General features: G+C 38.1%; 2 protein-coding genes across 2 annotated transcripts in view; both read left to right on the forward strand.

Moving 5' to 3' along the window:
* Positions 1-13,205, forward strand: part of LOC128636695 (olfactory receptor 2K2-like) — a 22,824-nt gene extending 9,619 nt beyond the window's left edge. The window contains exon 2 of the mRNA XM_053689681.1: positions 12,262-13,205. Coding sequence (XP_053545656.1) covers positions 12,262-13,205 — 944 coding nt within the window. The remainder of the gene's footprint in view (positions 1-12,261) is intronic.
* Positions 13,206-42,106: 28,901 nt separating this feature from the next.
* LOC128636696 (olfactory receptor 1496-like) lies at positions 42,107-47,692 on the forward strand. Its single transcript, XM_053689682.1, has 2 exons — positions 42,107-42,125; positions 46,707-47,692. Exons 1-2 carry the CDS (start codon positions 42,107-42,109, stop codon positions 47,690-47,692), a joined length of 1,005 nt encoding a protein of 334 aa, XP_053545657.1.
* The last annotated feature ends 24,397 nt before the right edge of the window (positions 47,693-72,089 follow it).

Below are 72,089 nucleotides of genomic sequence, written 5' to 3' on the forward strand. Positions count from 1 at the left end.
AAATATTTAAAGTACGAAAAAAAACTCACTAAATTACAGAAAATAATAAAATAATTACAAGTTTTTTTAAACTAATTACACCTAATCTAATCCCCCTAATAAAATAAAAAAGCCCCCCAAAATAATAAAAAGCTCTACCCTATACTAAATTAAATAGCCCTTAAAAGTGCCTTTTGCGGGGCATTGCCCCAAAGTAATCAGCTCTATTACCTGTAAAAAAAAGTATCATACCCCCCAACATTAAAACCCACCACCCACACACCCAACCCTACACTAAAACCCACCCAATACCCCCTTAATAAAACCTAACACTAACCCCTTGAAGATCACCCTACCTTGAGAAGTCTTCACCCAGCCGGGCCGAAGTCCTCAACGAAGCCGGGCGAAGTGGTCCTCCAGATGGGGAGAAGTCTTCATCCAAGCTGGCCAGAAGAGGTCCTACAGACGGCAGAAGTCTTCATCCATCCAGCGCGGAGCGGCTCCATCTTCAAGACATACGCTGCGGAGCATCCTCTTCAAACAAAGTCCAACTGAAGAATGAAGGTTCCTTTAAATGACGTCATCCAAGATGGCGTGCCTTGAATTCTGATTGGCTGATAGAATTCTATCAGCCAATCGGAGTTAAGGTAGAAAAAATCCTATTGGCTGATGCAAGGTTTTATTAAGGGTGTATTGGGTATGTTTTAGAGTAGGGTTGGGTGTGTGGGTGGTGGGTTTTAATGTTGGTGGGGGTATTGTACTTTTTTTTACAGGTAATAGAGCTGATTACTTTGGGGCAATGCCCCGCAAAAGGCCCTTTTAAGGGCTATTTGTAATTTAGTATAGGGTAGGGCTTTTTATTATTTTGGGGGGCTTTTTATTTTATTAGGGGGATTAGATTAGGTGTAATTAGTTTAAAACACTTGTAATTATTTTATTATTTTCTGTAATTTAGTGTTTTGGTTTTTTTCGTACTTTAGATAATTTTTTTAAATTGTATTTAATTGTATTTAGTTTAGATAATTAATTTAATTATAGTGTAGTGTTAGGTATAATTGTAACAGGTTAGGATTTATTTTACAGGTACATTTTTATTTATTTTAACTAGGTAGCTATTAAATAGTTAATAACTATTTAATAACTATTGTACCTAGTTAAAATAAATACAAAGTTGCCTGTAAAATAAAAATAAATCCTAAACTAGCTACAATGTTAACTATTAGTTATATTGTAGCTAGCTTAGGGTTTATTTTATAGGTACATATTTAGTTTTAAATAGGAGTAATTTAGTTAATGATAGTTATTTTATTTACATTTATTTAAATTATATTTAAGTTAGGGGGTGTTAGGGTTAGGGTTAGACTTAGATTTAGGGGTTAATACATTTAATATAGTTGCGGCGACATTGGGGGCGGCAGATTAGGGGTTAATAAATGTAGGTAGGTGTTGGCGATGTTAGGGACGGCAGATTAGGGGTTAATAAAATGTAACTAGTGTTTGCGATGCGGGAGTGCAGCGGTTTAGGGGTTAATATATTTTTTATAGTGGCGGCGATGTCCGGTTCGTCAGATTAGGGGTTAAAAATATTTTTTTAGTGTTTGCAATGTGGGGGGGGGGGGCTCGGTTTAGGGGTTAATAGGTAGTTTATGGGTATTAGGGAGAAAAAAATACCAAATGTAGAAAATGGTAATAGCGTGCGCCTGAGGATGGTGTGAATAAACGTAAAACACCAAAAAATGGCGTGAAGGTAAAAGGCAAACTAAAATTGCTAGCTCTTACTCAAATAAATTGATCTTCAAATAATGTAGTGCAGTGCTATTTCTAAAATGATTAAACAGTGTCACTCGGTGAAATAACTGAAATATAACAGTGTGGATTGTTTATATGTAAAACAACCCTGTTTCTATGACAATTTTGGGTTATGTATATACCTTAGTGCAAAGTGACCAAATAAAACAATTAAAAAACAACAATGGTGAATAACAATAGTGAATGAACAACTGTGAATAAAACCTAAAACATGTAGATAAAAAAAAAAAAAAAAGAAAAAGGCTTATCGTAAATTAGTCCCAGAAGTGATGATATAAGTTGTACACTGGAGACTGGAAACAAAGGTGTTCCTAAAGTCAAATGCTGAAGGTCTTTTTCGTCTCAGTAGAAATATTCAGAGGAAAGAAATCTTTGAGAAGCAAACGGCAGCTGGTCTTGGCGGTATCTGATCAGGACCCAAAATCTAGAAGTAGTAAGAAAGAAGACAGCGCCTCATTGTGCAAGTAGGTCTTGAATGTAAAATTCACAGTGGAAGTGGAGAGAAAAGAGGAAATATACTCACAAGAGTATTGGCACCCTTGTTGAAAGTGGTGCGAATAGGCGGGCTGACGTTTTTACAGCAGTCAGTACGCTGTGCCGAACGGCATCCGAGATCTTTAGTGGACGGCTGTGGGCTCTCCTCAGTAATTCGAATCCAAATCCTGTGTAGCTGTGCTGTCAGCAAAAGTCAGCGTGCAGCCGCTCTCTGCATACAATCAAAGCTGCAAACTGGAAATGAGCAGGTGATCCTAACAGAGCTGATTTCGGTAAAAAACTCTGCTAGTAATAAAAATTGGCTTGGCAGGCAACCATAAGAAAGCCACAGAATACAAGGCTTAATATAAAAGAATAAGAAACACTTTATTGTGATGAGCTTTTAACGCGTTTCTCGGCCACAAGCTCCTGGCCGTTTCATCAGAAAAGGTATATGGCACAATTAGTACAACACATTTAAAAAGCCAGCCAAGTACAATGATTGGTCGGCGTCAGACCAATAACAATCAGTGATCGAATGCACCAACTCAATTGTTAAACTATAATGATACAAGCAGTGTATAAAATGCAGTCTGTGTTTAAAAACTATATGATAGTTACAAATTGTATCCGGCCCTAGGTAATTGTTACAGTTGTATCCAGCACTAAATAACAAAATCTCGATCCTAGAAAGATTCCAAGAGCATGTACGGTATTTAATAAAAAATATAAAATATATCATATCTTTTTTTTAAAAAAAAGGGTCAGTAAAATCAGATTGAGCAAGTGTTTAATAAGCACCTGCAAGGTAGTTAAAAACCAAGCTAACAAATATTTTGGTCAAAGTGGCCCATAAAATATATCTAGTCTTCTCTTTGTACTAGTAGGATCCAGTTGTATCTTTATGTACTTTCTGTTACGTGTATATTGGAGGCAACTATATGAGCCTTCGAATAATTAACTATATGTGCGCATATGCGTTTCTAAAAAGTGTTGTTCTAATCTATCTTTCATAACATGAGTTAGTATGAGATGAAACTTTCTTTCTTTTCAAAGATATGGAAGGAGACATTTTTACTCTTTTCAAACTTTTCAAAGATGCATCAGGGGAACAGGTGGGCATTGATTCATAAGTACCGTGTTAGACATCCCAGGATATCAGGGATTGTATAGTGTGTTATAGATGCAATCTGTTCTAGCTCTATTGTTGTATGTATGTATGAGAAGGAAATTGTATATGTTAACTCTAGGTGAAAGTGATGAATTTAGATTTTATTAATGTAGATATTCCATGTTTCTAATATCACGTAATATTTATGTTTCATCCAACATACATTTCACCAAATCTGCTTGTTTTGCCAATGAAATATAAGTCATGTAAGCTAGAGATTAAAATAGCAAAAATAGGAGGTATGACTTGCAGTTGTGTTTGGACACTCATGCAGACTTATATTCGGCGAGATTAAGAGTTTTGCGGTAACAGGGGTGCGTTGCTAACGAGCATTTTTTTTAATGCTCCCTTAAGACAACGCTGGTATTACGTTTTTTTTTAAACCTGGTGTTAGCCGCAAAAAGGTGAGCGTAGAGCAAAATTTTGCTCCACATCACACCTCAATACCAGTGTTACTTACGGTAGTGGTAAGCTGGCTAAACGTGCTCGTGCACGATTTCCCCATAGGAATCAATGGGGCAGATTCAGCTGATAAAAAGCCTAACACCTGCAAATAAGCAGCGTTCAGCTCCTAACGCAGCCCCATTGATTCCTATGCGGAAAGGAATTTTATGTCTACATCTAACACCCTAACATGAACCCGAGTCTAAAAACCCCTAATCTTATACTTATTAACCCCTAATCTGCCGCCCCCGACATCGTCGCCACCTACATTAAAATTATTAACCCCTACTCTGCCGCTTCGGAAACCGCCGCCACCTACTTTATCCCTATGAACCCCTAATCTGCTGCCCCCAACATCACTGAACCCTACATTATATTTATTCAGGGCCAGTCCTAGCCATTGCGGGGCCCAAGGCAGGATGACAAAATGGGGCCCCCTTTCTCTCCGCCCCTAACCCCGCCCAGTCTCCACCCCCAATCCCACACAGTCTCCGTCCCCAACCCCCGCACAGTCTCCGCCCCCACAGCTTTTAAAATGAAAAAAATGGGAGAAAAATCATTTAAAGTAATGCACAACATGTTATATATATAAAAAACATATAAATCCACTAATGTGGAGCACTATAACATTGTATATATTGCAATATACCATTTGTACTATTGGAACAACTGTTTATGTATATAATGAAGAATTATGCTAACAATTAGGAACAGTTGCGTTGAACTGGGCCTTATTTGTATGTATTTTCTTATGATAACAAGAACATTACAGAGATGCCAGGGCCAGCCCTAGCAAGTACAGGTCCCTAGGCAGACAGACAGCCCAGAACAAAAAATACTTAAAATACTTCTGATGAAATGGGGCAATGCACTGTACCACACAAACACACAGATATAATACACACACACTGAGATACTTAAATACACATACATCCACACAATCAGAAGACACATACACAGGTGTACACACACAGCCAGCCCACACACACAGCCAGCCCACACACACACAGCCAGCCAGCCCACACACACACACACAGCCAGCCAGCCCACACCCACATCCCACACCCACACACACAGCCCACACCCACACAGCCAGCCCACACCCACACAGCCAGCCCACACCCACACAGCCAGCCCACACCCACACAGCCAGCCCATACCCACACAGCCAGCCCACACCCACACAGCCAGCCCACACCCACACACACACAGCCCACACACACACACAGCCAGCCCACACACACACACACACAAACAACCAGCCCCCACACACACACAGCCAGCCCCCACACACACACAGCCAGCCAACCCACACACACACACAGCCAGCCAGCCCACACACACACACACACACACACACACACAGCCATCCAGCCCACATACACACACACACAGCCAGCCAGCCCACACACACACACAGCCAGCCAGCCCACACACACACACACAGCCAGCCAGCCCACACACACACACACACACACACACACACAGCCATCCAGCCCACACACACACACACAGCCAGCCAGACCACACACACACACACAGCCATCCAGCCCACACACACACACAGCCAGCCAGCCCACACACACACACACAGCCAGCCAGCCCCCACACACACACACACAGCCAGCCAGCCCCCACACACACACAGCCAGCCAGCCCCCACACACACACAGCCCCCCCCACACACACACACACACACAGCCAGCCAGCCCACACACACACACAGCCAGCCAGCCCACACACACACACACAGCCAGCCAGCCCACACACACACACACACACACACACAGCCATCCAGCCCACACACACACACACAGCCAGCCAGACCACACACACACACACAGCCATCCAGCCCACACACACACACAGCCAGCCAGCCCACACACACACACACAGCCAGCCAGCCCACACACACACACACACAGCCAGCCAGCCCCCACACACACACAGCCAGCCAGCCCCCACACACACACAGCCCCCCCCCACACACACACACACACACAGCCAGCCCACACACACACAGCCAGCCAGCCCACACATACACACACAGCCAGCCAGCCCACACACACACACACACACACACACAGCCAGCCCACACACACACAGCCAGCCAGCCCCCACACACACACACAGCCAGCCAGCCCACACACACACACACACACACACAGCCAGCCAGCCCCCCCCACACACACACAGCCAGCCCACACACACAGCCAGCCCCCCCCCCCCCCCCCACACACACACAGCCAGCCCACACACACACAGCCAGCCCACACACACACAAACAAAGCCAGCCCACACACACACACACACACACACAGCCCACACAAACACAGTCAGCCCCCACACACACAGCCCACACACACACACAAAGCCTACACACACACAGCCCCCACACACACAGCCCCCACACACACACAGCCAGCCCACACACACACAGCCAGCCCACACACACAGCCAGCCCACACACACAGCTGCAAAGGCGCTGAGCTGTATGTTTAATTTATAACTTTATCAATTCAAACTGATTGATTTAGAATCTAGACATCATGTATATTGTGATTCTAATGGAGTCAAATAGTGGGCTTGGTAGTTTAGCAATTAACATAACTTAGAATGTAATTTATATTTGCAGGTTACTGACCATGTAAACTGAACGGCCTCCTTTAATTAGTCCAGATGCAATAAACAGTAATGACCCCCCCCAAAAAAAATAAAAACATAAAAAGCTTTAAAAAATGAGCACCGCTCCACATAAAGCATTTGGAAGTCAGATGAAAAGGAAAATGTGCGATTGATGACTTGTTAGGCTGCTGTTTGACAGTCATGGAACGATCACCGGTTCTTAGCTGTCAAACAGAAGCCAAACAGTAAGCAGCCCCAGTCCCCAGCATAATAACATCACTAACAAAACACAAAAGGGGTTACACACACTTACTGAATATCCAGAAACAAATTCACTAGCTGCCAAATATAGCGGTATGGGGGTATGTATGGCGGAGCTTCCCCATGATGGTGATCACAGAGTACCCCAGGATCTTATCCAATAAATAGCCCCAAATTGCCAGTGAGTGCCTGAGTGTAGTGTCACCTAACCTGTCTTCCGGACCGGCCTGTGTGCTGGGGGAGTCCTGGGATGGACCAAAAGCTCTCGTCTCTCCTCTGAGGCTCTGACAGTCTGAGTTGACAGTGACTTGACTCTGCAGCTCAGCTCAGCGTTACACGCCCTCACACACACTGACTGACTGAGAGCCCACCGAGTCACGTACAGGCGCGGGAAAAGGAAACGACTTCCTCCCGCGCTGTACTAACTGCCTCCTCCTCTTGTCAGCCGCCCATTGCCATGCCAAAACACGCGCAAAAAAAAACGCGCAAAAAAATTATTTTAAAAATAAATGTCAGTGCAACAAATATATATTTTTTTAAATTTCATTAAAAAAAAATGGTTTGCACCAGCGTTGCGGGGCTCCCCTAACTGCGGGACCTGAGGCGCTCGCCTACGCCGCCTTGCCCAAAGGCTGACCCTGTATTTATTAACCCCTAATCTGCCCCCCCAACGTCGCTGCAACCTTCCTATACTTATTAACCCCTAATCTGCCGCTGTCAATGTCGCCGCCACTATAATAAAGTTATTAACCCCTAAACCTAAGTCTAACCTTAACCCTAACACCCCCTAATTTAAATATAATTTAAATAAATCTAAATAAAATAACTACAATTAAATAAATTATTCCTATTTAAAACTAAATACTTAACTATGAAATAATCCCTAAATTAGCTACAACATAACTAATAGTTACATTGTAGCTAGCTTAGAATTTATTTTTATTTTACAGGCAACTTTGTATTTATTTTAAATAGGTACAATATTTATTAACTATTTAATAGCTACCTAGTTAAAATAAATACAAATTTACATATAAAATAAATCCTAACCTAAGTTACAATTACATCTAACACTACACTATAATTAAATTAATTACCTAAACTAAAATTAACTACAATTAAATTAAATAAACTAAAGTACGAAAAAAAAACCCCACTAAATTACAGAAAATAAAAAAAATAATTACAAGAATTTTAAACTAATAACACCTACTCTAATCCCCCTAATAGGGGGATTAGAGTAGGTGTAATTAGTTTAAAATTTTGTAATTATTTTTTTATTTTCAGTAATTTAGTGGGTTTTTTTTTCGTACTTTAGTTTATTTAATTTAATTGTAGTTAATTTTAGTTAGTTTAGGTAATTAATTTAATTATAGTGTAGTGTTAGATGTAATTGTAACTTAGGTTAGGATTTATTTTATAGGTAAATTTGTATTTATTTTAACTAGGTAGCTATTAAATAGTTAATAAATATTGTACCTATTTAAAATAAATACAAAGTTGCCTGTAAAATAAAAATAAATCCTAAACTAGCTACAATGTAACTATTAGTTATATTGTAGCTAGCTTAGGGTTTATTTTATAGGTAAGTATTTCGTTTTAAATAGGATTAATTTATTTAATTGTAGTAATTTTATTTCGTTTTATTTAAATTATATTTAAGTTAGGGGGCTTAGACTTAGGGTTAGACTTAGGGGTTAAGAAATTTAATATAGTAGCGGTGATGTTGGGGGCGGCAGATTAGGGGTTAATAAATGTAGATAGATGTCAGCGATAATAGGGACGGCAGATTAGGGGTTAATAAAATTTAACTAGTGTTTGCGAGGTGGGAGTGCGGCGGTTTAGGGGTTAATATATTTATTACAGTGGTGGCGATATCTGGTCGGCAGATTAGGGGTTAAACTTTTAATTTAAGTGTTTGCGATGTGGGGGGGGTCCTCGGTTTAGGGGTTAATAGGTAGTTTATGGGTGTTAGTGTACTTTGTAGCACTTTAGTTAAGAGTTTTATGTTACGACGTTAGCCCATAAAACTCTTAACTACTGACTTTTAAATGCGGTAGGAGTCTTGACAGGAGAGGGTCTACTGCTCACTTCTTCCAAGACTCGTAATACCGGCGTTAGGCAAGTCCCATTGAAAAGATAGGATACGCAATTGATGTAAGGGGATTTGCGGTAAGCTCGAGTCACGGAAGAAAAGTGAGCGCCAGACTCGTAATACCAGCGGGTGTTAAAAAGCAGCGTTGGGACATCTCAACGCTGCTTTTTAACGCTAACGCAAGACTCGTAATCTAGCCGTCTGTATCCCTAAGTAATCCCTAAAACGTTTGAGTGACCTTTAATATCCATTGGAACACTATCTTCTCTTTATGTGACTGAATATTTACCCAATTTTTTAATATTTTTATTTTGTAATTTAAGTAAATTGATATTTTATGTATCAGGAAGTCAAGCCTAAGGGCCATATTTATCAAGCTCCGTATGGAGCTTGATGCTCGTGTTTCCGGGGAGCCTTCAGGCTTGCTGGAAACAGAAGTTATGAAACAGTGGTCTGAAGACTGTTGCTCCATAACCTGTCTGCCTGCTCTGAGGCGGCGGACAGAAATCGACCCGATCGAATACGATCGGGTTGATTGACACCCACTGTGATTGGCCGCAAATCTGCAGGGGGCGGCATTCCACCAGCAGTTCACCAGAACTGCTGGTGCAATGATAAATGCAGACAGCATATGCTGTCGGCATTTATCGGTGTGCAGCAGACATGATCCCACAATATCGGATCATGTTCGCTCGCACATTAATAAATAAGCCCCTAATTGTTGATATGAGGTGAAACATTGGTAACACACGCTGTTATTACCAAGAGCTGGGTTATCAGTTCTAAGTTCTGAAGATAGTAATTACCATTATATATATATATATATATATATATATATATAAACACCTAAACTAATTAGTAAGTCCCCTGCTATTGAAAATGATGCTTTTCTTATCATGAATATTTAGGCTAAACTACTAGAATGATTACCGCAACTTCATTACAAAGTAAACTAACAGTTATAATAACACCATCTAATAAAAACTATTCAATAATAATATTGCACAAAAAATGTAATAAGGCTCAAAGATAGGAGGTCTCTTTTCTAAAGCTGAACATATATGTATTTATATATGTGTATATATGTGTGCACATGCGTATTTAAAAAAATATATGTGTATGTATGTATTTATATTTGTATCTATGTTTTTTACAGACATACAGTATATACACATATAAACACATTGAAACATATGGATACATTTAAATACATATATGTACTGTAAGTGTATTGGAGCCCTTTTCCGTTAATTAGATGATAACATATTAAAGCATATTTATGCTACATTTATATTTAATAAAAGTTTTAACTATGTATTTACTGTAAATATTTGACAATGTTATGCACGTAGCAGAGAAAGTTCTATTTATTTATAATAAGATATTTCTCTCTCTCTCTCTCTCTCTCTCTCTCTCTATATATATATATATATATATACATATATACATATATATAGATATATATGTAAATATATATACATGTATAAATATATATAACTATATATAATCATGTTTCTATACTGTATGTATGTATATATATATATATATATATATATATATATATATATATATATATATATATATATAGGTATAGATATACAGGGTATATACTACTGAAATAACATCGGATATATGTAGAAATATGCATTTAAGAATAAATAGAACATATTCTTCTATGCTCAGTACATTGGAATGTGAAATATTACTATTTTAATGTTGGGTTAGCGCCATTCAGAATATGTGATTGTGTTTGCGCAAGAGTGGGGTGTTAGGATTATTTTCCACTTTTTTTTTTCAATTGACAGAAATTCTATGTGGGAATGCAATATTCTAACTTTGGGTTTTTGCAGTAGTTGTGTTACCACGAAAGTAAAAAAAAAATATTTCAACTCATAATACCAGCACAACCAAATAAGCGTTAAAAATCTTACTTCTATCACAATTAACGCTCAAGTGGGAGCTTTAATTTGTGCTGTATTTACAATTTGTTTGGACACTTATGCAGACTCACTCTGTATCCCTAACTAATCCATAAACTTTTGAGTGTTCCTTTAATATCCATTGGAACACTGTCCTCTCTTTATGTGACAGAATATTTACCCTATTTTTAAATACTTTTATTTTGTAATTTAAGTAAATTGATATTTTATGTACCTAGGAAGTCAAGCCTAAGGGGCATATTTATAAAGCTCTGTATGGACCTTGATGCCTGTGTTTCTGGCGAGCCTTCAGGCTCACCAGAAACACAAGTTATGAAGCAGCGGTCTAAAGACTGCTGCTCCATAACCTGTCCCCCTGCTCTGAGGCCGCGTACAGAAATCATCCCGATCGAATATGATCGGGTTGATTGACACCCGCTGCTAGCGGCTGATTGGCCGCAAATCTACAGGGGGCGGCCTTCCACCAGCAGTTCACCAGAACTGCTGGTGCAATGATAAATGCAGACAGCGTATACTGTCGGCATTTATCAATGTGCAGCGGACATGATCCGCAATATCGGATCATGTCCTCTCGCACCATAATAAATAGGCCCCTAATTGTTGATATGAGGTGAAACATTGTTAACACTCACTGTTATTACCAGGAGCTTGGTTATCAGTTCTAAGTTCTGAAGATAGTAATTACCAATATATATATATATACACACACACCTAAGCTAATTAGTAAGTCCCCTGCTTTTGAAAATGATGCTTTTCCTATCATGAATGTTTAGGCTAAACTGAAAATCAATTTTAAAAGAGAAATATGCATTTAAGAATAAATTGAACATATTCTTCTATGCGCAGTACATTGGAATGTGAAATATTCATATTTTCATGTTGGGTTTAGTGCCAATTGTGATATATGTGATTGTGTTTGCGCAAGAGTGGGGTGTTAGGATTATTTTCCACTTTTTTTTTTTTCTATTGACTTCTATGGGGGAAAGCAAATGCAATATTCTAAATTTGGATTTTTCCACTAGTTGTGTTACAACGAAAGTGAAAACATGTTTTTTTTCAACTCATAATACCAGCACAACCAAACAAGTGCAAAAAATCTTACTTCTAGCGCAATTAACACTCAAATGGGAGCTTTAATTTGCGCTGTACTCACAATTTGGCCCTTATTTGTAAACAGTTGGAATACGTGAGGAATGTATTATGATATTGAGTTAATGTTCTTCTGTTCAAAGCTGTAGTCATAAAACCATAGGCTTCCTGTAGTCTATTCTACTTGCAACTAAAGCATTTAAGAGGGAAGAACTGTATTCAATCTACAGTAACCAATACAACATACATAGAACAATTGTATAAGCAGTTGTGTCTTCTTAATGTGCAACAAACATTACAAAAACTATATGAGACATCACCAGACAGCTCAAAGATTAACTATGATGTAAATATATTTTATTTTCTTCTCCTAGAAAACAACAAATTTGAGACTGTAAAAAACAGCACTTTATTGAAAGGATTCTATCTAAACACATTTAACATATCTAATAATGTAAAACTTGTGGTTGTCATTGGGGTTTTGCTTATATATTTACTGGCTGTACTTGGAAATGTCACTATTGTCACACTTGTATCTCTGGTTTCCCAGCTGCAAACACCTATGTATTTATTCCTGTGCAGTTTATCAGTGCAAGACATCATGTACGTATCTGCTACTTTGCCAAAGCTGTTGGCCATCACTATCACAGATGACACCAACATAACGTTCTCTGGCTGCATTACACAGATATTTCTATATGTATTCTGTGTTGATACAGAATTTTTCCTACTAACCTCCATGGCTTATGACCGCTATGTGGCCATCTGTACCCCACTGCATTATCCTTTAATCATGAGCAAAACGGTGTGTGCTCTGCTTATCACCGTATCTTGGTTTGGTGGTTTCCTGAATGCATATGCTTTATCTTTGATAGTGTCTCATTTAACCTTCTGTAATAAACAAGACATCAACAATTTCTTCTGTGATGTAATAATATTACTGAGGCTCTCTTGTAGTGACATCACATTTATTATTAATTTCTTTGTACTATTGGAAGGCACAGTATTGGGTTTGTTACCATTTACATTTATAATGGTTTCCTATATCTATATCATATCCACCATCGTAAAGATCCGATCATCATCTGGAAGACTGAAGACCTTCTCCAGCTGCTCCTCCCATCTCACAGTTGTTGTACTCTTTTACGGAACTTCTATTAGCTTGAATATGAAGCCTAAGTCAGAAAATTCTCTGGAAATAGATAAACTGCTCTCCATAATTTACATTGGTGTGGTTCCCATGGTAAATCCACTGGTTTATAGCCTGAGAAATAAAGAGGTTTTTAAGGCTGTGAAATATTTTTTTAACCAAAATTGAATAAATCTTAAACTTTATCATGTGTTATTATATGGGTAAGATCTCATTTATCTTTATGTTTAAATGTATTTGTTTGGTAAAACTTATAATGCACTTCATATTTATTATGAACTATACCATTAACTGTAATATCATCTCATATAACCAAAGTTTGTGGTTTGAAACAAAATATTTTAGCAGAAGAATATATATTAAACATAATAATAATAATAATAATAATAATAATAATAATAATACTAATCATCATACAGATAACGGCATAGTAACATAATTAATGAGGTTGAAAGGAGACTGAAAAATCCATTGAGTACAAAACTTACAGATACTCTTTAATCACTCTTGGGACTAGATTACAAGTGGCATGGAATTTTTTATTTTTGCGATCATGAAAACTCCATTAGAGTAAAGCTTTTATGTGCTATTTGGGTTGCGTTCGTATTATAAGTTAAAAAACAAAAGTATTTTGCACCAGCAGTAACCCAAAAAGCAAACAAATCTGAACTTACAATGTTGCGTGCATGTGCATGTATTCCCCCATAGAAATCAATGGAGGGAAAAATCGGAAAAAAAACTAACACTAACTATCGGGCAAACTCAATTGCATTTTTGCATTCCCAATAAAAGTCAATGGAGAAGCAAAAAAGTTGAAAAAAAAATAACACCAATCGCAAAACACGATCGCATATTCACATTTTTAAATGTAAAATATTTACAGTAAATACATATTTAAAAACATTATTAAACATGAATATTGCATAAATCATATTTTCATCTACTTAATGACAAAAGGCTCTAATGCACTTATATATAGGTACAGTATATATGTCTAAATATGTGTACATATATATTTATGTGTTTATATGTGAATATATGTATTAACAGACATTTATACTGTACACATGTCAGTATATGGCAGGGTTATAACACAATGTATTTAATAATTATCCTTTAAAATATACCCCCAATAAAATGCATATACTAAGACAATAAAATTTATATAAATTCCTGAATTCTTTTTATTAGTTGAAATTTATAGAGACACTGAAATATATTTGTAAGAACCAGAATATGAGTCAAATTATATAATGTTTAAACTGTTGCAATACTCTTTACAAGGCAAACCAAATTGTAACTTTTTAACTAGCCTTATTCACAATAGGATTTCATTCAATTAACACAATGAGATTCCAAGATATTTAGCTGCTAACATTCAAGCAATACAATTAGCTATTTAGCCACAATTTATCCTATATAATTTCAATTTAAAACATCAGAAATAGTATCTATTATCTATGCAAAAACCAATTGTCCTTTGCTAATTTATCTAAGTTGAAATACATTCTTAGTTACTTACAATTTAAACCAATTTTGAGTTATAAATCTATACTTGCAAAGATAAACCACTTAGCATTTATTATTAGTTTTACAATACATGGGCTATGAAGTACAATGTTAAAATATGATTTTTCCTTAAGTCTGCTACTTATAGCAACAATGGATGTTTGTTTAAATATTTAGCATACAAAGGTCAAGCTTAAAACTATCTAGGACTATGAACATGAATCCAAAATATAAATATGCTCTTTAAGTCTATCAGTTGTAATTTAACTGCAGTGACTATGCATATATTTAGTTTTAAATATTTACCTGTAATTAGCAACCTTTTATATACTTTACCAAAAATAAACAAATTGATATCCAGTTTCCAATATTTCTCAACAGGTCCAATCTCACCTCAGAATACCAAAATTGGAGTGTTGTTGCATATGGAGAATAAAAAGTAGCTATTTGCTTATAATAACTGCAGCAGTTATTCGTCCAGGGTTTCAGCAAAACAGTTTACCAGCCACAGTTTAGCCAAAGTTAGCCAGCAGCCACCTTTTTTCTCTCTATGCTTGGGGTTAAATCATGTGATATTGCCCCACCCCTTTTTTGTTCAGTACCATCATTGGTGAGATTGGAAGCGCACAACGGAAGCTTGTCTCGGATTGGCCCTTTGAAACTGAACATGGATTGGTTCATCTGGGAAGTATCTTTTAAAAGTCAAACATTTTGACTGTAATACTGGATTTTGGACATCGGGGGCAGCATGACAAACAAACAGATTCATTTAACCATTCCTAGAGAGTAAAAATATTTCTTTAAAATGTGTATCTTAAAATGTTATATTTTTTTTATATTACTGAATTACATGTTCAAATGTACTGTATTATGTCATATTATTTATTCTGATTATTTTAATATCAAACACAATATGTTTTTAACATTATATTATATCAAAGTAATTTATACTGCTAACTATACCAAAATTATAGCATTTATACATCTATTATACTTTAAGAGATGTATTTAAAGTTTCACAAATATCTAGTGCACAACCACATGACATGACCCAGGTCATCCCATGCAGGCAATCCTATACTTAGCATCTTCCAGCCCCATCTGGAATACAGAAAAACAACAGGTTATATATCATTCAAAAATAAATGGGATTATTACAATTGCTATTTAATCTACTACAAATTTGAATTTATCTCATATATTATATATATATATATATATATATATATATTCAATACAGTCTGAGGCATACATTTAATATGTTATCTGAATATATATATATGTTCATTTGAGCAATTCCCCATATTCATATAAAAACACACAGTAGATTACACATTGTTAAACAGTTATTTAAATTATGCAGGTTGTAATTAGTGATGTCGCAAACAGTTCGCCGGAGAATAGTTCCCGGCGATCTTAGCTTGTTCGCGTTCGTCGCAGTGGGCGAACATATGTGATGTTCGATCCGCCCCCTATTCATCATCATTGAGTAAATTTGACCCTGTATTTCACAGTCTGCAGACACATTTCAGCCAATCAGCAGCAGACACTCCCTCCCAGACCCTCCCAGCTCCTGGGCAGCAGCCATTTTAGATTCATAATGATCCTGCATTCTTAGTGAGAAGAGGGATAGTGCTGCTGCTTATGATTTTATAGGGAAATTGATAGCTAGGCTAGTGTATTCAGTGTCCACTACAGTCCTGAAGGACTCATCTGATCTCTGCTGTAAGGACAGCACCCCAAAAAGCCCTTTTTAGGGCTAGAACTTAAGTCATTTTTTTTTTGTAATCTAATTGCATTTGCCTGCCTGTCAGCCTGTGTGTCAGGCTCACAGCATGTACTATGCCTACTTGCTCACTGCCACCACTCATATCTGGTGTAACATTAGTTTAAATATAAAAAAAAAACTTTTACATCAGTCTGCTAGTGTAATCTAATTTCAGTTGCCAGCAGGCCTGTGTGTCAGTTTCACAGCATATACTGTGTCTAATTGCTCAGTGCCACCACTCATATCTGGTATAACATTAGTGTAATTTTTTTTTAAAAAAAAACTTTTACATCAGTCTGCTAGTGTAATCTAATTTCAGTTGCCAGGCCAGCCTGTCACTGCCAGCCTCAGTGCCACCACTCATATCTGGTGTAAAATTAGTGTACATTTAAAATAAAAAAAACTTTTACATCAGTCTGCTAGTGTTATTTAATATTAGTTGCCAGGCCAGCCTGCCACTAGTGCCAGCCTGTGTGTCAGGCTCACAGCATATACTGGGCCTACTTCCTCAGTGCCACCACTCATATCTGTTGTAACATTAGTGTAATTTAAAAAAAAAAAAACTTTTACATTAGTCTGCTAGTGTTATTTAATTTTAGTTGCCAGGTCAGCGTGCCACTGCCAGCCTGTGTGTCAGGCTCACAGCATATACTGTGCCTACTTCCTCAGTGCCACCACTCATATCTGTTGTAACATTAGTGTAAATTTAAAAAAAAAACTTTTACATCAGTCTGCTAGTGTTATTTAATTTTAGTTGCCAGGCCAGCCTGCCACTAGTGCCAGTCTGTGTGTAAGGCTCACAGCATATACTGTGCCTACTTCATCAGTGCCACCACTCATATCTGTTGTAACATTAGTGTAATTTTTAAAAAAAAACTTTTACATCAGTCTGCTAGTGTTATTTAATTTTAGTTGTCAGGCCAGCCTGCCACTGCCAGCCTGTGTTTCAGACTCACAGCATATACTGTGCCTACTTCCTCAGTGCCACCACTCATATCTGCTGTAACATTAGTGTAAATTTTTTTTAAAAAAACTTTTACATCAGTCTTCTAGTGTTATTTAACTGCAGTTGCCTGCCTGCCTGCCAGCGTGTGTGCCAGGCCCACTTGCCAACTAGTGCCACCAATCATATTTGTTATAAAAGTAGTGTAAATATTTTAAAAAAAAACTTTTTTGACTGTGAAACATCAGTCAGCTAGTGTAATCTAATTGAAGTTGCCTGCCAGCGTGTGTGCCAGGCCGACTTGCCAAGTTAGTGCCACCAATCATATTTGTTATAACAGTAGTGTAAATATTTTAGAAAAAACTTTTTTGACTGTGAAACATCAGTCAGCTAGTGTAATCTAATTGAAGTTGCCTGCCAGCGTGTGTGCCAGGCCCACTTGCCAAGTTTGTGGCACCACTCATATTTGTTGTAACAGTAGTGTAAATATTTAAAAAAAAACTTTTTTGACTGTGAAACATCAGTCAGCTAGTGTAATCTAATTGCAGTTGCCTGCCTGCCAGCGCGTGTGCCAGGCCCACTTGCCAACTAGTGCCACCAATCATATTTGTTATAACAGTAGTGTAAATATTTTTTTTAAATTTTTTTTAAATTTTTTTTGACTGTGAAACATCAGTCTGCTAGTGTAATCTAATTGCAGTTGCCTGCCTGCCAGTGTGTGTGCAAGGCCCACTTGCCAAGTTAGTGGCACCACTCATATTTGTTGTAACAGTAGTGTAAATATTTTTTAAAATTTTTTTTTGAGTGTGAAACATCAGTCAGCTAGTGTAATCTAATTGCAGTTGCCTGCCTGCCAGCGTGTGTGCCAGGACCACTTGCCAACTAGTGCCACCAATCATATTTGTTATAACAGTAGTGTAAATATTTAAAAAAAAACTTTTTTGACTGTGAAACATCAGTCAGCTAGTGTAATCTAATTGAAGTTGCCTGCCAGCGTGTGTGCCAGGCCGACTTGCCAAGTTAGTGGCACCACTCATATTTGTTGTAACAGTAGTGTAAATATTTAAAAAAAAAACTTTTTTGACTGTGAAACATCAGTCTGCTAGTGTAATCTTATTGCAGTTGCCTGCCTCCCAGCGTGTGTGCCAGGCCCACTTGCCAAGTTAGTAGCACCACTCGAATTTGTTGTAACAGTAGTGTAAATATTTAAAAAAAAAAATTTTTTGACTGTGAAACATCAGTCTGCTTTTTTGTGTCAGGCTCACAGCGTATACTGTGCCCACTCTCCCAGTGCCACCACTCATATCTTGTTTAATATTAGTGTAAGTGTACATTTAGAAAAAATAAACTTTTTGGATTGTGAAACAAGTCTGCTTTTTTGTGTCAGGCTCACAGCGTATACTGTGCCCACTTGCCCAGTGGCACCACTTATATTTTGTTTAATAGTAGTTTAAGTCTACATTTTAAAAAAAAATGACAGGCAGAGGCAGGCCACCCCGCAGGTGCCGTCGTGGTCGTGGTGCTGTGATTCCCTTTGACCCTACAATAATGCCCAGTGTTCAGAGGCCACGTACCATGAACGTGAAAAGTTCTGAGGAGGACCTAGTTGACTGGCTAACACAGGACACCCAATCTTCTACAGCTTCCGCTCGGAACCTTGATGCACCATCCACCTCCAGCTTAGCTTCGGGCACCTCTCAAGTGACCAGTGCCACTCACCTCGCCTGCCGCCACCACCAACACTAACACCACAGCCACTTCACTTGATCTGTCAGAGGAGTTATTGACACATCAGTTGGAAGAAATGAGTGATGCGCAACCATCCTTGACAGAGGATGTAGATAACAGTGATATGTCTCAGTCAGGCAGCATTACAGACATGGACATACGGTGTGATGATGATGATGATGTTGTACCCGCTGCTGCTTCCTTTGTTGATTTGTCAGATACAAGTGAAGCGGTTGATGATGATGCGTCTGTGGATGTCACGTGGGTGCCCGCTAGAAGAGAAGAAGATGGAGGGGAAAGTTCAGATGGGGAGACAGAGAGGAGGAGGAGAGAGGAGGAGGAGATGAGTTGGAAGCAGGGGGAGGTCGTCGCAAGGAGATAGTGGCACAGTCAGACAGCATGCATCGGCAACCGGGGTCAGCCAGACAGCACGCCAATCAACGCATGCTGTTGCCACAACCAGAATGCCGTAATTTTTTGTGTGTGTCTGCCTCTGACAGCAGCGATGCCATTTGCAACCTGTGCCAAAAGAGTCGTGGAAAGTCCAACACCCACCTAGGTACAACTGCTTTGTGAAGGCACATGATCTCACATCACAAACGCCGATGGGATGAACACATGAGTAGAAGCAGCACACAAACTCAAAGCCGCCATCCTCCTCCTGGTCCAGCATCTTCTCCTTCTCCTGTACTCCTTGCCCCCTCTCAACCATCCGCCACTCAGTCTCTCTTCCATAGCAGTTCCTGCTCATCTGCCCACAGTCAGGTGTCTGTCAAGGACATGTTTGAGTGTAAGAAGCCAATTTCTCAAAGTCACCCCCTTGCCCGGCGTCTGACAGCTGGCTTGTCTGAACTCTTAGCCCACCAGCTTTTACCATACAAGCTGGTGGAGTCTGATGCTTTCAAAAAAATTGTATCTATTTGGACACCGCAGTGGAAGCTACCTGGCCGAAATCTCTTTTCACAAAAGGCGGTCCAAAACCTGTACTCTATTGTGCGAAAGGAAGTGATGGCATGTCTGGCACACAGCGTTGGGGCAAGGGTCCATATGACCACTGATAGTTGGTCTGCAAAGCATGGTCAGGGCAAGTATATCACCTACACTGCGCATTGGGTAAACCTGCTGATGTCTGACAAGCATGGAATGCGTGGCTCAGAAGAGGAGTTGGTGACACCACCACGACTTGCAGGCAGGCCTGCTGCTACCTCCTCTACTCCTCCTACTCAATCCTCTTCCATAACCTCTTCCTCAGCTGAGTCCTCTTCTGCTTCTGCGTCTTGGTCCACATCAACGGCACCCCCCCAGCTCCCCAGGTACTATTCAACATCCCGGATACGGCAGTGTCACGCCGTCTTGGGGTTGACGTGCCTGAAAGCGGAGAGTCACACCGCACCAGCACTCCTGACCGCCCTGAACGCACAGGTGGATCAGTGGCTGACTCCGCACCAACTGGAGATTGGCAAGGTTGTTTCTGACAATGGAAGTAATTTGGTGGCGGCATTGAAATTGGGCAAGTTGACACATGTGCCGTGAATGGCACATGTGTGTAATTTGATTGTACAACGCTTTGTGCATAAATACCAAGGCTTACAGGACGCCCTGAAGCAGGCCAGGAAGGTGTGTGGCCATTTCAGGCATTCCTACATGGCCATGGCGCACTTGTCCGATATCCAGCGTCAAAACAACCTGCCAGTGAGGCGCTTGATTTGCGACAGCCCGACACGGTGGAATTCAACACTCCTAATGTTCGACCGCCTGCTCCAACAAGAAAAAGCTATTAATGAGTATTTGTATGACTGGGGTGCTAGGACAGCCTCTGTGGAGCTGGGTTTTTTTTTGCCAAAATTACTGGACGCAGATGGGCAATGCCTGTAAGCTCATGCGTCCTTTTGAGGAGGTGACAAACCTTGTCAGTCGCACCGAAGGCACCATCAACGACATCATACCATTTGTTTTCTTCCTGGAGCGTGCCCTGCGAAGAGTGCTGGATCAGGCCATAGATGAGCGTGAAGAGGAAGAGGAAGAGTTGTGGTGTCCATCACCACCAGAAACAGCCTTATCAGCATTGCTTGCTGGACCTGCAGCAACGCAGGAAGAGGATTGTGAGGAAGAGGAGTCAAAGGAGGAATTTGGCTTTGAGGAGGAGGAAGACCAAGCACAACAGGCATCCCAGGGTGCTCGTTGTTGTCACCTCTCTGGTACCCGTGGTGTTGTACGTGGCTGGGGGGAAGAAGAAACCCTCAGTGACATCAGTGAGGACGAGGAACGGGACATGATTAGCTCAGCATCCAACCTTGTGCAAATGGGGTCTTTCATGCTGTTGTGTCTGTTGAGGGACCCTCGTATAAAAAAGCTGAAGGAGAACGACCTGTACTGGGTGTCCGGGGGTGCCGATGCATGCTGTCTGACTGTGCCACTAGCTCCTTGCAGCGACCTCCCCCTGCTTCCAACTCGTCCCCTCCTCCTCCTCTCTGTCTCCCCATCTGAATTTTCCCCCTCTTCTTCTTCTCTTCTAGCAGGCACCCACGTGACATCCACCGACACATCATCATCAACCGCTTCACTTGTATCTGACACATCAAGAAAGGAAGCAGCAGCGGGTACAACATCATCATCATAATCATCATCATCATCACACCGTACCTCCATGTCTGTAATGCTGCCTGACTGAGACATATCACTGTTATCTACATCCTCTGTCAATGATGGTTGCGCATCACTCATTTCTTCCAACTGATGTGTCAATAACTCCTGTGACAGATCAAGTGAAGCTGCTGTGATGCTAGTGTTGGTGGTGGCGACAGGCGGGCGAGTGGCACTGGTCACTTGAGACGTGCCCAAAGCACAGCTGGAGGTGGATGGTGCGTCAAGGTTAGGAGGACTAGGAGCGGAAGCTGTAGAAGATTGGGTGTCCTGTGTTAGCCATTCAACTAGGTCCTCCTCAGAACTTTTCGCGTCTCCCCTGGCACCTGGCGTCTGAACAATGTGCATATTTGTAGGGTCTAAAGGAATCACAGCACCACGACCACGGAACCTGCGGGGTGGCCTGCCTCTTCCTGTCATTTTTTTTTAAATGTACACTTACAATACTATTACACAAATTATGAGTGGTGGAACTGGGCAAGTGGGCACAGTATACGCTGTAAGACTGACAACAAACAAAAAGGCTGATGTTTCAAAATCAAAAATGTTTATTTTTTAAATATTAGAAGTACTGTGACAACAAATATGATTGTTGGCACTAGTTGGCAAATGGGCCTGTCTGGCACACATGCTTCTTAGTCCAAAAATTGTTTTTACCAAAAATTGACAATACTGTTAGAACAAATATGATTGGTGGCACTAGTTGGAAACGGCAAGTGGGCCTGGCACCACACATGCTGGCAGGCAGGCAACTGCAATTCAATGGCACTAGGAGACTGAAGATTCACAGTCCAAAAAGTTATGATTTAATTTTTTTTCAATACTGTTACCAGAAATATGGCTGGCAGGCAGGAGGAAAATGCAATTCAAGGGCACTGGTAGATTGCAGATTCACAGTAAAAAAATGATTTACAATTTTTTTCAATACTGTTAATAGAAATATGATTGGTGGCACTAATTGGCTAGTTGGGCCTGGCACACAGGCTGGCAGGCAGGAGGAAAGTGCAATTCAATGGCACAAGCAAACTGATGATTCACAATCACAATGTAACAATTTTTAATTTAAAATATTAACAATACTGTGACAACAAATATGATTGGTGTAACTACTAGTTGGCAAGCCAGCCTGGCACACAGGCTGACAGGCAGGAGGAAAATGAAATTCATGGGCACTGGTAGACTGCAGATTCACAGTCAAAAAAGTGATGATTTACAATTTTTTCAAGACTATTACAACAAATATGATTGGTGTAACTAGTTGGCAAATCGGCCTGGCACACAGGCTGGCAGGTAGGAGGAAAGTGCAATTCAATGGCACAAGCAAACTGATGATTCACAATCACAATCTAACAATTTTTAATTTTAAATATTAACAATACTGTGACAACAAATATGATTGGTGTAACTAGTTGGCAAGTCGGCCTGGCACACAGGCTGGCAGGCAGGAGGAAAATGCAATTCAAGGGCACTAGTAGATTGCAGATTCACAGTCAAAAAAGTGATGATTTACAATTTTTTCAATACTGTTAATAGAAATATGATTGGTGGCACTAATTGGCTAGTTGAGACTGGCACACAGGCTGGCAGGCAGGAGAAAAGTGCAATTCAATGGCACAAGCAAACTGATGATTCACAATCACAATCTAACAATTTTTAATTTTAAATATTAATAATACTGTGACAACAAATATGATTGGTGTAACTAGTTGGCAAGTCGGCCTGGCACACAGGCTGGCAGGCAGGAGGAAAATGCAATTCAAGGGCACTGGTAGACTGCAGATTCACAGTCAAAAAAGTGATGATTTACAATTTTTTCAATACTGTTAATAGAAATATGATTGGTGGCACTAATTGGCTAGTTGGGCCTGGCACACAGGCTGACAGGCAGGAGGAAAGTGCAATTCAATGGCACGAGCAAACTGATGATTCACAATCACAATCTAACAATTTTTAATTTTAAATATTAACAATACTCTGACAACAAATATGATTGGTGTAACTACTAGTTGGCAAGTCGGCCTGGCACACAGGCTGGCAGGCAGGAGGAAAATGCAATTCAAGGGCACTAGTAGACTGCAGATTCACAGTCAAAAAAGTGATGATTTATAATTTTTTCAATACTGTTACAAGAAATATGATTGGTGGCACTAAATGGCTAGTTGGGACTGGCACACAGGCTGGCAGGCAGGAGGAAATTGCAATTCAATGGCACGAGCAAACTGATGATTCACAATCACAATCTAACAATTTTTAATTTTAAATATTAACAATACTGCTACAACAAATATGATTGGTGTAACTAGTTGGCAAGTCGGCCTGGCACACAGGCTGGCAGGCAGGAGGAAAATGCAATTCAAGGGCACTAGTAGACTGCAGATTCACAGTAAAAAAAGTGATGATTTACAATTTTTTCAATACTGTTACAAGAAATATGATTGGTGGCACTAATTGGCTAGTTGGGCCTGGCACACAGTCTGGCAGGCAGGAGGAAAGTGCAATTCAATGGCACGAGCAAACTGATGATTCACAATCGAACAATGTTTAATTTTAAATATTAACAATACTGTTACAACAACTATGATTGGTGTAACTAGTTGGCAAGTGGGCCTGGCACACAGGCTGACAGGCAGGAGGAAAATGCAATTCAATGGCACAAGCAAACTGATGATTCACAATCAAACAATTTTTAATTTTAAATATTAACAATACTGTTACAACAACTGTGATTGGTGTAACTAGTTGGCAAGTGGGCCTGGCACACAGGCTGACACTAGTGGTGGCAGGCTGGCCTGTGAACTAATATTAAATAACACTCGAAGAGTGATGTAAAAGTTTATTTTAAAACATTTAATGTTATGTTACAACAGATAGGAGTGGTGGACTGGCACTGAGGATGGAAGTAGGCACAGTATATGCTGGCAGCCTGACACACAGGCTGGCACTAATGGCAGCCTGGCTACTAAAATTTAATAACACTAGAAGAGGACTGATGTTAAAAAAAATTTTTAGTACAATTTACACTAATGTTGTTACACCAGATATAAGTGGTGGAAAAATATATATATAAACTGTGTAACACTATATGATGTGGGCCAGAAACACACAGGCCTGATGGAAAAAGAAATTAAATTACACTAGCAAAATGATTTAATTTTTTTTTTTTACTTTAAAATAATGTAAAGCAGATATGAGTCGTGGCTGGTAGGTAGGGCAGCAATTTAACACAGTATGCTGTGTAAGTGAGAAAAACACAGGCCTGAAAGAAAATGAAGTTAGATTACACTAGCAAAATAATTTAAAAGTTTATATTTTAATATTAAAATAATGTTAAGCAGATATGAGTGGTGGCACTGGCTGGCTGCTACGTAGGGCAGCAATTAACAACAGTATGCTCTGTAAGTCAGATAGACAGTTAGACACAGGCCTGATAGAAAATAAAATTAGATTACACTAGCATAATGATTTAAAGTTTTTTTTTTTAATTTAAAGAAAAAGGTTAAGCACATATGAGTCGTGGCTCATAGCCTTGGAAGGGCAGCAATTAAAAACAGTAGGCTCTGTAAGTCAGATACACACAGGCCTGATAGAAAATACAATTAGATTACACTAGCAAAATGATTTAAAGGTTTTTTTGGGGGGAATTTAAAAAAAGGTTAAACACATATGAGTCGTGGCTGATAGACTAGGGAGGGCAGCAATTAAACACAGTATGCTCTGTAAGTCAGCAAAACACACAGGCCTGATAGAAAATGATATTAGATTACACTAACAAAATAATTTAAAAGTTTTTTTTTTTTAAATTTAAAATAAGGTGAAGCAGATATGAGTGGTGGCTGGCACAGAGCAATTAACCAAAAAACTGAAGTATAAAATGTGTGAGCCTGACAGACACAGGCCTGATAGAAAATGGAAATTAGATTATACTAGCAAAATGATTTAAAAGTTTTTTTTTAATTTAAAATAATGCTATAAACAGATATGACCACTGGTGGCTGGCACAGAGCAATGAACCAGAGTATATGCTGTGTGACACAGGCCTGATAGAAAATGAAAATAAATTACACTAGCAAAATAATTTCAAATTTTTGTTGGTTATATTTAAACTAATGTTGTTAGGCAGATATCAGTGGTGGCACTAATCACAGCTTATGCTGTGAGCCTCACACACAGGCTGAAAGCCAGGCAAATGCTAATAAAAATACTAAGAAAAAAAAACAAAAAACGGCTGAAGTTATAGCCCTAAAAAGGGCTTTTTGGGGTGCTGTCCTTGCAGCAGAGATGAGATGAGTCCTTCAGGACTGTAGTGGACACTAAATACACTAGCCTAGCTATCTATTTCCCTATAATGTCAGCAACAGCAACACAAAACGTCCTCTCACTAAGAAAGCAAGGTCGTTATGAGTCTAAAATGGCTGCTGCCAAGAAGCTGGGAGGGTCTGTGAGGGAGTGTCTGATGACTGTGAGTGGGCACAGTATACGCAGTGAGACTGACACAAAAAACCAGACTGATGTTTCACAGTCAATTTTTTTTTTTTTTTTAAATGTACACTGACACTACTATTAAACAAGATAATATGAGTGGTGGCACTGGTCAAGTGGGCACAGTATATGCTGTGAGCCTGACACAAAAAAGCAGACATGTTTCACAGTCAAAATAGTTTTTTTTATTTTTAAAATGTACACTTACACTACTATTAAACAAGATAATATGAGTGATGGCACTGGACAAGTGGGCACAGTATACGCTGTGAGCCTGACACAAAAAAGCAGACTTATGTTTCACAGTCAAAATATATATATTTTTTTTTTAAATGTACACTTACACTACTTTTAAACAAGATAATGTGAGTGGTGGCACTGGACAAGTGGGCACAGTATATGCTGTGAGCCTGACACAAAAAGGCAGACTGATGTTTCACAGTCAAAATAGTTTTTTTTATTTTTAAAATGTACACTTACACTACTATTAAACAAGATAATATGAGTGGTGGCACTGGGCAAGTGGGCACAGTATACGCTTTGAGCCTGACACAAAAAAGCAGACTGATGTTTCGGAGTCAAAATATTTTTTTTATTTTTAAAATGTACACTTACACTACTATTAAACAAGATAATATGAGTGGTGGCACTGGGCAAGTGGGCACAGTATACGCTGTGAGCCTGACACAAAAAAGCAGACTGATGTTTCAGAGTCAAAATAGTTTTTTTATTTTTAAATGTACTCTTACACTACTATTAAACAAGATAATATGAGTGGTGGCACTGGGCAAGTTGGCACAGTATACGCTGTGAGCCTGACACAAAAAAGCAGACTGATGTTTCAGAGTCAAAATAGTTTTTTTATTTTTAAAATGTACACTTACACTACTATAAAACAAGATAATATGAGTGGTGGCACTGGACAAGTGGGCACAGTATACGCTGTGAGCCTGACACAAAAAAGCAGACTTATGTTTCACAGTCAAAATAGTTTTTTTTATTTTTAAATGTACACTTACACTACTATTAAACAAGATAATATGAGTGGTGGCACTGGGCAAGTGGGCACAGTATACGCTCTTAGTCTGACACAAAAAAGCAGACTGATGTTTCAGAGTCAAAATAGTTTTTTTATTTTTAAAATGTACACTTACACTACTATAAAACAAGATAATATGAGTGGTGGCACTGGAGAAGTGGGCACAGTATATGCTCTGACCCTGACACAAAAAAGCAGACTTATGTTTCACAGTCAAAATAGTTTTTTTATTTTTAAATGTACACTTACACTACTATTAAACAAGATAATATGAGTGGTGGCACTGGGCAAGTGGGCACAGTATACGCTGTGAGCCTGACACACACACTGGCAGTGGCAGGCTGGCCTGGCAACTGCAATTAGATTACACTAGCAGACTGACGTAAAAGTTTTTTTTAAAAGTAACACTAATGTTACACCATATATGAGTGGTGGCACTGAGCAAGTAGGCACAGTATATGCTGTGAGCCTGACACACAGGCTGGCAGTGGCAGGCAGGCAACTGCTATTAGATTACACTAGCAAACTGATGTAAAAGTTTTTTTTTTATTTTAAATTTACACTACTGTTACACCAGATATGACTGGTGGTGGCACTGAGCAAGTAGGCACAGTATATGCTGTGAGCCTGACACTCAGGCTGGCAGTGGCAGGCTAGCCTGGCAACTGAAATTAGATTACACTAGCAGACTGATGTAAATTTTTTTTTTTAAATTTACACTAATGTTACACCAGATAGGAGTGGTGGCACTGAGCAAGTAGGCACAGTATATGCTGTGAGCCTGACACACAGGCTGGCAGTGGCAGGCAGGCAGGCAACTGCTATTAAATTACACTAACAAACTGATGTAAAAGTTTTTTTTTAAAATTTACACTACTGTTACACCAGATATGAGTGGTGGCACTGAGCAAGTAGGCACAGTATATGCTGTGAGCTGACACACAGGCTGGCAGTGGCAGGCAGGCAACTGCTATTAGATTACAGATAAAATTAAGTTTAAACAGGAGCGCTGTAGCTAAAGGTGAATGTGAATCAATTTAAAACAGGTGATAAATTCCAAAAGATATGTGTTAAAACATCAATGTTGATAAATATTATAATAGTGACAAATGCTTAGTGATAAGGTTATTTGTGCATATTGTGAATAATCAGAAAAAAGGCTTGGTGAAGCAAAATAAACTTAAATAAACAGTGACAAGTAGAGTGTAGTTTAGCAAGGCTCTGCCTAAAAATATTTAATACAACATATGTAAATACAGAATAAAAAACAAATAAACTAAAAACGGACGTCTCCGTATAAAACAAATTATGCCAATACACCGACTTTTTCAAAATGTATCTCCTTATGGCCAGAAATGGGATAAAACAGTCCCGGTAACAGTTAATATGTGGACAGATGATGCAGGCTTACCCCCAAACAATTGCGGCTCTTGATGAAGCAAAAGATGAAATTACCGCCGTGGCGGAAGTGACGTCACTTATAGGGGCGCTGGCCCGACTGAGCACTCCGATTGGTTTCTGTTCCGGTCGCTCTCAGGTTTCAGCTTCTTAGTTCGCAATGGCAAGGTATCCGCTCTTTATGTGCTAAGATGCACGCAGGATACTGATAACGGCTGTTTTGTGCTGAATGTGGCTGTTTAGAGTAGATGCAAAAAGTTCCATGTATAACCTTCAATAAGGCTTATAGTGTTGGTACACAGGCAGGTACCAGGAGGATGCAAAATTCTTTAAAAGTTCCACAGATGACAAGCTGTATCAATCTGTGACAGCAACTGGTAGCTGTGAAATACTTCTTAAAGTCAGAAGTTGGCAACAAACATCAACGCGTTTCTCCCTCTGCAGGGCTTTCTCAAGATGAGGTGTTGCAGCAGGTGCACCTTTTTTAAAGGTGTATCTCAGTCTCTTATTGGTTACATTTTATTAGTCATAGGAGAAGGGGTGTGTATCATTAATTAAAGGTAGTATTGGCAAATCTACATTTGTTCAGAGCAATGATATATCAGCTTCATTACTAGAGTTAGAACAGATACAGAATCTAAACTCTATATAATCTTCTAAAGTGGTTAATTATAAAGTGCACAGTGATAGTGATATTATAATAAGTATACAAAAATAAATTGAATTTTTAAAAAACCTTCATGATAAAGTAAAAATATATAAATGGGACCCTATGAGCTATGTGATAACATAATGTAAAAAACTATATAATAGATGAGGTTATATCTATACCTTCATTCTAAAAAACTTTAAAAGTGTATAATCTGCGCTGTTTACGAATAAAAATCATGATAAAATACATTTATAATAGAAAATGTATTTATATTAAAAATATATCTATATAAAAAAAGGGACACAAGTATACGTCAGGGGATAAAATTTAAAATTGATCTATAAAATTAATTGATCTAGTAGAGATTAATCTAATAAGAATGGGGAGATATCTAACTCTGAGTTCAGACCGGCGGGAAATAGGGTATCGTATTTATATATGAGTTCAGCCTCTTTGAGTTTTAAGATTTTTTCTATATTCCCACCCCTCCAATTTTGTTTAAAATGTGCTATTCCCCAATATTTAAGATCAGAGGTTCTACCATTGTGCACTAATTTAAAATGTTTATACAGATTAGTGTCTTCCATTCCCTTTTCAATACAAAGGAGATGTTCCCTTATCCTATCTTTTACCATTCTTTTTGTTTCCTCAAAATATATCAGATCACAAGTGCATTTTAAAATATAGATGACCCCTTTAGTGGTACATCTAATACACTCTTTAATGCTAAATTCTTCCCCAGATTTCTGAACTTTTATTGTACTTCTTTTATCACTGTATTTACAAGCCTTACATGAATAGCAAGGAAAAAAACCTACTATTTTCCCTCCTTGTAAATTTTTCTGTATGGGTACCATAGTTTTCGTGTGATATGCACTCGGTGCCAGGATAGATTTGAAGTTTTTAGATTTTCTAAAGATCATTTGTGGTTTCGTTGGTAAAGAGTCTCCTATAATAGGGTCTGCTTTAAGTATACCCCAATTTTTATTTAAGATCTTTCTCATAAGACCATGATCTGCACTGTACTCTGTAATGAATGGGACATTGATTACCTCTGTATTTGCTATATTCGTCTTTTGTTTGTATGAAAGTAGGGTTTTTCTATCAGTCTCCCTAGCCCGTGATTACACTAGCAAACTGATGTTATTTTTTTTTTTTAATTTACACTACTGTTACGCCAGATATGAGTGGTGGCACTGAGCAAGTAGGCACAGTATATGCTGTGAGCCTGACACACAGGCTGGCAGTGGCAGGCTAGCCTGGCAACTGAAATTTTTTTAATTTACACTAATGTTACACCAGATATGAGTGGTGGCACTGAGCAAGTAGGCACAGTATATGCTGTGAGCTGACACACAGGCTGGCAGTGGCAGGCAGGCAACTGCTATTAGATTACACTAGCAAACTGATGTAAAAGTTTTTTTTTTATTTACACTACTGTTACACCAGATATGACTGGTGGTGGCACTGAGCAAGAAGACACAGTATATGCTGTGAGCCTGACACACAGACTGGCAGTGGCAGGCTGGCCTGGCAACTGAAATTAGATTACACTATCAGACTGATGTAAAAGTTTTTTTTTTTTAAATTTACACTAATGTTACACCAGATATGAGTGGTGGCACTGAGCAAGAAGGCACAGTATATGCTGTGAGCCTGACACATGCTGGCAGTGGCAGGCAGGCAACTGCTATTAGATTACACTAGCAAACTGATGTAAAAGTTTTTTTTTTTAATTTACACTACTGTTACACCAGATATGACTGGTGGTGGCACTGAGCAAGTAGGCACAGTATATGCTGTGAGCCTGACACACAGGCTGGCAGTGGCAGGCTAGCCTGGTAACTGAAATTAGATTACACTAGCAGACTGATGTAAAAGTTTTTTTTTTTTAATTTACACTAATGTTACACTAGATATGAGTGGTGGCACTGAGCAAGAAGGCACAGTATATGCTGTGAGCCTGACACACAGGCTGGCAGTGGCAGGAAGGCAACTGCTATTAGATTACACTAGCAAACTGATGTAAAAGTTTTTTTTTTAAATTTACACTACTGTTACACCAGATATGAGTGGTGGCACTGAGCAAGTAGGCACAGTATATGCTGTGAGCTGACACACAGGCTGGCAGTGGCAGGCAGGCAACTGCTATTAGATTACACTAGCAAACTTATGTAAGTTTTTTTTTTTTTAATTTAAACTACTGTTACGCCAGATATGAGTGGTGGCACTGAGCAAGTAGGCACAGTATATGCTGTGAGTCTGACACACAGGCTGGCAGTGGCAGGCTGGCCTGGCAACTGAAATTAGATTACACTAGCGGACTGATGTAAAAGGTTTTTTTTTTAAATTTACACTAATGTTACACCAGATATGAGTGGTGGCACTGAGCAAGTAGGCACAGTATATCCTGTGAGCCTGGCACACAGGCTGGCAGTGGCAGGCAGGCAACTGCTATTAGATTACACTAGCAAACTGGTGTAAAAGTTTTTGTTTTTTTTAAATTTACACTAATGTTACACCAGATATGACTGGTGGTGGCACTGAGCAAGTAGGCACAGTATATGCTGTGAGCCTGACACACAGGCTGGCAGTGGCAGGCAGGCAACTGCTATTAGATACCGCAAAAAAGAAAAAGATTTCCGCTGAACACCTTATTTAAAAAAATATAATCTTTATTATCTTAGTTAAAATTTGACATAGAGAGAAGGGATAAAACGCGTTTCGGCTAGGAGAGCCGTATTCATAGTCCATAAAAAACTCCAACAGTATACAACCATTAATACCCAGTGCTCCACCCTCATTGGTAGAGCTACTGATTGAAATTTAAAGAAACAGAGGTTTTGCCTAAGCATAGAGATACATATTGCGCCTAAGCACAAATCTTGTTTATACATAGAACTACTTATTGTCTGCATTATTTCAATCTTAACTCTAACTCAAATCTAATGCACATTAAAACTCAATATGTTATATTAGAAAAAAAACTAAGTTAATTTAAATAAATAAACAATAGCATCATAACAATATTTTCTTTCAGAACCCAATTATTGTATGCAAAAGAGTCTATTACTAAATTTACTAATATCATAAACAAATCTAGAAATATTTCCCCACTGATTGATCTCCTAATCCTAGTTTTTTATAAATATAGTTCCATCCTTCATTAAAGATATTCAAAATTTATCATACCATAAGGCACATTTAGCTATTGCTAGTCCGTCTAAATCATATATTAATGCTGAAGTTCCAGCTATATTATCAAAAATAGCAGTTATCTTTCAGAGTGTGTTATTTCTTCTACCACTCCTATACTATTCAATCAGTATGCAGAGGATAGGTAACCAAGGGAATAGAAATCTAGCAAAAGGATAGATACTGAGATGAAGTGGGCGTATCTAATAATAGGAACATAGATTAACTAATGTTAAAATTATTATCCAACTTCAAACTAAGGTAAGGGATTGACTTAAAGAGGTTCATTACCCTCAAATGTATTAATCACACAGGTTACATTCAGACAGGGATTAAGACAATAGGTTCAACCATATACCATTGTCAATTAAGTCCAATAGTTAATAAAATCATACTCGGAGTTCAGGCCCAGAGGTTTTTTGGTCTGGAGCCTGAAAATCCAGTACATTTCTTGTCTTGCTAGTGTCTTAAAACGGTCTCCTCATCTTGTTTGAGGTAAGACCTTTTCAATAATCGTCCACTTTAGGGATCGACTATCCTTATGGTGATGTTGTACAAAATGAGATACCAAAGGTGTAGTACTCTTGCCAATCCGAATAGTGGATAGATGTTCTCTTATTCTTGAACGGACATCTCTGGTGGTCAAACCTATATATTGCAAATTACAGGCTGGGCACCAGAGTAAATAAATACAGTAAGTTGATCTACAGTTCAAACAAGAAGAAATCTCAAAGGTTTCCCCTGTCACCACTGAAGAAAAGGAAGTTCCCACCTGAACATGCTCACATACCTTGCACTGTGAATAGCCACATTTGTATGTGCCTTTGTGTCTGAGCCAAGATGATGATGATGCTCTCTGGGAGACTGGCTGTTTGAGTTGAGAGGGTGAGACTAAATTACCTATAGTCTAATTCTTCCTATAGGAAAATCTGCATCCCTCTTTAACTGTCTCCGCAAGAGCATCATCTGCTACTAGCAATTTGTAGTGTTTCCGGACCACTCCACAGATTTCATCATACTGGGCTGAGAAATCTGTCACAAAAGTTAATTTGTTGTTTCGTGATTCCCTATTTTGGACTCTCTTATCCTGCAAAAATTGTTCCCTAGGTAAAGAATCAACTTCATTCCTGGCTCTTCTAATTACCTTTTTGTTATAGCCCCTTTGTTTCAATTAATTCTCTAGATTATCTGCATGTTTCACATAAAAAGGGGCTAAAGTGCAGTTTCTTTTGAGCCGCACAAATTGTCCCTTTGCCACTGAATGGGGCATATGTCTGGGGTGGCAACTCCTCGCATGTAGGAGGCTGTTGCCCGATATAGGTTTTCTATAAACCTCTGAGGTGACTCTACCTGAGGGCCATCCCTTCAATTCAAGGTCCAGATAGTATACCTGATCTCTACTAAACTCAAATGTAAAGCTTAAATTCAAGTCATTAATCCCAAGATAGTCTACAAACTTTCTTGCTAGATCTTCATCTCCCTGCCACACAAAAAGCAAATCATCAATGTACCGAAGGTACAATTTAATGGCAGGTCTGAAGGGGTTCCCATCTGCATAGACATGGGACCGCTCCCACCAACCCATGAATAGGTTGGCGTATGTGGTCTCAAACTTAGCGCCCATAGCGGTCCCACATCTCTGCAGATATAATTCCCCCTCAAATTGAAAATAGTTGTGGGACAGAAGAAATTGGGTCACCTTTAAAATAAAATTTCTGAATGGCTCACTGTGTGTGGTCCCACTTTCCAAGAAAAAAGATATTGCTTTTAAACCCCAAACATGGGGAATAGAGGAGTATAATGAGACCACATCTACAGTGAGCCATCCAAGGTCTCCTGTCCATTGTAGTTTCTCAACCTGATTCAGCACCTGCTTTGAGTCTCTAGTATAACTGGGAAGAGCCCTAACCAGTGGTTGTAGAACACCGTCCAACCATTCTGATAGATGTTCCAACATCTACCCTATCCCGTTAACTATGGGCCTACCTTGAATATTGTCCAGAGACTTGTGCACCTTTGGTAGGTGGTGGAACAAAGGAATCACTGGATGGCTTATATAAAGATACTGAGATGTATTTACATCTTTAAGTCCATCTTCCACCGCTTCATCCAAAAGGTGCACAAGCTCATATTGGAATCTATTCATAGGGTCCTGACGCAGGTGCTCATAGTTGTTTGTGTCATTCAATTGTCTTAGGGCTTTCCCAATGTAGTCAGCCCTGTCCATAATGACCACTGTGCCCCCCTTATCCGCCCTTTTGATTACAATATTTACATTTTGTTCAAATGACTTCAGGGCCATTTGTTCATTTTTAGTCATATTCATAACAGAATTTGGCTGGTTTATTGAAAGGTGCCTTAGATCATTTTCTACTCGCTTGTAGAAAGTCTCTATAATGTTCCCTCTGCTCTGGATAGGGTAGAAGGTAGAAGGGTTTTTATAACTCTTAGTCTTGTTCAAGTTGGTTTCATCAGTCAAAACCATACCCTCTCTCTCCAACTCACCCAGAGCCATCAAATCACACCTTTCCATAAAATCCTACCCATTCTGAGAGAATTCAGGAACTTGGTCTTCACCTGGGACTTCTAATTGGTCTTGGTTTCTACCTGAAAAGTGCTTATGCAATGTAATATTGCGAATAAATTTGTTCAAATCCAACATGGTTTTGAACAAATTAAAATTAACTGTAGGTACAAAACCAAGACCAAGAGATAATACCTTTTCCTCAAAAGGTGACATGATATGATTAGACAAATTTAGGACGGTATATACTTGGAGGGGGCTCGGGTTTGACGCTGCGGATATCTCCCCTGCTGGGGAACCAGCATATTTGTCCCTCCTCCCTCTCTCTGGTGTTGGCCCACCTGAAAAACCTGCTCAAATTGGGCTAATTCATCATCCCTATTCTGTCTACTGCTACCACCTAACTGTGTAGAAGAGAGGTAGTGGTTTGATGATGCTTGAGGTCTTGTCTGCTGATGTTGTCTACCACTAGCTTGTACTGTATGCTGTGTTGCTCTAGCTGTATTATATCCAAACCTATTACCTCTTCCTCTTGATGTTGAACCACGTCCCCCTGATCTGTTGTAATTAGTATTCATATTAACTAATTCCTGGGGAAAACTCTCTTCATTTTCAGATTGTGTGCTGTCTCCACCTGAGTCAGCTTCACTATCCGAAAAAGTCACTTTCTTGTTCCCTCTACCTCTTTGTCTTCTTCCTCTACCTCGTCTGCCACCTCTAGATGCATTCTGATACCTCCTATATTGAAACCTTTGACTCTTGCTCCAGATGTATACCTTATTGTTGTCATAGTCAGATTTATCCCGAATAAACTTAGTGTGTTTTACATTAACTATTTCACTTTTTACCTCTGCTATTAGATTACAAAGAAAAAAAAAGCGACTGATGTAGCCCTAAAAAGGGCTTTTTGGGGTGCTGTCCTTACAGCAGAGATCAGATGAGTCCTTCAGGACTGTAGTGGACACTGAATACACTAGCCTAGCTATCGATTTCCCTATTAAATTAGCAGCAGCTACACTGTCCCTCCTCTCACTAGCAAAGCAGCTTCCGAATGAATCTAAAATGGCTGCTGTCCATGAGGTGTAAGGGTCTGGGAGGTAGGGTCTGTTGCTGATTGGCTGGAATGTGCCTGCTGACTGTGAGATACAGGGTCAAAGTTTAGGCAATGATGACGAATAGGGGGCGGATCGAACATCGCATATGTTCGCCGGGAACTGTTCTCCGGCGAACTGTTCACGACATCCCTAATAAGGACATGAAAAATTATATGATTGCAATTGTTTGAAGTGTGCAGTGCCTCTAAGTAAAAAGTACAGCAGACAACTACATTATTCCATAAGATGTCACTGCTGGGTGGCCATGGCATTGCCATGCAATGATGGATGCCAAAAAAAGATAAATAACTGCAAGCAAGCCCAGCAGTCACATCTTATGAAATAATTTAGTTATCTTTGCTGTACTTTTTACTTAGAAACAAACACTGCACACTTCAAACAATTGCAAATTGTGTTCATTTTGTTTTGAGGACTTATTAGTCAAACTTTTAATCTTCTTATGGCAGAATCAGATAACTGCTGACATGATGTCATCTATTTTAAAATTAAATCACATTGTCCTCCTTTCACTGACTGAATTGTAATAAATTTGCAGGTGGCAAAAAAAATGTTAATATTAAGTCTACTATACTAGTGATATAAATATCACTTTTGTTTTAAGCACTGCAGATTCAGATTGCAGAATCCATTGCCCAACTGAACTCACAGTAGCTTATGAAAACTTAACTAATCAGCCAGAATCTTTCTTCAAGGCATGGATGGATTATAGTTTAAATGCTTGTCATACTCATGTGTTTTATAAAAGGGGAAATAAAATGGAGTGAGCTTCTCTTCAGTAAAATAACATTTAATTTATGACATGTGTGTTAAAAACCATATACCAGTTCTACCCTAACAGAAACATTAAGTTGTATTAAATATTTCAAACCGCCCAGGACAACTGTCAACATCTTATAGAAGCAAATGAGCAATACAAATTTGTTTTGAACTTAATCCACTTTACAACACTTTTTAATTGTAAAACTTTATTAACAATTGTGACAAAAATGGTCATAATCACTTATTTTTCCTTTTATCTAATCTTTGCACCTTTTTTCTTAGTTGCTTTATTTGTTTATATTTATTACTTTAATTTGATGCTTGTTCAAGTCTAGATTATACATTTTCCTTATCAAGGCCTAAATCGTGTCTCTTTCCTTTATTCTGAACTTTTTATTCATATCAGTGTGCAGTGCTGCTAAATTTATTAATGTTTTTTTTTTATTAATAATAATAATAATAGTATTTTAACTTGCTTTTTGTAGTGATCTCTTTTAGACAAGTTGGACAACCAATCAAGTATGTTTTCAATGAAGGATTTTTGTACCTTATTTTATCTCACTAGTACCATTTTAAATTATTTTTGAATTCCATTATATAAATGCAGTAAGTAAAATATTTTGTTCAGCTATTTTATTTACTAGATAAAATGAATGAAAAACAAACATAAATTAATTAACACATCAAGAGAAGATAATGAGGGTTATGTATATATATAACCCTCATTATCTTCTGTTGATGTGTTAATTAATTTATGTTTGTTTTTAATTCATTTCATTTTATCTACCAAATAAAATAGCAAGCTGTAAGTTGTCAACTACAAAATATTTTTTTAACTTACTGCGTTATATTTAATGGAATTCAAAAATAATTTAAAATGGTACTAGTGAGAATTTGAAGATGTGTTGTATATTCATATTAAAAAAAAATGTCTACCACCCACATTATGAACATCGACAACATTTTTAACCTAAGTGGTCTGGTGGTCCTCTCCACTCCTTACCTGAGAAAGAATCCGGTGTCACACTGTCACTGACTCTGTCACAGTGACTTCAGATGACGACTGTCACTCACTCCACCGCGGGACCGGGTCCACCCACGTGGCACTGGGGCTCTGCTCCTCTCTGTCCACCACCGTCCTCCTCCTCCTGTCCCTCCAAGACCCTGAGTCCTTCAGTCCCCTCCAGGCAGCAGTCAGTCCTGTCCTCCAGGGCAGGACAGACCTCCTCCAGACAGCCACAACTAGGTAGGCACTAGGCAGCATGGTCGGGCACGCAGACTAATGCTCAGCACCTCTGCAACTCCCTCCACACTCTACTGAGTCTTCCCTCCAGTCTGTCTCGGCGCGCGCGACATCACAAACGGTCACATGACCCACACTTGTCATTCAGCAGCCCAGCAGGCAGGCACGCCTCCCCGCAGTGCTGCTGAATGATGATCGCTTCAAGTGAACTAGCTCATCATGGAGGCGGTTTTGAGAACCGCTTCCACTGGAACTTGTATGAGGGCCCGGCGAGTCACCAGTGGGTGGCGCAGCTCACTTAGAGCAGTCAACACTTAGTTAGATCCATGTTGCACAATTAATGGAGGGCAGCGGACCGGCTCACTGCCTCCTAATTGTGCAACAATGGATGATGATGCCTGTTGACTTTTGCAGCTCAAGTGCAGTAGCACACAGCACACAGACTACTGGGTAATAGTAATAGCCATCGGGGGTGGGGGGGTACCCTTGGGGCAAAGGTGGGTGTGGCAAAAAATGAATAAAATAAAAAACACTTTTTTTTAAATAAATATTATTTTAAATCTGTTTTTTCCCTCATTGGACAGGGGAGGCACTACCTCCCCTGCCTCCTATTACTGCACGTCACTGTGTGTTACATTACACCCTATAATGAAAAGATCCATACCACCATTTGAGAGCAGTAGTTATGAGTTTTACACAACAAAACTGTTACATAAAACTCATAACTAAAGTGTTACAAAGTACACTAAAACCCATAAACTACCTATTAACCCCTAAACCGAGGCCCTCCCGCATCGCAATCACTATTTTAAAGTTATTGACCCCTAATCTGCCGCTAATAAAATGTATTATCCCCCTATTCCCCTGCTCCCCGACATCGTCTCCACTATACTAAAGTTATTAACCCCTCTTCCCCCGCACCCCAACATCGGCCACACTATAATAAAGATAGTAACCCCTATTCTGCCTCTCCCCGACATTGCCGCATTTAAATAAAGTTATTAACCCCTAAACCTCTGGCCTCCCACATCACTTCCACTAAATAAACCTATTAACCCCTAAACCGCCAGCCCCCCATATGCCAAAAACAAAATTAATTTATTAACCCCTAAACCTAACACCCCCCTAACTTTATATTAAAATTACAAGATCCCTATCTGAAAATAAATAAAAACCTACCAGTGAAATAAAAAAAAAAATGTAAATTTTAAATTTAACTAACATACGCCTAGATTTGGAGTTTTGTCGGTAAAGACTTACGGTGCTAACAAGCCTTTTTTTTCCAGTGCACCCTTAAGACAACGCTGGTATTACGAGATTTTTGAATGGCTGCGTTAGCCTCAGAAAAGTGAGCGTTGAGCCAAATTTAGCTCCACTTCAACCCTCAATACCAGCGTTGCCTACGGTAGCGGTAAACTGGAAAAACGTGCTTGTGCACGATTTCCCTATAGGAAACAATGGGGCTGAGCTGGCTGAAAAAAAACCTAACACCTGCAAAAAAGCAGCGTTCAGCTCCTAACGCAGCCCCATTGTTTCCTATGGGGAAACACTTTCTAAGTCTACACCTAACACCCTAATATGAACTAATCTAATCTTACACTTATTAACCCCTAATCTGCCACCCCCGCTATCACTGACCCCTGCATTAAACTATTAACCCCTAATCTGCCGCTCCGGACACCACCGCAACCTACATTATAGCTATGAACCCCTAATCTGCTGTCCCTAACATCGCCGACACCTACATTATATTTATTAACCCCTAATCTGCCCCCCCCCCAACGTCGCCGTCACCTACCTACACTTATTAACCCATAATCTGCCGACCGGACATCGCTGCCACTATAAAAAAAATTATTAACCCCTAAACCGCCGCACTCCCGCCTCGCAAACACTATAATAAATGCTATTAACCCCTAATCTGCCCTCCCTAACATCGCCGCCACCTACCTACAATTATTAACCCCTAATCTCCCGCCCCCAACTTCGCCGCTAATATAATAAAGTTAGTAACCCCTAAACCTAAGTCTAACCCTAACCCTAACACCCCCCTAAGTTAAATATAATTTAAATAAAACGAACTAAAATTACTATAATTAAATAAATGAATCCTATTTAAAACTAAATACTTACCTATAAAATAAACCCTAATATAGCTACAATATAACTAATAGTTACATTGTAGCTATTTTAGGATTTATATTTATTTACAGACAACTTTGTATTTATTTTAACTAGGTACAATAGCTATGAAATAGTTATTAACTATTTAATAGCTACCTAGTTAAAATAATTACAAATTTACCTGTAAAATAAATCCTAACCTAAGTTACAAATACACCTAACACTACACTATCAATAAATTAATTAAATAAATTAACTACAATTATCTAAACTAAAATACAATTAAATAAACTAAACTATAATACAAAAAAACAAACACTAAATTACAAAAAATAAAAAAAATTACAAGAATTTTAATCTAATTACACCTAATCTAAGCCCCCTAATAAAATAAAAAAGCCCCCCAAAATAATAAAATTCCCTACCTTAAACTAAATTACAAAGTAACCAGCTCTTTTACCAGCCCTTAAAAGGGCTTTTTGCGGGGCATTGCCCCAAAGTAATCAGCTCTTTTACCTGTAAAAAGGTAAAAGGAATTGCCTGGTATTTCGGCGCTGGACTGACCGTAATGGGTGGGGTCAGACTGATATACTACAGGAAACTTCCACTCTGTGAAAAGCATTACTGGGCTAAAAAGTTGCACCAGGTGGTAAATCGCTATAGAACAGGCTAACAATGGTATTGAGCCAGTTGTTTGTTCCTGTGAGTGCACTTCTCTCTGTATGTATTTAGTCTCCCTATGGGTAAAAGTGGCAACCAGACGTGGACTCCTTGCTCAGTGTGCTTAGAGGAATATGGCTACACCTCACTGACGAGGCCCAATGAAGGCCGAAACGATCGTCTGGGGTTGCTGTGTTCCTTGTTCAGAGAGGAATTGCCTGGTATTTTGGCGCTGGACTGACCGTAATAGGCTGGATCAGACTGATATACTACAGGAAACTTCCACTCTGTGAAAAGCATTACTAGGCTGAAAAGTTGCACCCAGGTGGTAAATCGCTATAGAACATGCTAACAATGGTATTGAGCCAGTTGTTCATTCCTGTGAGTGCACTTCTCTCTGTATGTATGTATATATATATATATATATATATATATATATATATATATATGCATACAGACCCATTTGTGCTATCACCTTGTGTCTATACAGGTATGTAAACTGTTATTTTGGGTATACCCCTTGGTAGTGCCCCTTGAGCAATGACGTAACTGCTATGCTTTCATTTAGTTTCAACTGAGAACAGAAACACAAATCTAGGGACTTTAATCAGTAGTGGAATAGATGCAGGCAGGGCAGAGGTACCTAGGCTCAGGCACTGTTAGGCCTTCAGATAATTCTCTATCAAACCAATCCTGGCCAGTAGACTTGCTATCCTGGCATCAAGTGGAGTGATAAAGAAATATATTTGGGGCAATAGGGTTAGGACCCAGGAGATAGATGACTGAGCACAAAGATTAATACTAGAAAGTTGAATACCAGAAAATAACCAAATTGGTCAAGGCAACTTCAACAAGCTAGGAGGCATACCAGACAGAAAGCTATGTTGCAGAATCAATGTCCAAAAACTTAGTCAGGCAGATCCGAAGGTCAAACCCAAATCGGCAAAAACAGAGTAGAATCAGCAGGCAGATTAATGGTTGAGGAAGATATGAGTCACAAGCCAGAAATCCAACCAAGTCATAAAGGACACCCATGAGATAAACTCAATTCTAGGGCATTGAGATAGACAACCCTGAAGGTATTTAAAGGTAAAAAGGAGTCAAAAGTGACACGAGAAAGATGCTACGAAACTAATGCGAAACACGAAAATTCAACACCAGTTGTTACAGAAAATTATGCGAGACAGACTGTGCCATTGAATCAACCGTGTTGAGCAACTGCATAAAGGCAACTGCATCATAGTTAACCGGCATCATAACAGTACCCCACCCTCAAGGACCCTCAGGAAGATGTACCAGGGCTATCGAGGTGAGAGCTTTGAAAGGAGTGGATCAAACTCCAAATTAGAATCTCTGCCATGCACTATGTAAGGAAGGCCCTTTGAGATCAGAATGTGTGCCATGTGCTATATTAGGAAGGCAGTGCAAGATCAGGATCTATACCCTAAGATATATTAGGAATGCAGCACAAGATCATGATCTGGGCCATATGCTATATTAGGAAGAAATCTAGAGTACTGGATCTGTGCCATGCACTATGTTAGAAAGGTAGCTCGAGATCAGGATTTTTTTGCTGTATACTATACTAAGAAGGAAGTGCAAGAGCAGAATCCGTGTCATGTGCTATATTAGAAAGGCAGAGTGAGATCAGGATTTGTGCCTTGCACTATATTAGAAAGGCATAATTAAATCAAGATCTGTGTCATGTGCTAAATTAGGAAGCAGCATGAGATCGGGCTCTGTATGCTATGCACTATAATAGGAAGGCAGTGAAGGGTCAGGATCTGTGCCATGTGCTATATTAGGAAGGCAGAGCAAGATCAGGATCTGTGCCTTGCACTATATTAGGAAGGCAGCGCAAGATCAAGGTGTGTGCCATGTACAATATTAGGAAAGCAGGGCGAGATCAGGATCAGTGCCATGTGCTAAATTAGAAAGGCAGCGAGAGACCTAAGCCATGCTCTATTTAAGGAATGCAGCACGGGATCAGGATCTGTACCACATGCTACATTAGAAAGCCTGTATGAGATCAGAGTCTTTGCCATGCACTGTATTAGGAAGGCAGAGTGAGATCAGGATCTGTGGCTTACGCTATATTAAGAAGACAGTGAGAGATTAGGATCTGTGCCATGTTCTACATTAGGAAGGCAGTGCGAAATCAGGGTCTGTGTTATACGCTATATTAGGATGGCAGCATGAGATCAGTATCTTTGCCATGCACTATAGTAGTATAGCAAAATGAGATCAGTATCTTTGCCATGCACTATAGTAGTATAGCAAAATGAGATCAGTATCTTTGCCATGCACTATAGTAGTATAGGAGAATGAGATCAGTATCTTAGCCATGCGCTATATTAGGAAGGCAGAGTGAGATCAGTATCTGTGCCATGCACTATAATAGGAAGGCAGAGTGAAGTCAGGATCAGTGCCATGCACTATAATAGGAAGGCAGAGTGAAGTCAGGATCAGTGCCATACCAATTATTAAGAAGGCAGCACAATATCAGGATCTGTACCATGCACTATTTTAGGAAGGGAGCTCAAGATCAAAATCTGTGCCATGCTCTATATTATGAAAAGCATGGAGAGATCAGGATATATGCCATGTGCTATATTAGGAAAACAGACAAGCAAATATTACCAATTACAGACTTTTACATCACTAGTTTTGCAAGCTGATGTTGATTTGCTGTGGTTGTGATTATGGTCTTTTTAGATTTTTAAATGATCCCATATGTTGTAAGAGATATCATGTATTAAGAAATCTTACACAGCTATAGATGTTAATGACAGAGATGCCCACTAACAACGCTGTGGAATATATAGGTGAAGTGATGCTCCACGCATTTTGAACATGACCTTGCCTTTACTAAGAAGACCCTCAGCAACAACACAAACAGCTATGTATTTAGCCCATTGCCATAACATAAAGTTTATTTGTTTGCATTGATATCCTAGTGCAGAACTACAGATCTAGAGATAACATTGTTGTAGGGAAAGAATCCCATGAGTATTGCTAGGTCTATAGAGTTTATGTCTTATTTTAGCTGTAGTGTTAATCAGTAGGTACTTTAGGGAGCTTGTTCTTGAAGTCTAAGAGAGCATTTATATATCTCCTATCACTGCAGTAATACACAACACTCTTACAAGTATGTCTGTGCCGGAATTACTAGGTAAGGATCATATCTGTTGTATAGCTAGATAACTTACATGCAGAGATGCTGGGTAGCTAACAGCCAGGACATTTAGATACTCATTGTTACAGTGTCTGTTTATATATTAAATCACTTTGGGCTAGATTACAAGTGCAGCGCTAACTGTAGAGGGAAACAGTGTGCATATTACGAGTTGAAAGTAAATACATTAAATTGAGCACAATCGAGATTTACTCTTATCTGGTTGGCATGACTTGAGAGCTCACATAAATTGTAGGGAAAGAAAAGAAAGTTGCAATAAACACAACATAAATACATGTAAAAAAACAGTTACACTCATATAAACACTATCTGATAAAAAAAATACAGATGTATTTATGTGTGTATATATGTATTTATAGTTATTTGTACTTAAAAGTTATACGGGTCAAATATGTATGGCATTAGGTGCTATCAAAGGACAGCATTCTAAATATGTGCATGTGTACAGATGTATTAATGATTTAAAATATGTGTATATGTATTTATATATATATATATATATAAAAAATATTGATAAGTGCGCTAAGTACACCTTCAGACCGTCATAGTAAAAATAAATTTATTGAGAAATCCAGGTTAAAAACAGAGAAACCGTAGCACGGTAGATAAAAAAATACACAAAATCACACCAGTGTGAACAGGAACATAGCATACATGTTTCGTGCCTGCGCACTTGATCACTGCATAGGTAATTACCTGTGCACACCTGCTATTTAAAGGGGCAAGCTCCCTTATGAATTAAAGAGACAGTATCTGTAAATACAATTGTGTACACTATCCATTACAATCTAGTTTAAATATTTATAGCATTTCATTATTTTTATTTCAGTTAGATAATATCATATTTTATATATATCTTAGATAGAAATGTTTTCTTAATTCAAACCTCCTAGGAGAAAGATAGATAGATGGAGAATAGGAAAATGTTAAAAAGAATGTAGGAAAATTCCAATGTTATATGGACAGATAGTATATCAGATATTATTGGCTTATTCTTGGAAATAAAATATTTAATAGAAAACATATACTGGTTTATGTAAAGGTGTCTAGATCTCTTCTAATATTTTTTCTATATACTATATTGGTATTCAGCAAATACCTGTAAGTGCTGCATTTGCACTGACCATTTACACTCACTCTCCAATGTGCCGTTGCTGAAGAGATCAGAGGTTGTAGCGGAGCACGCTGAGGACGCCGAGGAAAGAGGTGAGAGGAGGATATTGGCGCTTTTTCTGAGACTTTGTTCTTATATATATATATATATATATATGCACACACACACAGAGAGAAGCACTCTCACAGGAACAAACAACTGGCTCAATACCATTGTTAGCCTGTTCTATGATGTTTACCACCTGGGTGCAGCTTCTTTTAGCCCAGTAATGCTTTTCACAGAGACAAATTTTCCTGTAGTATATCAGTCTGATCCCGCCTATTATGGTCAGTCCAGTGCCGAAATACCAGGCAATTCCTCTCTGAGCAAGGAACACAGCAACCCCAGACAATCGTTTCGGCCTTCATTGGGCCTCGTCAGTGAGGTGTAGCCATATTCCTCTAAGCACACTAAGCAAGGAGTCCACATCTGGTTTCCCCTTTTTCCCATAGGGAGACTAAATACATACAGAGAGAAGCACACTCACAGGCATGAACAACTGGATCAATACCATTGTTAGCCTGTTCTATGGTGATTTACCATATATATGTGTGTGTGTGTGTGTGTGTGTGTGTGTGTGTGTGTGTGTGTGTGTGTGTGTGTGTGTGTGTGTGTGTGCAAAGCCCTTTTCAATCACATAACTGAAAGTCTGAAAAGGCATATTGATTTAATATTAATATTTTATAATGTTTTTAACTATGCATTCACATTCAAATGTTCTTTATATAGGGGAATATGTTCTATGTATGTAACTATATATATATATATATATATATATATATATATATACTGTATGTATATATATACACAACACACAGAGAAAGTCCAGCACTCACTTACAAGCTCTCAGCTAAAATTAAAAGCAAAAATGGAAAGGTTAGTTACTGCATCTGGCCAAATGGGACAAGCCCAGGTACCACATCAAGGTCCCTTCCAAAAACCTGGGTCCCTAAACCAGCCAAACAATGCGTGCTCTCAACCAAACAAACTGGGAACAATTGAAGGGTGCACAGGCTTATGTAATCACCATAGACACAAAAGTAGTATTAACCCAAGCCTCCTTCAAAGAAATTAGAACAAGCATAATTTTCAAATCTATTTTACAGAAAAACACAGAAAAATAAATAATGAATGTACAGTGCTATAATGTTATACTTTCAGAAATTATATACTTTAAATATAGTTACATTTTAAGTTTAGTTGCTGCATATTGGATATTTTGTAATAAATTACTAAATTCCTTTGTTAAGAAATGGCAATATTGTGAAATATAGGAGAGTTTTATTTATTATGATTATTTATTTGGTTCCCTTATAACTAAAGTCATAAAACCATAGGCTTCCTGCAGTCTCTTCCACAAGCAACTAAAGCATTTGAGAAGGAAAAATGTATCCAACCTACCAGCAACCAATACAACAAACATAGAATAAATGTGTAAGGAGATTTGTCTTTTAAAAGTGCTGGAAACATGACACAAACAATATGAGACCATCTACAAGCTCAAAATATCACATTAATATAAATATATTTTATTTTCCTAGAAAAAATCACAAGTGAGACTGTAAAAAACAGCACAGTATTGGCAGAATTCTATCTAGAGACATTTAATGTATCTGAAAAAGGACAACTTGTGGTTTTCATTGGGGCTTTGCTTATGTATATACTGGCTGTACTCGGAAATGTCACTATTGTCACACTTGTATCTCTGGTGTCCCAGCTGCACACACCAATGTATTTATTCCTGTGCAGTTTATCAGTACAAGACATCATGTACGTATCTGCTATTTTACCAAAGCTGTTGGCCATCACTATCACAGGAGACACCAGCATAACGTTCTCAGGCTGCATTACACAGATATTTCTATATGTTTTCTGTATTGATACAGAATTTTTCCTGCTAACCTCCATGGCTTATGACCGCTATGTGGCCATCTGTATCCCACTGCATTATCCTCTTATTATGAGCAAAACGGTGTGTGCTCTGCTTATCACTGTATCTTGGTTTGGTGGTTTCCTGAACGCATTTGTTTTTAACATGATGGTGTCACATTTAACCTTCTGTAATAAACAACACATCAACAATTACTTCTGTGATTTCATAATATTACTGAAGCTCTCTTGTAGTGATACCACCTATATTATGAATTACTTTATACCAGTGGAACTCACCATAATTGGTCTGTTACCATTTACCCTTATAATGACTTCCTATATCTATATCATAGCCACCATCCTAAAGATCCGATCATCATCTGGAAGACTGAAGACCTTCTCCAGCTGCTCCTCCCATCTCATAGTTGTTGTACTCTTTTACGGAACTTCTATTAGCTTGAACATGAAACCTAAGTCAGAAAATTCTCTGGAAATAGATAAACTGCTTTCCATGATTTACATTGGTGTGGTTCCCATGGTAAATCCACTGGTTTATAGTCTGAGAAATAAAGAGGTTTTTAAGGCTATGAATTTTGTTTTGAAAAAAATAAATAAAATAAATATTAAACATTACCACGTGCTATTATATGGGTAAGATGACATTTATCATTATGTTTAAATGTGTTTGAATGACACTAATGCATTTCATATTTATTATATAATATACCATGTTATTGTAATGACATCTCGTATAACTGATGTTTGTGGTTAAAAGCGACATATTTTAGTAGAAGAATATATATCAAACCTAATAATAACCATACAGATAATTGCATAATAACATAGTTAATGAGATTGAAAGGAGACAGAAAAATCTATGGGGTTTAAAACTTACAGATACTCTTTAATCACTCTTTTTAGTTTTTTAGTAATACTATTTGAAAATGTACATGGAAAGATCTATAGATAATAGATAGATGATAGACAGAAAGAGAGATTATTTGATGATAAATAGATAGATAGTAGATAGATAAATAGATACCAGAAAGATATATATATATGTATTTTTAATCCAGTAATATATAGATAAAGAAAAATGGTAGAGCTATATGAGATACCATAGTTAAAGTAGGGGATTTCAGCACTCAAAATTTTTAACCCATTTAATCCAATTTCTTAGAAATGCATGGCTGCAGAACAACACAAAACCCCAAAAAAATGAACTACACATGCACAGACCTAAACCCATGCAGACAGTTTATTGCAAAAAGTTACCAAACATACAAGTAAACAGCTAAAAAAAGCTTGTCATCTCTAAAATACACCACTGCAGTGGATTTATTACTTAAGCATATCAAACAAAATGTTGAGACATCACAGGTATTAAAGAAAACATATGCAGCAAGCTAGAGAGAAAACATGTGATCTACAAATTTCTAACTGATTTGCACATAAACACATATTATGCCGGTTTCTCTATGATGATAACAGAACAAAGTCCTTTTATAGACCATATAAGTCCTTTGTGGAGAAAATCAGATGTTATATTTAGTAGCGATTTGTATCACTTAATAATCCAGCTGAGTGCAACATTTAATAAGCATATGTTCATTGATTATTGTTAACCAAGGTAAAAACGTCCTCTAATGTTAACTGGAAATTGACATTAATACCACTTGATAGCAGATAAATCTTCATTCAGTGGTGAAAAGCAGATACAACAAAGCAAACCTGTGTTGAAATATTGCAGCAAAACTCCGAGAAAACAAAGTCACAGTATTATTGGCAAACGGACCGGGACATGAGCCTCCGACATCCTTATCTCACCTCTTCACAACCGCGTCTCCCTGCTCACTGGGGACACAAACTTGCAGGTGTATACTTTGCTTCTCTGCGTAAACCGTATCCAGGCGGCTTAAAGCAACCACTTGATTACCGCAAGATCCAGGCTTGCTTCTTCAGTTTGAATTTTGAAATTCCCGGGCAGGCTCAGGCCAGCTGCTTAATTCACAGGTGCAATGATAGCTGTTTCTGGGAAAGTCGAAGCGCGTTTCGCCCCATAATGCTGAGCGAAACAGGGGCCTCGTCAGGACTGTCCATCTTCTCCAATTGTCAGCCTTTATTGCAAAACCAATGAACTGGGAGATAGTACCTCAGCCAATCAAATTAGCTATTTACACACACCCTTTTAAAATCTTAAGCCGGACATTCCTGTCTATTTAAAGATAAGTTCAATGATTACCAATGTATAGATTAATACAATGTGGCCTATTTTAACAAGATGGAACATTTTTTATTTGGCAACTCTGTACAAAAAACAACAACTGCATGCGAGAAAACCTTATGCATGTTGCAGCTCAATTAAACTTTATTTCTTTGGTTACTATGCCTAGATAAAATTACTTTACATAAATCCCATATTGATTTAAATTCTATAAATTTGAAATGACTAGCTGAATTCCTATAATGGTTACTATGATGGTATATTTTGACGTACAGACCCACAACTATGAAACAAATTTCAGAGAAAATAAAGGTCATAGTTAATGGCCTATTTATAAAATTTACTAATGCTGATATAGCCTTTCACTCATTTGTTTTTTCTCCAGTTACAACAAATGGAGAATTTCAAATTTCAGATATGAACCTCTATTTTAAAAACGATGCATATTCAATCCTTTCGTTTAAACCAAAAGGTGACACCGTATTTAGCATAAAAGTCCATCTTGCTTCTTTTTTTAACAAACAGTTATCCTCATCTCCACCTCTTCCATTTGTTATTCCTCTGTCAATCCCTATAAATCTTAAAGAGACAGTACTACTATTATGAATCTCCTTAAAATGACGAGCTACACTTGTATCTCTCCCGTAGAGGATGTCATCTCTGTGCTCCTGTACCCTGTCCTTGAACAAACGTTTTGTTTTACCCACATAGAACAGGGGACAGGAGCACCCCAAAAGATAAACAACCCCCACTGAGTTACAATTTGAAAAGCATCTAATAGTATAAGTTTTATCTGTATTGGCAGAAAATGTTTTGCTTTTTGGCAAATAGGGACAATAGACACAATGCCCACAAGGAAAGCTCCCTTTCACTTGTTTATTAGTTAACCAGTTTGTAGCTGGTTCAGACCGAGTAAATCTACTTCTAACTAACTTATCTTTAAGATTAGGAGATTTCCTTGCGGTCAAAAGGGTTCTATTTCCTACCTTATCTGCTATTTTGTCATCTAAGGTTAAAAAATGCCAATTTTGAGATAGAATATTTCTTATACTTTGCCATTGGCAATTAAATGTAGTAATGAATCTGATATTATTCTCAATTTTTGTTTCTTTTTGATTATACAAAAGGTCTTGACGGTTCAGCTTACTTACTTTATTTAGGTTTTTTTTAACCAGGTTATGAGAATAACCTCTTTCAATGAAACGTTTACACATTCTCTCAGCATGATAATTAAATTTAGTATTTGAAGAACAGTTTCTCTTTAATCTCAAGAGTTGGCGATATGGAATGCCCTTTTTCAAGGGCTCTGGATGCCCACTCGAGGCTTCCAACAGGTTGTTTGTTGCCGTGTCCTTACGAAAATTTTCAGTTGAGATACGGCTTCCTTCCCTTTTGATACAGATGTCTAAAAAGGGTAATTCCTTATTACTATAGGAATAAGTCAGAAAGATGTTTTGATCATTTTTATTCAACTTAGAAATAAAATCATGTAGGCAGGTCAGGGGGCCATCCCATAGGATAAAGATGTCATCCACAAACCTAATCCATAGGGACACATGGGAGTCAAATGTCTCACTATATTGATCAAAGACATCCAACTCCCATGCTCCCAAGTGGAGACACGCATAAGTTGGCGCACATACTGCACCCATAGCTGTCCCCCTGACCTGCCTATATACTGAGCCATCAAACTGAAAAACATTGTTTTCAAGAATGAAATGAAGAAGTTTTATGACAAAGGCTGTATGCATGTCACTGTTTGAACCCCTACTTTCTAAGAAAAGTTTACAGGCACTAATTCCTTTCTCATGTGGTATAGATGAATAAAGACTTTCCACATCTAAAGAGACTAGGATAGTGTCAGGGGAAACAGTTAGGTCGTCTAGTTTCCTCAACAGGTCTGGAGTGTCTTTTACATAAGAGGGAAGAGATAAGAGGAAAGGTCTCAGGAAGAAGTCAACATATTGTCCAATGTGTTCGCTGATGCCACCAATCCCAGACACAATGGGTCGCCCAGGGGGATGTGTCATATTTTTATGAATTTTAGGGATAATATAAAATGTTGGCATAACCGGACACACCGGATTCATAAATTTGAACTCGTCTGGAGAGATCAGACCTTCCATTTTGGCCTCTTGTAAGATTCTACTTAATTTGGACTTCATTTGGTTTATAGGATTTCTAGGGAGTTTCTCATATTGCAATTTATCTGATAACTGTCTTTTAACTTCGTTCAGGTAAAAAGACTCATCTAAAAGAACCAAATTTCCGCCCTTGTCGGCTGGCTTAAAAATGACCCCTTTTGCAGAATTTAGCTCTTTTAAAGCCTGTCTCTGTTTTGCTGTTAGATTATCTGCCCATATCCAGTCATCTGGTAATTTATGGATTTGTTTTTCTACAGCTTTTACAAACAGTGACACAGCTGGAACTTGTGCTATAGAGGGAATGAAAGTAGATTTCAATTTAAAATTGGTTCTGAAAGTAGGGTTAGATCCAATAGTGGCCTCACTCTCTTCATTTTCTGACAAAAATGATGTTAATATCTTTAAAGTTTCTTCATCCTTTTGTTGTTCAGAGCGCTGAAACATAGTGTAATGTAAAACTATTTTTCTGGCAAAAAGGTGAAGGTCCTTAATTAAATCAAATTTGTTTAATTTATTTGTGGGACAAAAGGATAAACCTTTCTTTAACACTTCAATATGAGTCAGATTTAACCTGAACGAAGAAAGATTAATTATCTGCAATTCATCTGTAGCTGTATTTGGGACTAGTAACCCTGATAGGGTCTTCTGCGTGGTCTCCCTCTGCTCCTGTACCCTTGTCTCATATTCTCTCCTCTCCCTCTCTGATTTCGTTGGGGATACCTCCGTTCTACTAGGTTCAAATTTCTGTTCTCTCCACCTCTTCCTCCTACCCCCCCTCCTTCTTCTCCTCTTTGTTCTGAACTCTGAGACCCAGGTGTTCCATCGTTTTTTGACGCCCTTTCTGAATCAGTTTCAATATCAGACATATCAGTACCTGAGTCATATGATCCTCTATCAAACTTATAAACATAGACCTTTTTATTTACATAATCCTCTTGATCTCTGTGTAGTTTTCTACATTTCCTCAACTTAATATCTGCTTGTAATTTTGAAATATGTGTTTTCATTTCCTCATTCAATTTGCCAAAGTTGGGGTCATTGTCAAATTTATTTACCACCTCCAAAGCTTTCTCAACATCATCTTTCAGTTTTTCTAATCTTTTGTCATTCCTTTTTATAAGCATTTCAATCATACTTAGGGCACACGTTGATAATTTCTCATTCCATTCATCCAGGAAATCCAAACCACCTTCTTCCTCTCTTGCATTGAAGCCTGGGTCTAAGAATAATAATAATAGGCACAATCTTTTTCTCTACATAATTTGCTAAGCTAGAATTTTCAGCTCTGACTTTTACTTGTTTTGCAATGCAATTCTTATATTTTTTGAAAGCATTATACACATTTGTTTCCAAATCACTGCTCTCTAGGGTGGTATTAGTTAGGGATTCTTTTAACTCAGCTTCCCATAGTTCATCTGAGAGGGTAAAGGCCATGTTTAAATGGATTTTGTGCTCCCCCACAGTCAATACATAAATGGGTTAATTTTAAACAATCTAAGTTGTTTATAGTTTCTCTATTCCACTGAATGGAGTATATACAGAATCCTCTTTCTTACTCCTTAATACAGATAAATTTACAAAAAATGTGGAAGAAAAACTAAGAAGTCCAGAACCTGTCTTAATAAAAAGACACAGGAATTTTTTCCGGTAAATTATGTTTATATATCGAATGACTCAGGGTCAGCTGAAATCAGACGTGGTGCAGGCCCCTAAAATTTAAATTTAATCCAGTAATATATAGATAAAGAAAAATGGTAGAGCTATATGAGATACCATAGTTAAAGTAGGGGATTTCAGCACTTTCAGAATCTCGTCATTTTAAGGAGATTCATAATAGTAGTACTGTCTCTTTAAGATTTATAGGGATTGACAGAGGAATAACAAATGGAAGAGGTGGAGATGAGGATAACTGTTTGTTAAAAAAAGAAGCAAGATGGATTTTTATGCTAAATACGGTGTCACCTTTTGGTTTAAACGAAAGGATTGAATATGCATCGTTTTTAAAATAGAGGTTCATATCTGAAATTTGAAATTCTCCATTTGTTGTAACTGGAGAAAAAACAAATGAGTGAAAGGCTATATCAGCATTAGTAAATTTTATAAATAGGCCATTAACTATGACCTTTATTTTCTCTGAAATTTGTTTCATAGTTGTGGGTCTGTACGTCAAAATATACCATCATAGTAACCATTATAGGAATTCAGCTAGTCATTTCAAATTTATAGAATTTAAATCAATATGGGATTTATGTAAAGTAATTTTATCTAGGCATAGTAACCAAAGAAATAAAGTTTAATTGAGCTGCAACATGCATAAGGTTTTCTCGCATGCAGTTGTTGTTTTTTGTACAAAGTTGCCAAATAAAAAATGTTCTATCTTGTTAAAATAGGCCACATTGTATTAATCTATACATTGGTAATCATTGAACTTATCTTTAAATAGACAGGAATGTCCGGCTTAAGATTTTAAAAGGGTGTGTGTAAATAGCTAATTTGATTGGCTGAGGTACTATCTCCCAGTTCATTGGTTTTGCAATAAAGGCTGACAATTGGAGAAGATGGACAGTCCTGACGAGGCCCCTGTTTCGCTCAGCATTATGGGGCGAAACGCGCGTCGACTTTCCCAGAAACAGCTATCATTGCACCTGTGAATTAAGCAGCTGGCCTGAGCCTGCCCGGGAATTTCAAAATTCAAACTGAAGAAGCAAGCCTGGATCTTGCGGTAATCAAGTGGTTGCTTTAAGCCGCCTGGATACGGTTTACGCACAGAAGCAAAGTATACACCTGCAAGTTTGTGTCCCCAGTGAGCAGGGAGACGCGGTTGTGAAGAGGTGAGATAAGGATGTCGGAGGCTCATGTCCCGGTCCGTTTGCCAATAATACTGTGACTTTGTTTTCTCGGAGTTTTGCTGCAATATTTCAACACAGGTTTGCTTTGTTGTATCTGCTTTTCACCACTGAATGAAGATTTATCTGCTATCAAGCGGTATTAATGTCAATTTCCAGTTAACATTAGAGGACGTTTTTACCTCGGTTAACAATAATCAATGAACATATGCTTACAAAATGTTGCACTCAGCTGGATTATTAAGTGATACAAATCGCTACTAAATATAACATTTTTTAGCTGTTTACTTGTATGTTTGGTAACTTTTTGCAATAAACTGTCTGCATGGGTTTAGGTCTGTGCATGTGTAGTTCATTTTTTTTGGGTTTTGTGTTGTTCTGCAGCCATGCATTTCTAAGAAATTGGATTAAATGGGTTAAAAATTTTGAGTGCTGAAATCCCCTACTTTAACTATGGTATCTCATATAGCTCTACCATTTTTCTTTATCTATATATTACTGGATTAAATTTAAATTTTAGGGGCCTGCACCACGTCTGATTTCAGCTGACCCTGAGTCATTCGATATATAAACATAATTTACCGGAAAAAATTCCTGTGTCTTTTAATTAAGACAGGTTCTGGACTTCTTTGTTTTTCTTCCACATTTTTTGTAAATTTATATATATATGTATATATATATATATATATTTAAATAGAGAGACAGAAATAGATATAGAGATAGATAGATGATAGAAGATAGATAGATGGATAGATAGATAAATAGATAGATGATTGATTGATAGATAGATAGATAGATAGATAGATAGATAGAAAGACAGACAGATAGATAGATAGATAGATGACATATAGATAAAGTTCCAGAAGGAAAGAGAGAGACAGAAAAACAGACAGATTTATAGACAGTCATACACACAATAAGACAGATAGATATATAGAAAAATAAATAGAGACAAAGATTGTTAGATAGATAGATAGATAGATAGATTGATAGACAAAAAGATAGATAGATTATAGATAGAGAGATAGATAGATAGATAGATGATTGATTGATTGATTGATTGATTGATTGAAATACAGAAAGACAGATAGATAGATAGATAGATAGATAGATAGATAGATAGAGAGATAGAGTTACAGAAGGAAAGGTATTGATATAAAAACAGACAGATAGATTTATAGACAGTCAGACAAACAGAAAGACAGATAGATAGATAGATAGATAGATAGATAGATAGATAGATAGATAGATAGATAGATGATAGAGAGATAGATAAATAGAAAAAGAAATAGAGACATAGATAGATAGATAGATAGATATATTAATAGATAGATAAATAGATAGATGATTGATAGATAGAAAGACAGACAGACAGATAGATAGATAGATAGATAGATAGATTACATATAGTTAGATAGAGTTCCAGAAGGAAAGAGAGAGATAGAACAACAGACAGATAGATTTATAGACAGTCATACACACAATAAGACAGACAGATATATAGAAAAATAAATAGAGCCAAAGATAGATAGATAGATAGATAGATATATTGATAGATAGATAGATAAATAGATGGATAGATGATAGATAGATAGATAGAAAGATAGATAGATAGATAGATAGATTGATAGATAGACAGAGAGATAAATAGATGATTGAATGATAGATAGAAAGACAGAAAGACAGATAGATAGATCGATAGATAGAGCTCCAGAAGGAAAGAGATTGGTATAAAAACAGACAGATAGATTTATAGACAGTCAGACAAACAGAAAGACAGATAGATAGATAGATAGATAGATAGATATATTATAGATAGATAGATGAATAGAAAAAGAAATAGAGACAAAGATAGATAGATAGATAGATAGATAGATGAATAGAAAAAGAAATAGAGACAAATATAGTTGATAGATAGATAGATAGATAGATAGGAAGATAGATAGATAGATAGATAGATAGATGAATAGAAAAAGAAATAGAGACAAAGACAGATAGATAGATAGATAGATATATAGATAGATAGATAGATAGATAGATAGATAGGTGATAGAGAGGTAAATAGAAAAAGAAATAGAGACAAATATAGATAGATAGATAGATAGATAGATAGATGAATAGAAAAAGAAATAGAGACAAAGATAGATGATAGATAGATAGATAGATAGATAGATGATAGAGAGGTAAATAGAAAAAGAAATAGAGACAAAGATAGATAGATAGATAGATAGATAGATAGATGAATAGAAAAAGAAATAGAGACAAAGATAGATGATAGATAGATAGATAGATAGAAAGATATATAGATAGATAGATAGATAGATAGATAGATGATAGAGAGATAAATAGAAAAAGAAATAGAGACAAAGATAGATAGATAGATAGATAGATAGATAGATAGATAGATAGATGAATAGAAAAAGAAATAGAGACAAAGATAGATGATAGATAGAAAGATAGATAGATAGATAGATAGATAGATAGATAATAGTGGTGCAGATGGAAACGGATTACAATATGTTCCTATGGAAGTCACCATTGTGCAATCACCTTTAAAACTTAATTTAGAAGACACCAGTGCTGATAGTGACAATAATGACAATGCAAGTGTGACTTAAAATAAAATATTAGAGAAAAATGAAAAACATATTTGTACATGTTGGTGTGCTGAAGTGACTATAGAAGTATGCCCATCACGTACAAATATGCATATGGGATTCATATATAGGTAGATTACAAGTTGTTGTGCTGAAGTGACTATAGAAGTATGCCCATCACGTACACTTATGCATATGGGATTCATATACAGGTAGATTACAAGTTGTTGTGCTGAAGTGACTATAGAAGTATGCCCATCACGTACAAATATGCATATGGGATTCATATACAGGTAGATTACAAGTTGTTGTGCTGAAGTGACTATAGAAGTATGCCCATAATGTACAAATATGCATATGGGATTCATATACAGGTAGATTACAAGTTGTTGTGCTGAAGTGACTATAGAAGTATGCCCATCACGTACAAATATGCATATGGGATTCATATACAGGTAGATTACAAGTTGTTGTGCTGAAGTGACTATAGAAGTATGCCCATCACGTACAAATATGCATATGGGATTCATATACAGGTAGATTACAAGTTGTTGTGCTGAAGTGACTATAGAAGTATGCCCATCACGTACAAATATGCATATGGGATTCATATACAGGTAGATTACAAGTTGTTGTGCTGAAGTGACTATAGAAGTATGCCCATCATGTACAAATATGCATATGGGATTCATATACAGGTAGATTACAAGTTGTTGTGCTGAAGTGACTATAGAAGTATGCCCATCACGTACAAATATGCATATGGGATTCATATACAGGTAGATTACAAGTTGTTGTGCTGAAGTGACTATAGAAGTATGCCCATCAAGTACAAATATGCATATGGGATTCATATACAGGTAGATTACAAGTTGTTGTGCTGAAGTGACTATAGAAGTATGCCCATCACGTACAAATATGCATATGGGATTCATATACAGGTAGATTACAAGTTGTTGTGCTGAAGTAACTATAGAAGTATGCCCATCACGTACAAATATGCATATGGGATTCATATACAGGTAGATTACAAGTTGTTGTGCTGAAGTGACTATAGAAGTATGCCCATCACGTACAAATATGCATATGGGATTCATATACAGGTAGATTACAAGTTGTTGTGCTGAAGTGACTATAGAAGTATGCCCATCACGTACAAATATGCATATGGGATTCATATACAGGTAGATTACAAGTTGTTGTGCTGAAGTGACTATAGAAGTATGCCCATCATGTACAAATATGCATATGGGATTCATATACAGGTAGATTACAAGTTGTTGTGCTGAAGTGACTATAGAAGTATGCCCATCACATACAAATATGCATATGGGATTCATATAAAGGTAGATTAGAAGTTGTTGTGCTGAAGTGACTATAGAAGTATGCCCATCACGTACAAATATGCATATGGGATTCATATACAGGTAGATTACAAGTTGTTGTGCTGAAGTGCTTATAGAAGTATGCCCATCACGTACAAATATGCATATGGGATTCATATACAGGTAGATTACAAGTTGTTGTGCTGAAGTGACTATAGAAGTATGCCCACCACGTACAAATATGCATATGGGATTCATATACAGGTAGATTACAAGTTGTTGTGCTGAAGTGACTATAGAAGTATGCCCATCATGTACACATATGCATATGGGATTCATATACAGGTAGATTACAAGTTGTTGTGCTGAAGTGACTATAGAAGTATGCCCATCATGTACACATATGCATATGGGATTCATATACAGGTAGATTACAAGTTGTTGTGCTGAAGTGACTATAGAAGTATGCCCATCACGTACAAATATGCATATGGGATTCATATACAGGTAGATTACAAGTTGTTGTGCTGAAGTGACTATAGAAGTATGCCCATCATGTACACATATGCATATGGGATTCATATACAGGTAGATTACAAGTTGTTGTGCTGAAGTGACTATAGATGTATGCCCATCATGTACACATATGCATATGGGATTCATATACAGGTAGATTACAAGTTGTTGTGCTGAAGTGACTATAGAAGTATGCCCATCACGTACAAATATGCATATGGGATTCATATACAGGTAGAATACAAGTTGTTGTGCTAAAGTGACTATAGAAGTATGCCCATCATGTACACATATGCATATGGGATTCATATACAGGTAGATTACAAGTTGTTGTGCTGAAGTGACTATATAAGTATGCCCATCATGTACACATATGCATATGGGATTCATATACAGGTAGATTACAAGTTGTTGTGCTGAAGTGACTATAGAAGTATGCCCATCACGTACAAATATGCATATGGGATTCATATACAGGTAGATTACAAGTTGTTGTGCTGAAGTGACTATAGAAGTATGCCCATCACGTACACATATGCATATGGGATTCATATACAGGTAGATTACAAGTTGTTGTGCTGAAGTGACTATAGAAGTATGCCCATCACGTACAAATATGCATATGGGATTCATATACAGGTAGATTACAAGTTGTTGTGCTGAAGTGACTATAGAAGTATGCCCATCATGTACAAATATGCATATGGGATTCATATACAGGTAGATTACAAGTTGTTGCGCTGAAGTGACTATAGAAGTATGCCCATCACGTACAAATATGCATATGGGATTCATATACAGGTAGATTACAAGTTGTTGTGCTGAAGTGACTATAGAAGTATGCCCATCATGTACAAATATGCATATGGGATTCATATACAGGTAGATTACGAGTTGTGCTGAAGTGACTATAGAAGTATGCCCATCATGTACACCTATGGGATTCATATACAGGTAGATTACAAGTTGTTGTGCTGAAGTGACTATAGAAGTATGCCCATCATGTACAAATATGCATATGGGATTCATATACAGGTAGATTACGAGTTGTGCTGAAGTGACTATAGAAGTATGCCCATCATGTACACATATGCATATGGGATTCATATACAGGTAGATTACAAGTTGTTGTGCTGAAGTGACTATAGAAGTATGCCCATCACGTACACATATGCATATGGGATTCATATACAGGTAGATTACAAGTTGTTGTGCTGAAGTGACTATAGAAGTATGCCCATCACGTACAAATATGCATATGGGATTCATATACAGGTAGATTACAAGTTGTTGTGCTGAAGTGACTATAGAAGTATGCTCATCACGTACAAATATGCATATGGGATTCATATACAGGTAGATTACAAGTTGTTGTGCTGAAGTGACTATAGAAGTATGCCCATCATGTACACATATGCATATGGGATTCATATACAGGTAGATTACATGTTGTTGTGCTGAAGTGACTATAGAAGTGTGCCCATCACGTACAAATATGCATATGGGATTCATATACAGGTAGATTACGAGTTGTTGTGCTGAAGTGACTATAGAAGTATGCCCATCATGTACAAATATGCATATGGGATTCATATACAGGTAGATTACGAGTTGTGCTGAAGTGACTATAGAAGGATGCCCATCACGTACAAATATGCATATGGGATTCATATACAGGTAGATTACAAGTTGTTGTGCTGAAGTGACTATAGAAGTATGCCCATCATGTACAAATATGCATATGGGATTCATATACAGGTAGATTACAAGTTGTTGTGCTGAAGTGACTATAGAAGTATGCCCATCACGTACAAATATGCATATGGGATTCATATACAGGTAGATTACAAGTTGTTGTGCTGAAGTGACTATAGAAGTATGCCCATCATGTACAAATATGCATATGGGATTCATATACAGGTAGATTACAAGTTGTTGTGCTGAAGTGACTATAGAAGTATGCCCATCATGTACAAATATGCATATGGGATTCATATACAGGTAGATTACAAGTTGTTGTGCTGAAGTGACTATAGAAGTATGCCCATCACGTACACTTATGCATATGGGATTCATATACAGGTAGATTACAAGTTGTTGTGCTGAAGTGACTATAGAAGTATGCCCATCACGTACAAATATGCATATGGGATTCATATACAGGTAGATTACACGTTGTTGTGCTGAAGTGACTATAGAAGTATGCCCATCACGTACACATATGCATATGGGATTCATATACAGGTAGATTACAAGTTGTTGTGCTGAAGTGACTATAGAAGTATGCCCATCACGTACAAATATGCATATGGGATTCATATACAGGTAGATTACAAGTTGTTGTGCTGAAGTGACTATAGAAGTATGCCCATCACGTACAAATATGCATATGGGATTCATATACAGGTAGATTACAAGTTGTTGTGCTGAAGTGACTATAGAAGTATGCCCATCACGTACACTTATGCATATGGGATTCATATACAGGTAGATTACAAGTTGTTGTGCTGAAGTGACTATAGAAGTATGCCCATCACGTACAAATATGCATATGGGATTCATATACAGGTAGATTACAAGTTGTTGTGCTGAAGTGACTATAGAAGTATGCCCATCACGTACAAATATGCATATGGGATTCATATACAGGTAGATTACAAGTTGTTGTGCTGAAGTGACTATAGAAATATGCCCATCACGTACAAATATGCATATGGGATTCATATACAGGTAGATTACAAGTTGTTGTGCTGAAGTGACTATAGAAGTATGCCCATCATGTACAAATATGCATATGGGATTCATATACAGGTAGATTACAAGTTGTGCTGAAGTGACTATAGAAGTATGCCCAACATGTACAAATATGCATATGGGATTCATATACAGGTAGATTACAAGTTGTTGTGCTGAAGTGACTATAGAAGTATGCCCATCATGTAAAAATATGCATATGGGATTCATTTACAGGTAGATTACAAGTTGTGCTGAAGTGACTATAGAAGTATGCCCAACATGTACAAATATGCATATGGGATTCATATACAGGTAGATTACAAGTTGTTGTGCTGAAGTGACTATAGAAGTATGCCCAACATGTACAAATATGCATATGAGATTCATATACAGGTAGATTACAAGTTGTTGTGCTGAAGTGACTTTAGAAGTATGCCCAACATGTACAAATATGCATATGGGATTCATATACAGGTAGATTACAAGTTTTGCTGAAGTGACTATAGAAGTATGCCCATCATGTACAAATATGCATATGGGATTCATATACAGGTAGATTACAAGTTGTGCTGAAGTGACTATAGAAGTATGCCCATCATGTACACATATGCATATGGGATTCATATACAGGTAGATTACAAGTTTTGCTGAAGTGACTATAGAAGTATGCCCATCATGTACAAATATGCATATGGGATTCATATACAGGTAGATTACAAGTTGTGCGTTCGGGTTTTAATGCTGAATAAATGGTCATTTCAGCAGTAAAAAAAGCACTGCAGCCATTACAAGTCTTGTCGGTATAGCTGTACCGCAAGCCTTTTAGCCTTTTAGTCCCGCACTCAAAAAAATGTCATTTTCTTCATGGGTCTTCCATATCGCAGCCATTTGTTTTGCAGTGAGGTTAAAAAACTTGCATTACAGCGTATACCGACACGAGCAGTACCGCCATCTGACAGCAGTAGTAATGAGTTTTACACAACAAAACTGTTACATAAAACTAAAGTGTTACAAAGTACACTAACACCCATAAACTACCTATTAACCCCTAAACCGAGGCCCTCCTGCATCACAATCACTATTTTAAAGTTATTGACCCCTAATCTGCCGCTCCTGACATTGCCGCCACTAATAAAATGTATTATCCCCCTATTCCCCCGCTCCCCGACATCGTCTCCACTATACTAAAGTTATTAACCCCTATTCCCCCACACCCCAACATCGGCCACACTATAATAAAGATATTAACCCCTATTCTGCCTCTCCCTGACATTACGGCATTTAATATTAACCCCTAAACCTCTGGTCTCCCACATCACATCCAATAAATAAACCTAATAACCCCTAAACCGCCAGCCCCCCATATGCAAAAAACGAAATTAATTTATTAACCCCTAAACCTAACACCCCCCCCCTAACTTTATATTAAAATTACAAGATCCCTATCTTAAAATAAATATAAACCTACCAGTGAAATTAAAAAAAAAAAATGTAAATTTTAAATTTAACTAACATAACTATTAGACTAAAATTAAAACTAACTACAAATTAAATAAACTAAATTACAAATTAAATAAACTAAATTACAAATTAAAAAAAACATTACCCTACTAAAAAAAAATCTACAAATTAAAAAACAAACAAAAAAACGAAATTATCCAAAATAAAAAAAATTACACCTAATCTAATAGCCCCCAAAAATAAAAACACCCTCTAACCTACAATAAACTACCAATAGCCCTTAAAAGGGCCTTATGTAGGGCATTGCCCTAAATAAATCAGCTCTTTTACCTGAAAAAAATACAGACCCCCCCAAAAGTAAAACCCACCACCCAACCAACCCCCCCAAAAAAACAAAAAAAAAACCCAATTAATCTACCCATTGCCTTGAAAAGGGCATTTGAATGGGCATTGCCCTTAAAGCATTAAGGGCATTCAGCTCCTCTTGTTCCTGCCCTTAAAAGGGCATTCAGTTCTTTTAAGAAATGCCCAACCCCTAATCTAAAAAAAAAACCCCAAAAAACCTTAAAAAACCTAACACTAACCCCTCTTTGGATACTCACAGTTGCTGAAGTCCCGCTTGAACGATCTTCATCCCAGTGGCACCATCTTCATCCATCGTGAGACCGGCATCTTCTTCATCCCTGCGGAGATTGAGCGATCGATATACAGAGGCGGAGGTCCAGGCGAAGCTCCAAGGCGGAAGTCCAGGCGAAGGTCCAAGGCAGAGGTCCAGGAGGAGGTCCAAGGCGGAGGTTCAAGCGGAGGTCCATCGATCCACCATAGAGGTCCTCTTCATGCGATCATCCGCCGCACACTGAGGATTTTAGAATATAGGCGGCGATATTGGCAGGTTAGGGGTTAATAGATTTTATTTCGGTGGCGGCGATATCGGTAGTGGCAGATTAGGGTTTAATAATATCATGTAGACGTTGGCGATGTCGGGGCAGCAGATTGGGGTGTTTAGATGTGGGGTTTATGTTAGGGTGTTAGTTTTAAACATAATTTTTTTCCACATACATCAATGGGGTTGCGTTATGGAGCTTTTCATTCCGCAATCGCAGGTGTTAGGTTTTTTTCTAACACGCTCTCCCCATTGATGTCTATGGGGAAAGCGTGCAAGAGCACGTCAAAGCAGTGCTTGTATTTTGTGCGGTATTGAGCTCAATGCAACCCTATCACACGCACAAGCAGCGCGATATGGTTGTAATGGCAGCGCTAAGGAGGGTGAAATAACGCAACTTTTGTTGCGTTCATTAAATACCCTCTATAGCGCGAAACTTGCAATCTACCTGATAGTTAATCATTGGTGAGGATTGATTTGAAGTACATTAAGTTAATGTCACACATGTAATTGAGTATTTCGTTACATGAATAGAAGTTTACAGTACACTTAAGAGATATTAATGGGCTATTATATTAATCAGTTTTGGGAGACCTCCCTTTTGTATTTTCTAACCAAACCCCTGAGAAATTAGAATTTTGTGTAATTTAAAATTGTATCTAATATTTTTACACAGGTGTATTTTTTTTTTTTATTTCATATGGTGACTTTTCACATGTTATGATAAAGAGCTCTGACACTGGGTTGAAACTGCTCAGTACCAGGCGTAGACTAAGCATTGGGCATTCATGGCATATGCCTGGTGGGCCCGGGCTAGTTGTGGGCAGTGGCCTCTTGCTTTAGCCCAACCCTTTTTTCAGCATTATCATTTGTGCCAGCTTTTCTCTGCCTCTTACTGCCTGACTGTGTCTGTGAGCCAGGTCAGTATTGATACCACACCTGTCCTGTTTGGGTGAACTGGCTCAAAACTGGTTACCCAACATTACATAAAATGATCCTCCTAACTATAGCTGGCTCTGTAGGCTGCTAAATAGCATACTGCAGAGCTGCCATTCAGTGAAAAATTGGCCTGAGACAGTTTCAGACACCCACAAACCTGGGTAGGTAAAGAGAATAAATAGATTATGGCGGATCAAAAATATCACTGTTCTTGTGGTCTGCTTGAGTTTTGTCATCTACTATCTGCCTTTTGTCTCGCCTCTAATATATACTATATACTAACATACAGCCCTATTTGTACAATCACCTTTTGTCTATAAGTAAACAGTAGTTTGGGCTATATCCCCTGGTACTGCCCCCTAAGCAGGGACATAACTGCAATTATTTCAGTTGTTTCAATTAAGACCAGACCCATAAATCTAGATGCCCCATCTGGTCCTTTAATTAGTAGTGGAATAAATACAGGCAGGCAGTGGTACCTAGGCTACCCCTGCATCATGTATGTCTCCTCTGTGTGCCCCCCCCCCCCCAATCAAAAAAGGGGTTACAGTACACAGGGAATTACGAGATGGCCACCATGTTATTGTACAGAAAAACCTACCTACATATTTTTGCATGAAGATGGTGCACATATTCTTTTGCCCAGATTAACACAGAGAAGCAGCTCCTCTTGATTTGGCTTTTGATGTCTGTGGGTGCCTCTTTTGTTTTTACTTTGGATGCCTTGGGTGCTTTGTGTGTGCATGTGGGTGCCTGTGGGTGTCTGAGTGGGTTGTTTCTCTCTTATAGTGCAGCTTACATGTCATGACAAGTGCTCAGGTGCTGTTAGGCCCTTCAGATAGTTCTCTATCAAACCAATCCTGGCCAATAGACTTGTTGCCCTGGTATCAAGTGGAGTAATAAAAAAAATATCTTTGGGGCAAAAGTTTTAAGACCAAGGAGTTAGATGACTGAGCACAAAGATTAATCCTAGAAAGCTGAATATCAGAATTCACTAGATTGGTCAAGGTGAAGTCGATAAGCCAGGGGTCAGACCAGACAGGAAACTAGGTAGCAGAATTAATGTCCAATAACTTAGGCAGATCCAAGATCAAAACCAAACAGGCATCAGTAGAATCAGCAGGCATAAAAATGGTCGAGGAAGATACGAGTCACAAAGCAGAAATCTGACGAAGTAATAAAGCACACCCACATTTAATTAAATCAGAGGTGATGCATCACAGAAAATGATGTGAGACAGACTGTGTCATCAAAGCAACAGTGGCATAGGGGACATCCTAAAACATTTAATGTGAAAATGGCTTAATTTAGCTTAATGAGTAAAAAAGTGGCCAAATGTTAATAATATGCTGCATAATTTTGCACAACCCAAGATTTCCACTATCCAAGCCTATCCTAGAAGTTTCAAGGAGTTTGGTGTGCCACAAGGCAAATGAGTGACATTAAGCTTGTTCTTTGGGGAGCATAATGTGGCTTAACGTACAAAATTGAACTTAGATGTTAACCAATTTCCCCCAAACTTACCAAAATACATTAGTCTATCTATTCAAACATAGTCTGAAAATGTCAGGAAATTTCATAAAACATACCAAAAGTTATTAGCATTTAACAATTTTGTTACAATGCTTAAACATTTAATGTGCAGCAGTGTAAAGATCTGTAACGCAGCCCCATTGATTCCTATGGGGAAACAAAATTTATGTTTACACCTAACACCCTAACATGATCCCCGAGTTTAAACACCCCTAATCTTACACTTATTAACCCCTAATCTGCCGCCCCGACATCACCGATACCTGCATTATACTTACTAACCCCTAATCTGCCACTCCGGACATCGCCGCCGCCTACATTGTACTTATTAACCCCTAATTTGCTGCCCCCAACATCGCCAACACCTACATTATATTTATTAACCCCTAATCTCCCTCCCCCAATGTCGACACAACCTACCTACATTTATTAACCCTTAATCTGCCACCCCGAACATCGCCACCACCTACCTATATTTATTAACCCCTAATCTGCCGTCCCTAACATCGCCGCCACCTACCTACATTTATTAACCCCTAATCTGCCGTCCCCAATGTTGCCGCCACTATTCTAAATTTATTAACCCCTAAACCTAAGTCTAACCCTAACCCTAACACCCCCTAAATTAAATGTAATTTAAATAAATCTAAATAAAATTCCTATCATTACCTAAATTATTCATATTTAAAACTAAATACTTACCTGTAAAATAAACCCTAAGCTAGCTAAAATATAACTAATAGTTACACTGTATCTAGCTTAGGGTTTATTTTTATTTTACAGGCAAGTTTGTATTTATTTTAACTAGGTAGAATAGTTACTAAATAGTTATTAACTATTTACTAACAACCTAGCTAAAATAAATACAAATTAACCTGTAAAATAAAACCTAACCTAAGTTACACTAACACCTACCACTACACTACAATTAAATACATTAAATACAATTAGCTAAATAACAGAAAATAAAAAACAAATTACAAGATATTTAAACTAATTACACCTAATCTAAGAACCCTATATAAAAAAAAGCCCCCCAAAATAAAAAAAAAAACCTAGCCTAAACTAAACTATCAATAGCCCTTAAAAGGGCCTTTTGCGGGACATTGCCTCAAAGAAATCAGCTCTTTTACCTGAAAAATAAAATACAAACAACCCCCCCAACGGTAAAACCCACCAACCACACAACCAACCCACCAAATAAAATCCTAACTAAAAAAACCTAAGTTCCCCATTGCCCTGAAAAGGGCATTTGATGGGCATTGCCCTTAAAAGGGCATTTAGCTCTATTGCTGCGCAAAGCCCTAACCTAAAAATAAAACTCACCCAATACACCCTTAAAAAATCCTAACATTAAGCCCTGAAGATCCACTTACAGAGAGAAGTCTTCATCCAAGCGGCAAGATGTCCTCAGCGAAGCCAGCAGAAGTGGTCCTCCAGATGGGCAGAAGTGGTCCTCCCGATGGGCAGAAATCTTCATCCAGATGGCATCTTCTATCTTCATCCATCCGGCACGGAGCGGCTCCATCTTCAAGACATCCGGCGCGGAGCATCCTCTTCCAACGAAGTCTTCTTCCAGAATGAATATCTCTTTTATAGGTGCGCCATCCAAGAAGGCGTCCCTTAGATTTCGATTGGCTGATAGAATTCTATCACCCAATCGGAATTAAGGTTGAAAAAATCCTATTGGCTGATGCAATCAGCCAATAGGATTGAGCTTGCATTCTATTGGCTGATTGGAACAGCCAATAGAATGCAAGCTCAATCCTATTAGCTGATTGGATCAGCCAATAGGATTGAAGTTCAATCCTATTGCATCAGCCAATAGGATTTTTTCAACCTTAATTCCGATTGGCTGATAGAATTATATCAGCCAATCGGAATCTAAGGGATGCCATCTTGGATGACGTCACTTAAAGAGATATTCATTCTGGAAGAAGATTTCGTTGGAAGAGAATGCTCCACGCTGGATGTCTTGAAGATGGAGCCGCTCCGTGCCCAATGGATGTAGATAGAAGATGCCATCTGGATGAAGACTTCTGCCCATCTGGAGGACCACTTCTGCCAGTCTGGAGGACCACTTCTGCCGGCTTCGTTGAGGACATCTTGCCGCTTGCATTAAGACTTCTCCCGGTAAATGAATCTTTGGGGGTTAGTGTTAGGATTTTTTAAGGGTGTATTGGGTGGGTTTTATTTGTAGGTTAGGGCTTTGGGCAGCAATAGAGCTAGATGCCCTTTTAAGGGCAATGCCCATCATTATGCCCTTTTCAGGGCAATGGGGAGCTTAGTTTTTTTTAGTTAGGATTTTATTTGGTGGGTTGGTTGTGTGGTTGGTAGGTTTTACCGTTGAGGGGGTTCTTTGTATTTTATTTTTCAGGTAAAAGAGCTGATTTCTTTGGGGCAATGCCCCGCAAAAGGCCCTTTTAAGGGCTATTGATAGTTTAGTTTAGGCTAGGGTTTTTTTATTTTCATTTTTTTTTTTATTCTTATAGGGCTCTTAGATTAGGTGTAATTAGTTTAAATATTGTGTCAATCAACCTTGGGTTGATTTCTGTCCGCGGCCTCAGAGGCTGTGGACAAGTTATGGAGCTGTTTTCTTCTGTTTACGGGGAGCCTGAAGACTCTCCGGAAACAAGGGCATCAAGCTCCATTTGGAGCAAAATTTTCCTCCACATCTCACCTCAATACCAGCGCTGCTTTTGGTAGCGGTGAGCTGGCAAAACGTGCTCGTGCACGATTTCCCCATAGGAATCAATGGGGCAGAGCTGGCTGAAAAAAAACCTAACACCTCCAAAAAAGCAGCGTTCAGCTTCTTCAGATTCCTATGGGGAAATAAAAGTTATGTCTACACCTAACACCCTAACATGAACCCCCGAGTCTAAAAACCCCTGATTTTATACTTATTAACCCCTAATCCCCCGCCCACAACATCGCCGACACCTGCATTATATTATTAACCCCTAATCTGCCACTCCGGACACCGTCGCCAACTACATTATACTTATAAACCCCTAATCTGATGCCCCCAACATCGCCGACACCTACATTATATTTATTAACCCCTAATCTGCCGCCCCCAATGTCGCCACAACCTAACTACATTTATTAACCCCTAATCTGCCGCCCCCAATGTCGCCGCCACTATATTAAAGTTGTTAACCCCTAAAACACTGATTAGAACAGCCAATAGAATGCAAGCTCAATCCTATTTGCTGATTGGATCAGCCAATAGGATTTTTTTCTACCTTAATTCCGATTGGCTGATAGAATTCTATCAGTCCATCGGAATTGAAGGGATGCCATCTTGGATGACATCCAATCAGCAAATAGGATTGAGCTCGCATTCTTTCTAAAACCCTTCCTTCTTACCTTAACTTCGTATGTTAAATATACTAGTGACCTCTTGAGAAAATTGGATGGATTGGAGGTGGAATCTGATATTCTACAGGTATCTTTAGATGTAGAAGGACTCTACTCTTCCATTCCCCATGAGGTTGGCCTAAAAGTGGCCAGGCACTTTTTGGAGAGTAGAGGCCCTATGTACCTAAAACACACAGAGTTCATTTTGGACCTTTTAAGATTTGTATTAACAAACAATGTTTTTTGTTTTGACCAGAAGTTCTATAAGCAAATTAGAGGAACGGTGATGGGGGCGACATGTGCTCCATCTTATGCCTGCCTCCATCTAGAGTTCTGGGAGAATACTGTAGTTTTTGGAGATCTTCAGGATTGGCTAGAGGAACATGTTTTGATTTGGCTACGTTTTGTAGATGATGTCTTTCTCCTATGGAGGGGGACTGAAGACTCTTTAAGGGAATTTGTCAAGATCCTAAACACAAATTCTTTTAACATTTTGTTGACTTTTGATTTCAGTGCAAGTGAGCTGACTTTTCTTGATGTAAAAATCAAGAAGGAAGGCAGGAACCTTGCAACTGAAATATATCACAAGGATACAGCAACAAATAATATCTTGGAAGCCTCAAGTCATCATCCAAATCCATTGATTCGTAGTATACCAGTTGGACAGTTCCTCCGTTTAAGGATAAATTGTTCCAGTATGAGAAAGTTTGACACACAAGCAATAGAGATGTTCAATAGGTTTGAAAATAGAGGTTATTCTAAAAGAAACCTGAGATATGCTCTAAATAGAGCGAGGAGAGAAAATAGGGATGACTTGATCTATAAGAGTAAACCTGAAATAGGAGAACACAAGGTTCGGTTTGTAACCGCATATAATTGCCATTGGGAGAAAATTTGGGGTATACTCTCTGATAAATGGCAATTTTTACTTGCTGATGCATAAATTGGAAGTATAGTAGGTGAAAAGCCCTCTCTAGTGGCCAGGAGAGCACCAAATCTCAAAGATAAATTGGTAAAAAGCCACTATGTAAAGAGTCTCAATACTAGTGATTGGCTAGAAAAGCACAGGAAAGTCACAGGCAGCTTCCAATGTGGAGGTTGCGTTCTGTGTAAATATATTGTTCGATCGAAGACATTTTCCACTGGCACTAGATTATATTTTATAAAACAGTTTATTAACTGTAAAACGGAAAATGTAATCTATTTATTATCCTGCGGCTGCCCGGTTTTCTATGTGGGTAAAACCAGGCGAATGTTGAAGGAAAGGGTGACCGAGCATAGAGATGATATTAAGGCAGCAAGAAAAGGAGAGATAAACAGTGGTGTGGCTTTACATTTTGCTACACACCATGGTTGCAATCTAGCTGACTTGAGAGTAATAGGAATTGAAGCATGCTCCCTTTATGGGAGAGGAGAGGACATTGATAATGTTCTCCTCAAAAAAGAGTGGATGTATAAACTCCAAACACTCACTCCAAAAGGCCTTAATGAAAAGTTTTAATTTGCAGCTTTTCTGTGATTTGTATTTACCTTGCAGTATAGAAATATAAGGGTCTCTCTGTATATATGTATATAGATTTGTTGTGTTGTTGCATTTGCTTAGCCCGCACCAGTCTTTAAGACTCAAAATCAGTACGCTGGTATTAAAATAAAATAAAATAGTTGTAACACAATATTATTAAGAATTGAAATGACCTATGAACTATTTTTTGATATATGTGTGGTGTCTATTTAGGATTCCCCATATGTAATCTCTAAGTTCAAAAATATGAACTGTTGCTTTTAAATGTATATATTTATTTGATTGTATTAGTGTACTTTCTGTATCTAACAAATTTAGGTTAAGCACTATAACAAAAAAATTGTTGAATCGTTATCCTTTGCACTTCAAATCTTTTCACCTTTCCTTGAAAAAGGGAGGCATGCTTGCAAGTAATTTTATCTATTGGTTCTTAACCAAATAGCGATATCCAATCGTATTAAAGCATGCACGGTTAAAAAGCCAAGGCCTACACCAAGAAAATAACCGTTTGCCCTGAGGAAACCCCTATGACGTAGTGTCAAGTGGGGGGTGAAACGCGCGTTGGCAGTGACGTGCTCGGAGCAAGATACTTTGTTGCGGATCAAACAGATGACCAAACAAGTTCCGTGTATGCGGCGAATCAAGGAGGACCCTAAATAGGTATAAACGCCTGCCTTTGAAAGCCGTGTTTGGTGGCTATATGAGTAGCTGAAATATTGTTTTGTTACGACTAAGGAGAAAAAGTTGATGCGGTTTTGCATTTGGAAAATAAGAACTTTGCCATACTCGCTATTTGCGGACATTTGCAAACACAAGGTGAAACATATTAAACACGTGAAAATAAGTCCTTACCGTATTGAGTGCACGACCACTATGGATTCTGTCTTTCTCAAAAACCCTCTGAAATCTTTTTTGCAAGGGAAACTTTGGGAATATATGAACTGTTCCTTTTTCACTTCTATATGT

This window comes from Bombina bombina, chromosome 7 (assembly GCF_027579735.1).
Source record: "Bombina bombina isolate aBomBom1 chromosome 7, aBomBom1.pri, whole genome shotgun sequence".
Classification (NCBI taxonomy): Eukaryota; Metazoa; Chordata; class Amphibia; order Anura; family Bombinatoridae; genus Bombina; species Bombina bombina.